The sequence below is a fragment of the Ranitomeya variabilis genome, chromosome 4, assembly GCF_051348905.1.
Source record: "Ranitomeya variabilis isolate aRanVar5 chromosome 4, aRanVar5.hap1, whole genome shotgun sequence".
Taxonomy (NCBI): Eukaryota; Metazoa; Chordata; class Amphibia; order Anura; family Dendrobatidae; genus Ranitomeya; species Ranitomeya variabilis.
Window position 1 is genome coordinate 437,756,630 of NC_135235.1, and position 60,948 is coordinate 437,817,577.

The following is a 60,948-nucleotide window of genomic DNA, read 5'->3' on the forward strand; positions in this document are numbered from 1 at the left end:
GGTTGCTGTGCGAGCAGGACCTGCGGTGACGTCGCGGTCACATGACCGTGATGACGCCGCGGTCACATGACCGTGACGTCACTAAGGGTCCTTCTCGCACATCATCTTTGGAACCGGACCGCCGGGTGCAGCGCCGAGGAGATCCGGACATCAGAGGGTGAGTATAACCAATTTTTATTATTTTTACCATTACTATTGATGCTGCATATTGCTGCATATGCAGCATCAATAGTATAGGAGTAATCCCTCAGCGGAAATCGCAAAACAAACCGCGATAAATCTGCAGGGATAACCGCAGCGGTTTTGCCCTGCAGATTTATCAATTCCACTGCGGGAGAACCCGCAGAGGACCCCGCAAAGTGTGCACATAGCCTTAGGCTCCACATAGAAGACAAAAGAGAAAAAAAAAGCAGCAAAACCGCAAAGTTCAGCTGCATCTTTAGACCACAGGGGGCGCAGTTTTCATGAAATCAAATCACTTTGCTTGGATAGTTAGGGTATGTGTCCACGTTCAGGAAACGCTGCGTTTTTGACGCAGCGCTGAGCCGCAGCGTCAAAAACGCAGCGTCCAGATGTTACAGCATAGTGGAGGGGATTTAATGAAATCCCGTCTCCACTGTGCAGGAAAAAACGCATGCGTTTTTCCCGCGAAAACGCACATGCGGTGCGTTTTTTAAGAACGCAGCATGTTGCTACAATGAGCAAAACACGCAGGAACACCGCAGGTGACCTGCCAGTGACCTCAGGTGCATTTTTGGGCAGGATTTTACTTGCATAAAATCCTGACCAAAGCCTGAAGCAAAACTGAACGTGGACACATACCCTTAAAGGGAACCTGTCACCCCCAAAATTGAAGGTGAGCTAAGCCCACTGGCATCAGGGGCTTATCTACAACATTCTGTCACGATTGACAGCGGCATCTAAGGGATTAGCTTCAGTTAAAGATAGGTGTCAGATGTGTAACACAGCCAGCACCCACCATGAGTGGTGCAGGCTCAGCCTCTGAATGTCACATATCAGAGGGATATTTATCTAAAACAATTCAAATTAGGACACATTGAAACTTACAGGGTTCTTAACCAAAGTTTTGGCCGATGCCATTAATAGAAAATTGCATTTTGTAAGAAATTTTTCAAACATGAAATAACTGAGGAATTTATTGTACTGTACATTACATGTGAATAGGATATTCAGAACTCCATAGTATGCTGTGGATATTAGTATAGCGAAGCCCACAGCACAATCCTGCAGGAGGACTGATATGCAAGGTGGAAAAAGCAATGAATGTCCGAGCAGAAATGTCTGGGGAACGCCAAGAGTATGTGCATCCGTCCTCATTTACACACCAGTGTACCCCCATAGTTCGGTACGATCTCCAAGAGCTGCTACTGCGCAGGTGCGGGCAGCGCCATCTGGATGGAGGAAGTTTTTTTTTCTCCAGCAACATGGCGCCGCAACAGCAGATACCGGGTCTCTATACAAAACGATAGCCTATACTGCGCAGGCACGGCGGGCGCCATTTTCAAAAAGATTTTATGTTTCATTTCCTTGCTCAAGTAAATCTGCAAAAGGGAATAACTGCACAGCAACCATACGATTATGCTGCAGCGCAGGGGCCACGGCCGGCTGCTGCCTGCAGAAGCGTTTTTTTTTTTATTCAGTATGTGATGTATTCATTATGCAAACTAGGGGGCGGGTCAGTGAGGGATCAGTGACCTGTCAGCAGTCTGCATTATGAATACCTAATCAGAGCACCACATGGAGACCCCCCTCTAGACTCGCCTTAGGGCACGAGAATCTCATTAACTACAAACTGAAAATAAAGATTAAAGAACAACCAGAAGACAGATTTCATCAACCAAAGTATCATTATAATCAGTATAACGGCGCCGACGTGACCCTGTGTGTAGGTTACTGTGCACAATCCTGCTGACAGGTTCTCTTTAAGGTTGATGGTACCCCTGAGAAACTTCCCAATATTAATAATCAGATGGAAAGAACTATTGATACCGTTGTAAAGAAAATACATGAAACACAATCAACCAAGCAGAGACTTGCGTGACTATCAAACTAATAACGTTTATCTCTGGAGAAAATCTGTATCACAGGGTCAACATCTACGACGTACACTATCTCACTCCTCCATCTCGACAATAGCGATCAATCGGAGGCATCTAGCAAATCTATGACCACTAGGTCAGGAGCTATATCCAGGAGACAAAAAGATTTCAACTTTCACCCTTATAGACGTCATGAGTATCGATCACCTGAATATAAAAGACGTGATAACAAGGTAATTAACCTTAGCCAGAACGTCCTTACAGCTACCGATCTCTTCCTTCTCAATAAAGGGTTATCATTGTCACCAGCAGCTGCCTCTGATGTATTTACTGCCATCAAGGACCTTCACGTTTGCCCGCTCGTTTATATTCAAGAAATATTTTTTTGATGACAATCTTTTCCAATTATTTTCCACAGAGAAAAAACAAATAGCACTACGCACTTGGGAGGATCTAGCCACCGAGCACAATACTACTGAAGGAGGTAAGGTACCTTCATCCATTCGTCCAAACTCCAATAATTACGCCCCTGTCCTAATGTCGATCTTTCTGTGCAGATCGTCACTAAAGAATTTCTATCATCATGTCTATCATGATAATCTCACTAAGGAGGAGCGGGGACGTCTGCGCATCCTTCAGAATTTACCTGATCTGGTATTTAAACCTGCGGACAAGGGGAGTAACATCATGGTGTGGCCTAAGGTTCTCTATGAAAAAGAGTCCTTTCGCCAGCTGAACAATAAGGCTATGTGCACACATTGCGGATTTTGTTGCGGATCCGCAGCGTTTTTTTCTGTGCGGAATTGCACCAAATCCGCAAAGGGTAGCTCAAGCAATGTTAATGAATGGGAATGCAGAATTGGTGTGCACATGCTGCGGAAAATTCTGCACTGATTCACAGCGTTTTATTTTCCACAGCATGTCAATTCTTTTTGCGGATCTGGAGCGTTTCTGCACCCATTGACTTACACTAAGCTAAACGGCAGGTGTAATAAGGTTTGCGGATTAGCTGCGCATCTGCATGCCAAAAACGCTGCAGAAAGGAAGGAGGAAGAGTGTGTGGGCGGAGACTATGTGTGAGCAGAGAATAGGTGCGGGTCTGTCTGCGGGTGTCTGTGTGTAGCCAGGCGTCTTCTCAGGGGACTACTACTCCCATCCGGCTATAAATACATGCCAGAACTGATAACATGCAAAGACCATATTCATAGGAAAAACTCTCTAAGAGCAATATGGTAACCATAAGAAAGAAAAAAGAGCCTACAATTCCCAAGTAGCTACTAATATCAAATAAATAACAAATGCCATAAAAATCTTTTTTAGAAAAATGTATACAAAGCTTTATTAGCACATCAAATACAAAAAACAGGCAAATAAGTATACACAATAAAACCCAATAATACTGGACAGGTAGATTAAATGATGATGCATACAAGCAGTGATAGGCTATCCATAACACAGGGGTACTCAACCAATACTATCATATACTAAAGTTAGAAAAATGTACATGTGAGTAACCTCAAAAAAGTATCCAAGTGGGTGAGCTCCATATAGTAGCAATCAGCCCATCCCTTATTCAGTACATATAATGTGGTATAGTAACCACAACATCAAACCGTAACATGTAAACAAGTATGGAGGCAAAAAAGGACGCTGAGAAAGTAAATGCTCACCCATAGGACAGTACTAAGGACTGCATAGATACCCCAACACGTGTTTCGCTGCCGCTTCTTCAGGGGGCAGTGTGTAGAGGTGCCCAGCCAAAGGATTTATATATCCCACACTAGACCGGATAGCCAATTGCCGGCGGCTGACATGAGTACATCAGGCCGCGTCTATCGAGCGCATGGGAGTGGAGCCACACCCCTCCCCAGCATCATGTCAGGCGTCAGAGACTTGATGGTCTTTCTCTGGAGCCCGGCATGTTGCTGGTTACGGCGGATGTGGAATCCCTTTACACGTGTATAGCGCATCAACATGGAGTAAGGGCCATGGAATTTTATCTTGGTACAAGTAATCTGGATGTCACATTGCAGGCTCTGGTCATTGAACTATTGAAGTTCATATTGACTCACAACTTTTTTACGTTTAAGGATCGTTTTTTTGTACAGCGGCGCGGGACCGCTATGGGCGCGGCGTGTGCGCCATCCTATGCTAACCTATTGAAAAAACACAAAAAGGCGGGCACCGCACACAATAGATACTAAAGGGATCAACCACATGCATATATAAAATACCAAGAGAACAAAAGAAGAAAGTAATATGCACACAGTGGGATCAACCTAATAAATTTTATTTTTATTATCACAATCCACCATACATAAAGGCAAAAAAAGGGAGAAACGGACATTTAAAAGCATTTAAAAACAAATCCCCCTCCATTCCCCCTCCTTTCCTGGCTTGTTGTCCCGTTATCTTACATTGCCCTCCTTTCCCTTGATTTCAAGTGGGTGGTGTTCTGAAATGGGGGATTTTTCAGTGATTTATTTGCATTTAGCACTTTAGAACAAGAATAAAGGTGGTCTTCTGGCAAAAGAGTTGCAGTGTCCTCTCGCAATTTATATATAATAATTATTTATTTATTTATTTTTTTTTTTTATTTTTTTTTTGACGGGGACTTTTTTATCCTCTAGGTACATTTGCCCTTAATTTTGGTCTTAAAAAACACCGTATGAGGGATATGCTAAAAGGGTGTTGATTCTGGGCTATGTATATTTGCCCACAAGATAACTATCTAAGCCCATATGTGTATTGCGTATTTGTGGTGGGCCCCCACCAAATAACATCCTTGGTTACTAAATAGATGTAGGCAGCAATGTGGCCTTTGACTATAGTGTGTGCGTAACAGGTTTGACGATTCAGATGGACTATGTGCGCAATTCAGTGCACCAATATAACATGTGTAGGGTGCATGATGTGGATGTGGTACCAGACTGTTTGTGATTAGATAAGTACTTCATGGACTCCTTATTTTATGCCTATTTTTTAACCCAGGGTAGCTGGTGCACTTGCGCACAAGGTTCACGATCAGTATAGATTAATTCATTTTCTACCTTTACTGCGCATGCCTGGGCGTCCTCTCCATGGTAACCCAGGCGCGCGCGCACACTGACCCTATGTAACGTCGCATTGGTGCTTGTTTTCCGGACCTGTGCGCGTGCACATTGTTTACACCGCTCCTGGACCAATGGGAGCTGGTCTTTCTAAAGTAGTTTGGTCTATGCGTGCCAGGTGGGAACTGATTGGCTGACATGCCGGCTACACCCACGGCACTCCTGTGCGCATGTCCGGAACTATTTCTCCAGCACCTCACATCCATGGGCCACATGGATGCCGTCGGCAGCCTCACAGGTGTAAGGTATCTTTATTGATTACATTTCATGCATATAAGGCAGCTTTGGGAGGTTATCCTCACTACCTTCCCCTGACGAAGACGCTCTAGGCAGCGTCGATACGCGTGGGGCCTCCATCCCCCCCCCTTCTTTTGGACCCCCCTGGTCTCGGCCTTATTCCCTACTCACCTCTAAATCTCATTTTTATGCATGCACGTCTGTATGCTTATTGCTTACACTCTTGCCTTGAGGTTAAAACTTATCCATGGATACCGATGGGGTAGTGACTCCTTAGTGACTGGGAGACTTGCACCGTATGGTTGGTAAAGTATTATAGTAGGTGGTAGTATTAGGGAAGGCTGCTATTCAGCTGCATTAGCTATTTGGTCATTCTGTTTTATATTCAAAAATTCTTTTGGTGGATAGCAGCTTGATTGATCACAGGCCTGCTCTGTGACTAGGGTGTGTTAACCATTTATTTGGGACTCAATTTTTGATAATATTTTCTGATAACGGTCTATGAGGGCTCTGTTAGGTGGCAGTACACTGTATTGAATAAATGTGTTTGTCATTGTATTCATCTGCCGAGCTTTTCAAGGGTTCTGTGTATTACTTGTATATTTGTTATATATTGTCATGTGGGGGGATGCGGGTAGGTCTGTTTTGTTTTTAAATGCTTTTAAATGTCCGTTTCTCCCTTTTTTTGCCTTTATGTATGGTGGATTGTGATAATAAAAATAAAATTTATTAGGTTGATCCCACTGTGTGCATATTACTTTCTTCTTTTGTTCTCATCCTATGCTAACCTCTTTCTCGGGTATTGGGAGAGGGAGGTTTTCGGGGATGGTGCACACGCCGCCTCCCAGGTCGTCGGGTGGTATCGCTACATTGATGATCTATTGATTATCTGGCAGGGGTCGGAGGCCGATCTTTTTGCGTTCTTTTCTGTTTTGAATAGAAATGAATATAACATCAAATTGACATTTAAACATCATGAACGTAAAATAGATGTTTTAGACATCCAGATTTTGGTTGAGGAAGACAATACTATTCAAACTGATGTATTTAGGAAGGAAACTTCCGTAAATGCTCTTCTTCATGCTTCATCGGCCCACACTCCATCCACGGTACGAGCAGTCCCGATAGGGCAGTTCCTGCGCATCAGGCGGTTGTGCTCAACAGCCGAGCGCTTTGAGGAGCAGGCGCTGGACCTTCGGGATCGGTTTCGTGCACGTGGTTACAGTATTCGGTGCATTAAGAAGGGTTACTGGAGGGCTAGGACATCTGTCCGTGGCCAGCTTCTGTCGGGCTCCAGGAGAAATGGGGATGACTCAAATCAAATTAGATTTAATTCTACATACAACAATAGGTGGGATACGATTCGTAGCATCCTTAATAAAGATTGGCCTATCTTAAAAACTGAACCTGTTATTGGTGGACTACTCCCTGAGAGACCCCTCTTGACAGCAAGAAGAAGTACTAATTTGAGGGACTTATTGGTTAGGAGCCACTATGTGGCGACTCTCTCTTTCCCATTTCATACGGGGAGGCCAAGACAGGGGTGCTTTCCCTGTGGGTCATGTATAGCCTGTCGTAACATTGTACGGGCGGTGGATTTTCAGTCATCAGATGGTAAGAAGAGTTTTAAGATTAGGGAATACATATCATGCAGCAGTGACTTTGTTGTCTACTACGCCACTTGTCCCTGCGGCCTGATATATATCGGCCTCACGTCAAGAGAATTACGTGTGAGAACAAGAGAGCATGTGAGGGACATTAAGGCAGCTCAATCTGCTATTGACGTAGCCTCCTTGAAAACGATCCCTCGACATTTCAGGTTGCGCCATGCGTGTAACCCGGACTTATTTAAAGTCCGAGGGATTGACCGTATACATTGTGGGATCAGAGGCGGTGATCTCAAGCGTAAGCTGGCGCAACTTGAATGCCGTTGGATCATTACATTAGATACCATGACCCCTTTAGGGTTAAATGAACAAATTAGTTTCTCTTCCTTTTTATAATCCGGTGTGTCTGTTTTGGGGTGACCTGTTCCACATTTGGCGGTGATTCCATCGATGTCTTACTGTAGTCCTTTATTTTATTATTTTATCTAATATGTGTTTTTTTGTGTCCTTCTTTTATTGCTTTCTATTAGAGTCCGTTATATTGGATAAAGTGCATTCACGTCTATACCATGCCATCACCTACCTATGACCGGCTATCGTGGGGATAACTGACTCCTTTTTGGTGTAATCTTCACTTTCATGTGATCATATGCAGCAGGAACGGTTTCGGACTTCCATCCGCATTGACTATTTATTGTTTGTAAAATCTATATTGTGCTATTTATTAGTTTTTACATTTATACATTGGTTATTCACATTTATATTTATACTTTCATATGTGAGTTCTGTGCAATTATATATACGGCGCCTTATCCTGGCCAGTTGCCCTTATCCAACATGGCGTCTGAGTTACTTCCGGCCGTGGGCTGCGCATGTGCGTGGTTGACTCCTCCTCCCTGCATTGTGCCAGTCGTCTTTATGTGGCTTTTTTTTTTCCATCTCCATGGGAACTCCTTCCCATGATGCATCGCCTCATGACGCCTGACATGATGCTGGGGAGGGGTGTGGCTCCACTCCCATGCGCTCGATAGACGCGGCCTGATGTACTCATGTCAGCCGCCGGCAATTGGCTATCCGGTCTAGTGTGGGATATATAAATCCTTTGGCTGGGCACCTCTACACACTGCCCCCTGAAGAAGCGGCAGCGAAACACGTGTTGGGGTATCTATGCAGTCCTTAGTACTGTCCTATGGGTGAGCATTTACTTTCTCAGCGTCCTTTTTTGCCTCCATACTTGTTTACATGTTACGGTTTGATGTTGTGGTTACTATACCACATTATATGTACTGAATAATGGATGGGCTGATTGCTACTATATGGAGCTCACCCACTTGGATACTTTTTTGAGGTTACTCACATGTACATTTTTCTAACTTTAGTATATGATAGTATTGGTTGAGTACCCCTGTGTTATGGATAGCCTATCACTGCTTGTATGCATCATCATTTAATCTACCTGTCCAGTATTATTGGGTTTTATTGTGTATACTTATTTGCCTGTTTTTTGTATTTGATGTGCTAATAAAGCTTTGTATACATTTTTCTAAAAAAGATTTTTATGGCATTTGTTATTTATTTGATATTCGTAGCTACTTGGGAATTGTAGGCTCTTTTTTCTTTCTTATGGTTCCCATCCGGCTATGTCTGCCCTCATATATAACAGTGACAGCATGAGCAGATGATGAGATAGTAGTCCCATCTTCCGGCGACTGTGTTCAATTGTAAAAAAAAACAACAAAAAAACACACTCAGCAAACACCTAATCCCCGATGCCCTTGATCTCCCGCAACAAAAATAAAATAATAAACCACCAAATACTCACCTTTCCGCCGTAGTCCATTTAATAACAAGTGTCCCATGCCAATCTCATCGGCAGATGTGACTGCTGTACCCGGCCTCCAGTAATACACTGAATGGAGGTAATCCTCCCGGGGTGTATCACAGTGCTGCCGTGAGATAGGTTACCGGAGTTCGTGCTGTCACTTGAGAAAATTCTCACGCAGTGGTGCCATAAGTGAGAGAACAAACTCCGGAGAACTCTCAGTGATACACTGACAGGAGATAATCGCTCCTGCAGTGTATCAACGAAGGCTGGGTAGAGTGGTCACATCTCCAAATGTGACTGTTCTACACGTGAGATCGTCGTGGGACACTCGGTAATGGACTATGTCGGACAGGGAGTACTTATGTTGATTTATTTTATTTTTCTTACAGGAGATCGAGGGCTTCGGTGGAATTAGGAGATGCAGGAAGTATGGTAAATTAAGATTAAATAAGATTATTTCAAATAAAGGACTTTATTCTGGCTGTCTTTATTTACCATACAACTATAGGATTAGTAATGGATAGGAGTCTTATTGACACTTCTACATTACTAATCCGTGGGCTTGATGTCACCGGACAATACAAAGGTGACATCAACCCCACAAATATTACCCCACTTGCCACCGCTACAGGGCAAGTGGGAAGAGCGAGGCTAAGTGCGATGTGGCAGGGCTCAAGTCATGTAAAGCTAGAAAAAAGCCTTTCATCAATGAGAAGCAAAGGAGTGCCAGGCCGAAGTTTGCCAAAGACCATAAGGATTGGACCATAGAGGACTGGAGTAAGGTAATCTTCTCTGATGAGTCTAATTTTCAGCTTTGCCCAATACCTGGTCATTTAATGGTTAGATGGAGACCTGGAGAGGCGTTCCAGCCACAGTGTCTTGCACCCTCTGTGAAATTTGGTGGAGGATCGGTGATAATCTGGGGATGCTTGAGCAAGGCTGGAATTGGGCAGGTTAATCTTTGCGAAGGACGTATGATACAAGCCGCATACAAGGTTATCCTGGAAAAACAGTTGTTTCCTTCTGCTCAGGCAATGTTCCCCAACTCTGAGGACTGGTTTTCCCAGCAAGACAATGCGCCATGACACACAGCTAGGTCAATCAAGGTGTGGATGAAGAACCACCACACCAAATCCCTGTCATGGCCAGCCCAATCTCCAGACCTATTGAAAACCTCTGGAAAGTAATAAAGAGGAAGAAGGATAGTCACAAGCCATCAAAGAACTGCTTAAATTATTGTACATTTGAAAAAACTGACCGTCACATCCATACATAGACTAAGTGTGAACAGGTGCTAAACCTAGAGTCGCCAACTCCTATACATTCAAGCAAATAAGGTAGCACACTGTAGCGCTGAAACATGCAAACATGAAAATTTAACTGCATTACTGCACTAGAAATATGAGAAATGAGAGCATTTAGCGCATAAAAAAGGCCAATTTTATGTGCAGTAATGCAGTTAAATTTTCATGTTTCATGTTTGCATGTTTCAGCGCTACAGTGTGCTACCTTATTTGCTTGAATGTATAGGAGTTGGCGACTCTAGGTTTAGCACCTGTTCACACTTAGTCTATGTATGGATGTGACGGTCAGTTTTTTCAAATGTATTATTTAGCTTTCTGACCGAGCACTCCGCCTCCTAGTCACTGGTGTTTTAATTACAGCAGGTCCATTACCCCTCCACAGAGAGAGAGAATGGTAGTCTCACAAGAGGTTTTCATAGGCACCCATTCAGATGGAGACGCTTATTCTCAGTGAGGAAGGAAATCGTAGGACCTGGTATAAGAGAGATGCCGTAAAGTGGCTACCAGGTACACATAAAATTGGCCTTTTTTATGCGCTAAACGCTCTCATTTTTCATATTTCTAGTGCAGTAATGCAGTTAAATTTTCATGTTTCATGTTTGCATGTTTCAGCGCTACAGTGTGCTACCTAATTTGCTTGAATGCTTAAATTATTGTACCAGGAGTGGCATAAGGTCACCCAAAAGCAGTGTGAAAGACTGGTGGAAAGCATGCCAAGACGCATGAAAGCTGTGATTAAAAATCATGGTTATTCCACAAAATATTGATTTCTGATCTCTTCCTGAGTAAAAATATTAGTATTGTTGTTTCTAAATTATTATGAACTTGTTTTTTTTTGCATTATTTGAGGTCTGCAAGTACTGCATTTTTTTTTTGTTATTTTGACCATTTCTCATTGTCAGAAAATAAATACAAAATTTACTGCTTGGAACTTTGGAGACATGTTGTCAGTAGTTAATAGAATAAAAGAACAATTTACATTTTACTCAAAAATATACCTATAAAGAGAAAAATCAGACAAACTGAAAATTTTGCAGTGGTCTCTTGATTTTTGCCAGAGCTGTATGTATATGTATATGTGTATATATATACTGCTCAAAAAAATAAACGGCACACTTAAACAGAATATAATTCCAAGTAAATAAAACTTCTGTGAAATCAAATTGTCCACTTAGGGTATGTTTCCACGGTCAGTAAACGCTGCTTGTTTGACGCTGCAGCGTCAAACAAGCAGCGTCCAGATGTTCCAGCATAGTGGAGGGGATTTTATGAAATCCCGTCTCCACTATGCGTGGAAACCCGCACGCGGCGGCCCTGCGACTCCGGACATGCTGCGCGTCTTTTCAGAACGCAGCATGTCCGTACACCTTGCGGGGATATCACAGGGCATATCACAGGGCCCTATTGTTATGGAAATATTAGGGTTGGATAAATCTATCCCTGTGTGTGCTGTGGCCGCTCCCAATTAGACTGAGTATTTTGAGCGCTCATCAAGAATGGACTGTACACAACTGTGACAGAACAACATTCCATCAATACTGAAACTTTATTGTACATACATAGTTTTATATTTTCACATAGAAAGGAGTGGTTAGGGGTTGTCAGGGGTGGTTAGTTAATTACCATATTGTCTAGCTCCTCTGTCATTGGTTATCTAAACATATATGGAATATTGTGATTAATGCTCATATGACTGCTGATTAAGCTGATTAAGCAACTAGAATTGAGCTCTGAATCTAGGACAAAGTGGAGACATTTGATCAGCAGTCATCAGACATCTGACATTATTCTGGTTTTAGGGATGGAAAACCCCATATGATCTGTCTGGTTTATATTAGTTCATGTCAGCCATTTTATGATCTGTCTAGGTTATATTAGTTTGTGTCAGCCATTTTAAACCATTGATTATAATGTATATATTAGCTGTGAGCATATAAGTATATATTTGATTATAGAAGAGTATACATGCAAGTGAGATCTACATGATATATATATTTCTATCACAAGCCCCCCTTAGATATCACTTGCCCTAATCCTAGCCTCCTGTCCCAAAGCGCTGCAACTCTTTTGTGCTGTCGGCGAACTGACACAAGCCTAACGCCTGTGCCCCACTCCGTACAGACTTTTCGCAAATGGGCGGTCAGGAGATCTGTCCCTAACGGGGGTTCGTTGCAATCAGTCTCTTAGTCAATAGCATGTGTAGTGAGCGATGTGTAGTCTTTATCAGGTAGGTCATCTTTTCGGTCAGGCCGCAACATAATTCTGGCTTGGGTGTCATCTTCTGGCAGGGGAGCTTTCTTGCCATGCGATGAGTGGATCCAAGCGGGTCTTCCTTCCAGTTTCACAGAGTTTGGTGTCATCAGCAGCACTTGAACAGGATCATCAAATCTGGGATCGAGTGGTGTTCTCCTTACAAGCTTTTTCACCAACTCCCAGTCTCCTGGCTTCTAGGAGTGCATACCGGACACTGAATCTGGATCTGGCAATGAAAAAAAAACGACGAGAATGGATGTTAGCAAGTTTCTTGGTGAGTTCAATTACATAAGCAGACAAAGTATCATATTACATAGTCAGCTGCTGAGGGAAAAGATACCCCTAACCTGGGACTAGACACAAACAAAATTTCATATAGTAACAGCTTTGCTGGGCCTCTGGGAGTGTGTCTAACACTGAGTAGTGTGATTGGGAGTGTGTAGGCCTAAGTCTGACCCTACTGCTGACTAGATCTCTCGTGTGAGATTTGCTGTGAATGCGGGTCCCTGGCCACTCTCTATCACTTCTGGGACCCCATAGCTGCATATCTCGTCTCTGAGAGTAGCTTCTTTGCAGTAGTCTTTGCTGACTGATTCCTCACTGGGAAAGCTTCTGGCTGTCATCCTGAGAACATGTCCACGACCACAAGGGCATATTCGAATCCTTCACTTGGCGGAATTTGGATGTGGTCTATCTGGATCCTCTGGAAGGGGGTACAGTGGTCTGGCAAGACGATGTGTGGGAACTTTCTTCATTCTTCCAGGGTTGCATTTGCCACAGGTCAGACAGCTGTTTATGAACTTGGCTGTTAGGGTGGAGATTTCTGGAGCGAACCAGTAAGCACCAATCGGATCATTCATCTGTGTCTTTAATCTGTGTGTGGGCCCATGTGCCCACTGGACCACCATAGGGTACATGCTTTGGGGTAAACAGGGTTTGTAGTCCATTGAGTATACCCTTCCTTCTTCATGTGTTGCTCACTTCCGCATCCAGCATTCCTTCTTGTCCTTTGGGGCTTGCTCTTGCAGCTTTTTTGAGCAGATCACAGGACGTCATCTTGTCAGATTTCCTGTCTTCAGCCGTCCTGTAGTAGCCGTCCGGCTCTACGACCTCTTCCACTTTTCCATATTGTCTTCCTTTGACTGCTTCTTTGGTTGCCATATCCGCCATGTTGTTGCCTCGTGCCTCTACTGTGCTTAGTTTTCCATGCGCTTTGACTTTTAGTACTGCCACCACTTTTGGAAGTTGAAGTGTGTTCAGCAGATCCTTAATGGCTCCATGATGCTTCACAGTTGTTCCACTTGCTGTGATGAAGTCCCTTGCAGCCCAGATGGGTCCGAAGTCGTGTGCTATGCCATGCGAGTACCTTGAATCGGTATACATTTTCTCAGTCTTGTCTTCTGCCATCTGGTAGGCCTTCATCAGCGCTATCAGTTCTGCTTCCTGGGCTGACAGACTGGGCGGCAGACTTCTGGACCACAGGATCTCTTGATTGCTGGTCACTGCACATCTCGTGTGGAATCTTCCTTCATCATCTGCAAATCTGGAGCCATCCACATAGAGGATCAACTCTGGGTTGGTCAGTGGCTCTTCTGCCACCTTGGGTAGTCCTGCTGTTTCCTGTGGCATGATGCTGAAGCAATCATGGTCATCCGTCCGGAGCAAATTCAGATCCCTGCAGAAGGTGTCATGCAGATTTTGATCAGACTTTTTATCTGAGGGTCCATATCTGTATCCCCCCTTGGGAGTGGGAGTAGAGTGGACGGGTTGAGGACTGTGCATCTGGAGATGGTGACATTGTTGGGCAGGAGTAGAGAGCACTGGAGGCGAAGATGCCTGGCGGTGGAGAAATGTTTTAGCTGGGTTTGGTTGAGGATTGCTGAGATGTCATGCAGAGCCAGGATTTCCAATGGTTTTTCCACTGATGTCAGTAGTCCTGTCCAGGAGGGCGTGTGCTGCAACTGCTGCTCTCATGCGGGAGGAAGAGGATCCCCTTGCAACTGGATCCAGGCAAGCTGAAAAGTAGTCCGAAAGTCTCTGCTTTCCCCCCTGAAGCTGTGTCAGGACTCCAGTAGAGACGGAATGGCTTCTCGTAGTCAGATAGGCCTAGTGCTAGCGCTGAGACTACAGAGCTTTTTTAATTTCTTGAACGAACTGAAGGCCACATCTGTCTGGAGGAACGGGGTCACGCTGACGTATTCACACAGAGGCTGCATTAGGACGGAAGCATCAGGGATCCAGGCTCTGCAATACGAAACTAGACCAAGGAAGGCCTGTAGCACCTTTGGAGTTGTTGGAGGAACCATCTTCTCCACTGTGGTCTTCCGGTCATCTGTCAGGTGTTTCGCCTGGTGAGCAATACAGTGTCTCTGGAACGTAACTTGCTTCAGACACCACTGGACTTTGTTCTTTGAGATCTTGCAGTGCTGCTCCGCCAGGTAGAGTAGGAGATGCAAGGAATGGGCTTTACACGTGTCAAAGTCAATTGCACAAAGGAGTAGATTGTCCATGTACTGTAGCAGGGTTACTTCTGCTTGTTCTGTGACTCAGTTGGTGAGAACTGTGGACATTGCTTTGGTGAACTGTGAAGGGCTGTTCTGGGCCCACTGTGGCATCACTGTCCATGTGTGGTGTCCCCCCTGGTGCATTAAGGCAAACAGGAACTGGTCTTCCAGATGAAGGGGAACACTGGAGAAAACATTAGCCAGGTCGGTCACTGTGAACACTTTTGCTGTGGCAGGCACATTTGAGAGCAGAGTGTGCGGATTCGGCATAATTGCAGTTTCAAACACCGTGGTGTCATTCACAGCTCTCAGGTCATATACCATTCTGAACTTGGCTGGCTCTCCCTTTACAGTCTTTTTCTTGACGGGGAAAAGGAGAGCAGGGTATTGCAAGGCGATGTGCGAGGAACAATGATTCCTATTTCCAGGTAGACCTTCAGTTGGTCAGAGGCAGCTTGACTCTAGGCCTGGCCTGGGCCTTACGAGGGTATAGGGTACATGGCTTGAGTGACACCCGTACTGGGGCAACTTGAGGTTTTCTCATGTGCTGGGGTCCCTTAGACCATAGACTTTCTGGTACTACATCCAGTACCTCCTTGGGTAGGCCTCATCGATTGTTTAAAGTTCTTGTAGGGCCGCCAGCATGATTCTTCTTGGGTCAGGGATGAAGAAAGTGTCACTGTCCCATCTTCGTGGAACACTGTGGTTGCCTTCAGCTTCTGCAGTAGGTTCGCTCCCAGCAGGTTGAGTGGAAGTTCCTTGACACCACAAACTGGGACAGGATAGAGTGTCCTGGCTGAGTGCACACGCTCAGTGGCTTTGTAAGCTGAGAATGACTGGCTTGACCATCAATGCCCATGCGAGACACAGAGGATTCTGATAGGCAGGTGCGATCAGTGAGTTCCACAGGTGTCATCACACTTCTGGCTGCACCACTTTGGATCTGACAACGCCATCCATTTTAAGGGTAATTTGAGGTAGTGGTCTTGCAGATGAAGTTTTACATGTCAGGAGCATAGTGTCTTGCGGGTCTGGCTTGCTTGCCTCTGTCCTATGGACGGGGTACTTCACTGCTTTCTGCACTTCCTCCTTGACCTGTTTCTCTGGACCAACTCTTGGATTGCATGGGTCCAGTCTCTTCGGGGGCGTGGGTGCTTTGCACTGGTTCTGGAAATGGCCAAACTTGCCACAGATGTAACACTTGGCACTTCTTCTGTCTTTGTAGGGTGGTTGGGCTTCCAGGTCAGTGGTCACCATGAGAGGGGCTGTCTTCCGCACCCCTGGTTGGGACTCAATCCCTTTGGCTACTGTGGACAACATGATGGGTACTGCAGCGGCAGCGGGGTCCGGCCTGCTGATTGAAGCTGCGATGGTAAGACGGGGCCTGCAGGTGCATTCGTGGCGAGGCCCGGGGGTGCCATGAGACCGACGGCTGCATCCAACCCAAGGTCTTGGGGCATTACAGGGGCTGCGGCTGCATCTGCCGTCACTTCTTACCCCTGGTCTGACATAGCTTCTCCCCTTTGCTAACCTTATTGAGGTCGGTGTCTCCTCTCTGGAGTCTGCAGCGGCTCTTCCTGTGTGTTGATCGGCACTTTGCAGCGTCTTCACCTCTGGCTCCCCTTCTGGTGTTCTCAGCAGCACGGCACCCGTTTCCTTCTTCGTGCTCTTTGTGGTGCTATAATGGTGGCAGTTTTGGCAACAATTAGCAATAAACAGTCTCCTAGGCGCACATAAAACATTTTTTCTGGGTCAGTCCACTGCTATTGACCTGTTCCTAGGCCTAGCCACTATCAGTGGTTTCCTGATTGGCTGTCTCAGTCCATGCCCAAAGGCCTGTGTATCTGGTCATGAATGGTGAGGCCCAAGTCTTGGAATACTTGCATTACTCTGCAATGAAACTTCTTTACAGACTCTATCTTATCTTGGCTCATGTCATGGCTCACTCTCTGAGCTGTTCAATTAGCTGTGGCCCTGACTCCCAAGCGTGTATGTCTGATTCTGCTGGAAGTTTGAATTGTTCCTTCATGATTGGCCAGAGTGCATCACCTGCTTCTATTTTCATTCATGGCCCAGAGATCATTCCAGGTGGCTTCATATCAGGTGGCTTCATATGTTTACTGCTTCTGCCACTTTCTTCGGTAAAATGGCATGGGATGCATCCCTGGGTCTGGAAGATTGTCATCTGACTTGAAGTGCAGTGCACATAGTGTAATGGTGGTGCCTCTATCTGCCCTTGCATTCTTGGTGCCTGTGGGTTTCTTTTCTAGTACTGGACAGCATGTGATGTTCCCTCTTCATCTTCATCAGAGGAATAGTTGTGATAGCTTGTACTGGGGTCATACACTGACTGATTTTGGACTTAGAAGTTGCTGTGAGGATGTCTTCCCCCCCTTGCTGAAGCTGTGATGGATTAGGCTTATAGTTTCTATGTTGGTGTGAATGTAGGCAGCTCTGACCGGTGCTGAAGTTGTACATTATCAATACATGGTGATATCAAAGTTCATGTAAAACCTTAAGGGTTACAATATTGTTGACTGTGAAATGAGGTAACGGAGGATCTGTCAGTGAGCTCGTTCTGATATCATTCCTCCCCCCTCTGCACCCATGGCTGAGCTGTCTGCTGCCTGATGTGTCTGGGGCTGCCCACTGTAGGGGGGGCTTTCACCTTCTTTCCCCGATATCACAAATGGCAATGTCTGGTTTGTGCCAGGGACATAGAGGGAAACCTTGTGCTGTAAGCACCATATTGTTTGAATTGGGCGTTGGCCCAGCCGGCAAAGAAGAGGAAAAAAGAGGAAGAAGAAGGAGGAGGGGTTGATGAGTGAGACAAAGGAATAGTAGGAGGGGAGAGAGAATGTGGACAAGAGGGAGGAGAAGATGGGAGGTGTGGAAGGGAGGGAGAGGGAGGAGAAGAGAGGAGTGGAGAAGGAGGGGAGGAGAAGATGGAGGGTGTGGAGGAGAGAGATAGAGAGGGGAAGAGAGAGAAGAGAAAAAAATGTGGAGGAAGAGGAGAGGAAAGTAGAGAGAGAGAATGCGGAGAGAAAAGACTGACAGAGGAAAAAAGAGGATAGAGGAGAACAACAAGAATAATAGAGAGGAGCAATTATGCCTTCTCCCTGTAGGGAGAAACGGGGCGCGCCACATACTGTGCAAAAATAACTACCTATACCATGGATTCTGCTAAAAGCAGACTGCGCAGATTCTCCTGTCTCATACCCACAAAAATCACTTCCTGGTTTGCTCACATAACTTTCTGTACCACCTAAACGATGTAAGCTCTGCTGCTACTTCATACCATGTATTAGTATTCAGCAATCTAACATCAGCTAACTTCCCTTATTTTCCTTTCTACGTCATGCCATTCTGCAGCTTGAAGTCTGCCATTCTAATGAATTTCACGTACTTTATACCTTCCAAAATCTTCACATACTTAACACCTTCGTGTTCTGCCACTATCTAGGGGCTGTTTTCTCATCAGGAAGTAAAAAGACTTTCCTGTTGCTCGGCCACTCTATTCCCCATGGCAAAAGCAAAAAATGAAAAAAACACAAAAATGAAAAAAACAGTACTAAGAAAAAGAAAAAACTTCTAAAAATGAGTATATAAAACTCTAAGAAAAACCCAAAACGATAAGAAAAACCGTCAAAAACTTAGTTCACAACCAAAAACTCAAAACTTTGATACAAGAGAAAAAAAACTTTTTTTTTTCAAAAATAAATAAATAAATAAAAAATAAAAAGGTAAAGAGATTGAAGATTGAGGAAAACTTAATTAAAAATTTTAAAATGCCGCAAAAAGAAAAAGACCCTTTAAGAGAGTAAAAAAAATTAAAAATTAAAACGGCTTTTCTCGTCTCCTTTTTTCTTTTAGAATCTCTGCGCTCAAATACAGTCAGAGACACACTTCCTCTTTTATATGCCGTATGCTATTGCAATAATATCAAATGTCACTAAAATCACATATCTGAAAACATGTATGTCACATCAAAAATGATAGATACAATTTAAATTTAACTTCTTCACAAAAAGCTACACATAGCCAGCATTGCAGCTGAAAACAGTCAGTAAAAAAAAAAACAGATGTGACAGTGTGATTTACAATGCATCTCTGCTTCAGCTGAAAAAAGAGGAAGTTCATGAAAGAAGGAAAAAAAAACCCAAAACTTTCTTTTCACTATTTCATGCTTCTTAAAGAAGCAACAGTACATGACACAAACAAAAACAGATAGACAATCCGAGAGATGCCCTTTTAAATTCTGTGACACATGTAGGTTGCGCTGGGAACAGACTACTGCCAATCGCACTGGACGCACCTGCGCCCGGGCCGCCTGAGTGCCTGAGAAGCACAACAAGCGGGAAATCTACCACCCCGATCCGGACATCCTGACTGGCCGCCGGCTACGGGAATCTGCAGTAGCCCCTCTAAGTTATCACTACCCGTGCCTGGAACATGGGATTACCTGCCCCGGAACTCTACCTGTTCCTCCTATGCACGGGAATCCTGCAATAACTTATCGAGCGATTTGACCTCCTGCGGTCTGTTACCCAGCAACCAAAAGCAAAAGTCACTTTTCCTTCCTTCTCCCGGATCTTACACAAACATAGAACATATACACGGCTCACAGCAGACACCTCCCAGGGCTTGGATTCGTGGCTACGGATTTTTTACACTACCTGGGAATTGGTGACCACACACCTGACCGGCAAGAGGCATAGACAAGGACCGGGCACAGGGGACTTTCAGGTAAGATGATAACATTTTCTTACCTTACTTATGGAGCTGCGCAGTCTCCTGCCCCTGTGCCAAAGCCACGGCCACCTCCTTCTTTCCGGTCAGTAGTGGGTCCACGTGTGCGTTTCATCCGTGCCGTTGGGCGCCATTCTGTTATGGAAATATTAGGGTTGGATAAATCTATCCCTGTGTGTGCTGTGGCCGCTCCCAATTAGACTGAGTATTTTGAGCGCTCATCAAGAATGGACTGTACACAACTGTGACAGAACAACATTCCATCAATACTGAAACTTTATTGTACATACATAGTTTTATATTTTCACATAGAAAGGAGTGGTTAGGGGTTGTCAGGGGTGGTTAGTTAATTACCATATTGTCTAGCTCCTCTGTCATTGGTTATCTAAACATATATGGAATATTGTGATTAATGCTCATATGACTGCTGATTAAGCTGATTAAGCAACTAGAATTGAGCTCTGAATCTAGGACAAAGTGGAGACATTTGATCAGCAGTCATCAGACATCTGACATTATTCCGCTTTTAGGGATGGAAAACCCCATATGATCTGTCTGGTTTATATTAGTTCATGTCAGCCATTTTATGATCTGTCTAGGTTATATTAGTTTGTGTCAGCCATTTTAAACCATTGATTATAATGTATATATTAGCTGTGAGCATATAAGTATATATTTGATTATAGAAGAGTATACATGCAAGTGAGATCTACATGATATATATATTTCTATCACACTATGGCGAGGGGTGCGATGATCCCGGATGTGTACTGTACACATCCGGCACCATCGCGTCCCATTAAGGGGGCGGGGCTTAGCGCCGAGCGGCTTCGCCGCTGTGGCGATACCGCCGCGTAGCCTTAACGTGGAGACATAGCCTTAGGAAGCAACACTGTTTGACTATCAATTTCACATGCTGTTGTGCAAATGAAATAGACAACAGATGGAAGTTATTGGCAATTATCAAGACACACTCAATAAAGGAGTGGCTCTGCAGGTGGGGACCACAGACCACATCTCAGTACCAGTGCTTTCTGGCTGATGTTTTGGTCACTTTTGAATGTTGGCTGTGCTTTCACACTTGTGCTAGCATGAGACGGACTCTACAACCCACACAAGTGGCTCAGGTAGTGCAGCTCATCCAGGATGGCACATCAATGTGAGCTGTGGCAAGGTTAGCTGTGTCTGTCAGCGTAGTGTCCAGAGGCTGGAGGCCCTACCAGGTGACAGGCCAGTACACCAGGAGACGTGGAGGGGGCCGTAGGAGGGCAACAACCCAGCAGCAGGACCCCTACCTCAGCCTTTGTGCAAGGAGGAACAGGAGGAGCACTGCCAGAGCCCTGCAAAATGACCTACAGCAGGCCACAAATGTGCATGTGTCTGCACAAACGGTTAGAAACCGACTCCATGAGGATGGTCTGAGTTCCCGACGTCCACAGATGGAGGTTGTGCTCACAGCCCAACACTGTGCAGGACGCTTGGCATTTGCCACAGAACACCAGGATTGGCAAATTCGCCACTGGCGCCCTGTGCTCATCACAGATGAAAGCAGGTTCACACTGAGCACATGTGACAGAGTCTGGAGAAGCCGTGGAGAGTGATCTGGCTGCCTGCAACAGCCTTCAGCATGACCGGTTTGGCAGTGGGTCAGTAATGATGTGGGGTGGCATTTCTTTGGAGTGCCGCACAGCCCTCCATGTGCTCGCCAGAGGTAGAGTGACTGCCTTTACGTACTGAGAGGAGATCCTCAGACCCCTTGTGAGACCATATGCTGGTGCGGTTGGCCCTGGGTTCCTCTTAATGCAGGACAATGCCAGACCTCATGTGGCTGGAGTGTGTCAGCAGTTCCTGCAAGATGAAGGTATTGAAGCTATGGACGGGCCCGCCCATTCCCCAGACCTGAATCCCATTGAACACATCTGGGACATCATGTCTCGCACCATCCACCAACGTCACGTTGCACCACAGACTGTCCAGGAGTTGGCGGATGCTTTAGTCCAGGTCTGAGAGGAGATCCCTCAGGAGACCATCCGCCGCCTCATCAGGAGCATGCCCAGGCATTGTAGGGAGATCATAAAGGCACGTGGAGGCCACACACAATACTAAGCATCATTTCCTTGTCTTGAGGCATTTCCACTGAAGTTGGATCAGCCTGTAACTTCATTTTCCACTTTTATTCATCATCATTCCAACTCTAGACCTCTGTGGGATATTAGTTATGATTTACGTTGATCATTTTTAGGTTTTATTGTTCTCAACACATTCCACTATGTAATAAATAAAGATGTACACATGCCTCAGTGTGGGAATCTCACTGCACTAAAATGTGGACAAGCTCGCCTTGCCAATCACCAGCCATCCCACCAATCCCATCTGCTGCTTCTTCCTCCTCCGTCATTATTCCAAGTCTTCACACACAGGTCTCAGGCCGCAGGAGCTACAATTGTTTATCCACCAGTCGGAGTGAGTGAGAGCCGGTCAGCTGTTATGGAACTAGGCATGACTGCTGCTTTTCTGTCTCCAGAAAAACACATCTTTCTCAATCCACAGTAACATCCACACCTGCATCTCACTCACAGTCCTAAAGTTTGTTCTGTTCACCCTACTCCACCCTCTCTCAGCACAGCAGCCTGCCCTCAGTTCTGCAGTTGTGGTTACGTAAAAGAATGTTTCCTCCTACACATGCCAAGCTAAGAGAGAGCTCCACCATCTATAATCTGTTGGCCACAGAAATTCTGCCTTTCCGCCTGCTGGATACAGACCGTTTCTGAAAGTTGATTGTCGTTGCAGTCCCCATTATTTCTCTAAAAAAAAGCTGCACCAGCATGTTGCAGACAACATCACCCATTCCCTGAAAAAAATCTATGCCTGCCAAAGTGCATTTCACCACTGACACCTGGACGAGCAACATGGGTAGGGGCGTTACATCTTGCTGACTGGGCATTTTTTTCAAAATTCGACGGATTGCGACTGATAGCAAAAAACTGATGTGTGAAAGTGGCCTATGCCCTCCAATTGTACATCAGTGATAACAGAACAGAGCAGTGTCTAATAGTTTCATTTATTACACTATGTACAGAATCAGGTCATCACATCATTTCCACAAGTTTAAAGCTGTGCTCTTTTTTCTCAGGAATAACATTTATAAAGGTTTTGTATAGGACGGCGCCAAAAGGCAGTTTATTGACTACATTGAAGGTTTCGCTGCTGCGGGGGAGCGGGATGTAGACTTCTTTTGTGTAGCGCACAATTCCATCCTCCAACGCAAACAATGTCTTGTTACGTCCAATTCCCACCTACAAGATACAGAATAGTGTCAGACTTCACAATTGTTTACCACCATGGTAATTCACAGAACCATTCATTCACACCCTTCCCTGCTCACAGTTACGTTTCCACAACTCAAGCATACATAGACTGCAGAAGTCGCTTAACTCATCAGGGCAGTTGCATGTATAAAGCTGGGTTCACCTCTGCATCAGAAATTATTTTATAGGAACAGATCCTTTACATGAAAGCTGATGGATCCCAATGTGGTTTGCTGCATCTGATGCCAATATAAACAGAGGCCTTAAAGGGAACCTGTCACCTGAATTTGGCGGGACCAGTTTTGGGTCATATAGGCGGGGTTTTCGGGTGTTTGATTCACCCTTTCCTTACCTGCTGGCTGCATGCTGGCCGCAATATTGGATTGAAGTTCATTCTCTGTCCTCCGTAGTACATGCCTGCACAAGGCAATCTTGCCTTACACAGGCGTGTACTATGGAGGACAGAGAATGAACTTCAATCCAATATTGCGGCCAGCATGCAGCCAGCGGGTAAGGAAAGGGTGAATCAAACACCCGAAAACCCCGCCTATATGACCCAAAACTGGTCCCGCCAAATTCAGGTGACAGGTTCCCTTTAATGCACCTGATCTCTACAGCTCAGTCTCCCAGGGATTGGTATATGTGAGGGGCACACACCACATTCCTAGGAGGTACACACTGTTTGTTAAAATGTAGCACGTGATTGTAACTTGGCTAAAAGGGAATCTGTCACCAAGGTCATGCTTAATAGCATCATAGGGCCAGAAACACTGATTCCAATGGAGTGTCACTTTCTGGGCTTCTTGATGTAGTTTTGATAAAATGACTGCTTTAGCGCAGCTACTCCCCCTTAAAGGGAACTTGTCAGCAGGATTGTGCTCAGTAACCTACAGACAGTGTCAGATCGGTGTCATTATACTGAATAAAATGGTACCTTGGGTGATGAAATCTGTCTCGTGGCTGTTTAAACTTTATTTTCAGTTAATGAGATTCTCGTGCTACGGGGCGGCCTGTGGGGGGCGGGGGTCTTCATACTGATGGCTTATGACCATTTAAAAAAAATAAATAAATAAATGAATGAAAATCACATTCAGCAGGCAGGGCTCTGTATTAGCCCACCTGCAACACTGCTTACACTGGGCATAGACTAGGAAGCTGCCAGTCAATGATGGAGAGCAGAGATTGCCAAGTTACAGCAGATACCAACGCTTTATCAAAGTTATGACACTGAACTGCTGGAATCAAAGTCTCTGACCCTATTTTATGCTGCTCGCAGACGATATGAAGCAAAAATCTGCTGACAGATTTTCTACGAACTTTGAGACACTGATTCTGAAGGCTGCCTTTCTATTTGCCAGCAAGTCTTCACATAATCCTTAGGGCCCGTTCACATTTCTGTATGAACATAGAGATCAAATACAGACATGTAATATAAATAGCGTTTGTTTTGCTCTGCTTCATGTATCATGTTGTTCGTATTACGTCTGTATATGTTCTGTTATTTGTTAACGTATTAGGTACCGTATTTTTCATGCATTTTCCCAGTTGTGAAAAAAATGCGGATAATAAAAAAATAGAAAAGATACACATGTAAGCTATGCAAACATGGAAAATGCATTATTAAAATCAACCTGCTCAGTTCCTTGTCCTCAAATGATAGCCACTAAATTTATTGCGTCAAATAAAAGAATCAGCCCTGGCGCCCATGCTCTTCATGTCAGCGACAGATGGGTGCTGCCACCTGATGCTGAAGGCAAGGAGCTGCTTCTGGTCACCGATGACATCAATTGACATCTTCTCTGGGAGAAATAGTCACAGACCATTCCACCCAGGAAGAGAAAAGAGGATGCTGTGATCTCTAGTGGACAGGAGGGCCCGCTGTGCCTACTAGTAAAGTGGCGTTAGGGGCTGGTAGAGGGTACAAATGTTACTTCTATGAAGTGAGCAGATGATGCTCTAATGGCCCTGCACATATGTTGGGGAGCACCGGCGTATGGGAAGGATGGGGGGTGGTATTGGAGTCGCTGATGGTCGTGAATTATAGAACTACAGTCTCACCTGAGATCCTGGGTGCCAACGTATAAATCTTTGAGTAGCAAGGATGTTCCCAGCATGGACAAATTCACCTGAAATATTAAGAAAGAACCGAATGACATTTCTCCCATAGCAGCCGTTCATAAGATGTAGAGCACTGTGCAAGGACATACATTGAGACATCTCCGAAAAAAATATCACTACCCAGAACAAATATTCTGTGATGAATTCTCAGTATCATCGTACTTTGGGCATGATGGCCCAAATAAAGGACTACCCAATTCTGCAAAGCGATTTTAGGTGAACGTCTCTGAGGTTTCAATATATGTTAGGGTCTATGTGTGGGGAGCATCAATACAATGTTAGGGAAATGGAAGAGCTTCTGCAGCAAATCCTGAGCACGGGACAGGGACTTAGAAGCCCACAGGACAGAAAGGTTTTTTATATTACCAATAGTATATTGAAGGCATTACTGCACAACAGTAAGAAACTCACCATCCAATTTCTTGAAGCCGTATCTCCTGCCTGGACTTTTTCCTCCTAAGTTCTTGGAACTGGTTCCCGCTTTCTTTGATGCCCCCCTGGCCAGAATCCATGTTGCAGGGGTCGGGGAGACTAAAAACAGACAATATGTTTATAAACTGAAAATTTTATACACATTCGTTGTCAGGATCTATAGCAGAATGGGCGGCAGGGAGAAGGAGTGGTTAGCTGCTTCCTTGCAGCACTGAGGATATGCATATTAATCCAACCATTGCCAATATCTGCACAGATACCTGTTCTACAGCAACAATTAGCATCCGAGGAAATTTTAGAGCATGTGTGAGATCGGGGTGTTAAACAGAGACCCCCACAATTGGTCGCCATGAATGACGACAATCTCTGTACAAGGCTGTAGAATATTGGCATCATATAAGGGGCAGAACAACTTAAAAATAATATAGCATCCATCTGATAATGTGCGGTCCTACTGTGTGTACGTGTATGTATAATCTCTAGATCTCTGGCAAAAAGTAAGAGACCACTGCAAAATGTTCAGTTTGTCTGATTTTTCTCATATAGGTATATTTTTGAGTAAAGTGTAAATTGTTCTTGTACTCTATAAACTTCTGACAACATGCCTCCGAATTTCCAAGCGATAAATTTTGTATTTTTTCTGACAAAAAAAAAAAGGTAAAAATAAAAAAAAACAAAAAAAAAACAGTGCTTTCAGACCTCAAATAATGCAAAGAAAAGTTCATTTAGAAACAACAAAACTAATGTTTTTACTCGGGAAGAGTACAAGAATCAATATTTTGTGGAATAACCATGATTTTTAATCACAGCTTTCATGCGTCTTGGCATGCTTTCCACCAGTCTTTCACACTGCTTCTGGTGCAAAAATTTAAGCAGTTCTTCTTTGTTTGGTTTGTGACTATCCGGCTCAGTGGTTATTACTGCAGCCTTGCAGCGCTGGAGTCCTGGGTTCAAATCCCACCAAGGACAACATCTGTAAGGAGTTTGTATGTTCTCCCCGTGTTTGCGTGGGTTTACTCCGCATACTCCGGTTTCCTCCCACATTCCAAAGACATACTGATAGGGAATCTAGACTGTGAGCCCCATTGGGGACAGCGATGATAATGTGTGCAAACTGTAAAGTGCTGCGGAATATGTTAGCGCTATATTAAAATAAAGATTATTATTTATTTATCTTCTTGATTACATTCCAGAGGTTTTCAATGGGGTTCAGGTCTGGAGATTGAGCTGGCCATGACAGGAATTTGATGTGGTGGTGTCTCAATCATTGCCAGAGCTGTATGCGTGCGTGAGTGCATGCGTAAATTATAATACCATCAAACAGTCAATTTATTTCAGTTCAACACAAAAAGTGAAACTCATATTATATAGAGCCATTACAAACAGAGTGATCTATTTCAAGTGTTTATTTCTGTTAATGTTGATGATTATGGCTTACAGCCAATGAAAACCCAAAAGTCATTATCTCAGTAAATTAGAATACTTTATAACAGCAGCTTTAAAAATTATTTTAAAATCCAAAATGTTGGCCTACTGAAATGTATGTTCAGTAAATGCACTCAATACTTCGTCGGGCCTCCTTTTGAATTAATTACTGAATTAACTGAATTGAATTAATTACACAGTGGACCTACACCAGCAGATGACAAGGCTCCCCAAACCATCACTGATTGTGGAAACTTCACACTACACCTAAAGCAGCTTGGATTGTGGCCTCTCCACTCTTCCTCCAGACTCTGGGACCTTGATTTCCAAATGAAATGCAGAATTTACTTTCATCTGGAAACACCACCTTGGACCACTGAGCAACAGTCCAGTTCTTCTTCTCCTTGGACCCAGGGTAGACACTTCTGGCGCTGTCTATTGGTCATGAGTGGCTTAACACGAGGAATGCGACACTTGTAGCCCATGTCCTGGATACATCTGTGTGTGGTGGCTCTTGAAGCAATGACTCCAGCAGCAGCCCACTCCTTGTGAATCTTCCCCAAATGTTTGAATGGCCTTTTCTTAACAATCCTTTCAAGGCTGCGGTTATCCCAGTTGCTTGTGCACCTTTTTCTACCACACTTTTTCCTTCCACTCAACGTTCCATTAATATGCTTGGATACAGCCACTCTGTTAACAGCCAGCTTATTTAGCAATGACCTTTCTATCATTACTCCATTATTAAAGAAACCTGCTCTCAACCCATCCTGCACAAATAACTACAGACCGCCTTACCCGTTACCTCTCCACTCTCTCCCTGCTAGACCCTTCACAGTCCGGCTTCCGCCCCCCTACACTCCACAGAAACTGCACTCAAAGTGATCAATGACCTTCTGACAGCAAAATGTAACAGTGACCACTCTCTGCTCATTCTTATCTACCTTTCGACACTGTTGACCACCCTCTCCTACTCTCTAGGCTCCAATCACTAGGCATTAAGGACACTGCCCTCTCCTGGTTCTCCTCCTATCTTTCTGACCGCTCCTTCAGTGTTTTGTTCGCTGGCTCCACTTCATCTCCTCTTCCTCTCACTGTCGGGGTACCTCAGGGCTCAGTCCTTGGCCCCCTCCTCTCTCTACACAGTACCATCTTTATGCTGATGACACACAGCTATACACGTCATCCCCTGACCTTACTCCCGCTGTACTACAGAACGCCATTGACTCTCCGCAGTCTCCAACATCATGTCCGCTCTCTATCTGAAACTCAACCTCTCCAAAACTGACCACCTTCTGCTCCCACCATCTACTAACATCCCTAAATCTGACACTTCCCTCTCCATGGGTGGCACCATAATAACACGCCGGCAGCAGGCGCGCTGTCTGGGTGTTATGTTTGACTCCGATCTCTCCTTCACATCCCATATACAATCTCTTGCCCGCTCGTGCCATTTACACCTAAAGAACATCTCTAGAATCCGACATTTTCTCACCATGGATACAACAAAACCCCTCACTGTCGCCCTGATCCACTCCCGCCTGGACTACTGCAATGCTCTATTAATTGCTCTCCCCCTTACTCGACTTTCCCCTCTCCAGTCTATCCTTAATGCGGCAGCCAGGGTTGTCTATCTAGCTAATCGGTACTCGGACACATCCTCTCTTCGCCAGTCGTTACACTGGCTGCGCTTTCATTATAGGATCCAATTCAAAGTACTTGTTCTCACCCACAAAGCTCTCCACAGTGCGGCACCCCTTACATCTCCTCCCTCATTTCTGTCTATTGGACTAACCGACCTCTGCGCTCTGCAAATGACTTTCGACTAACCTCTGCACTAATCTGTACCTCCCACTCCCGTCTCCAAGACTTCTCCCGTGCTGCGCCAATCCTCTGGAATGCTCTACCCCAAGATATTAGGACCAGCCACAACTTGAACAGTTTTAGGCGCTCCCTCAAAATACATTTGTTCAAAGCGGCCTATCACGTTCCCTAATCAAAGTCATTTTATGTGTAAGTGTGTGTAGCCCATTGACTATATCTATTCCCCACCCCCTGAAGATGGCTGGACCATCACTGTAAATACATCATTGTAAATACACACCTGTACTTTGTATCGCCCCACCTCATTGTAGATTGTAAGCTCTCAAGAGCAGGGTCATTTTAATTTGCTTTTATTGTATTATTGTTAACGTTGGTACTTATGACTGTTGTGTTTGAAACGGTTAAACTGTAAAGCGCTGCAGAATATGTTGGTGCTATATTAAGATTATTTGTGGCTTACCCACCTTGTGCAGTGTGTCAGTGACTGCCTTCTGGACATCTGTTAAGTCAGCAGTCTTCCCCATGATTGTGGAGCCTACTGAAACAGACTAAGGGACCTTTTTAAACACTTAGGAAACCTTTGCAGGTGTTTTTTGTGAATTATTCTAATTTACTGAGATAATGACTTTTGGGTTTTCATTGCTTGTAAGCCATAATCATCAACATTAACAGATATAAACACTTGAAATAGATCACTCTGTTTGTAATGACTATCTAATATATGAGTTTCACTTTTTGTATTGAAGAACTGAAATACATTTTGTTTATATTCTAACTAGCTATTGAACCCGTTCTACGCCCGGGTGGCGAGCATTTATATTGGTATATGGTCTCCATCCTGGTATGTGCTGCTCCCATCTTGCTCTCCCATCCTGTCATGTGCTGCTCCATCCTGCGCCCCCATCCTGTCATGTGCTGCTCCACCGTGTCATGTGCTGCTCCATCCTGCATCCCCATCCTGTCATGTGCTCCCATCCTGAGCCCCCATCCTATCACGTGCTGCTCCATCCTGCGCCCCCATCATTGCGGGCGGCTGTGCTGAGTGCGGGCGGCTGTGCTGAGTGCGGGCGGCTGTGCTGAGTGCGGGCGGCTGTGCTGAGTGCGGGCGGCTGTGCTGAGTGCGGGCGGCTGTGCTGAGTGCGGGCGGCTGTGCTGAGTGCGGGCGGCTGTGCTGAGTGCGGGCGGCTGTGCTGAGTGCGGGCGGCTGTGCTGAGTGCGGGCGGCTGTGCTGAGTGCGGGCGGCTGTGCTGAGTGCGGGCGGCTGTGCTGAGTGCGGGCGGCTGTGGGTGGCTGTGCTGGGTGCGGTGGCTGTGCTGGGTGCGGCGGCTGTGCGTGGCTGTGCTGGGTGCGGCGGCTGTGCTGGGTGCGGCGGCTGTGCTGGGTGCGGCGGCTGTGCTGGGTGCGGCGGCTGTGCTGGGTGCGGCGGCTGTGCTGGGTGCGGCGGCTGTGCTGGGTGCGGCGGCTGTGCTGGGTGCGGCAGCTGTGCTGGGTGCGGCGGCTGTGCTGGGTGCGGCGGCTGTGCTGGGTGCGGCGGCTGTGCGTGGCTGTAGGCGGCTGTGCGTGGCTGTAAGCGGCTGTGCGTGGCTGTAGGCGGCTGTGCTGGGTGCGGTGGCTGTGCTGAGTGCGGCGGCTGTGCTGAGTGCGGTCGGCTGTATGTGGCGCGGCTGTGCGTGGCTGTGCTGGGTGCGGGAGGCTGTGGGTGGCTGTGCTGGGTGCGGCGGCTGTGGACGGCTGTGCTGGGTGCGGCGGCTGTGCTGGGTGCGGCGGCTGTGCTGGGTGCGGCGGCTGTGCTGGGTGCGGCGGCTGTGCTGGGTGCGGCGGCTGTGCTGGGTGCGGCGGCTGTGCTGGGTGCGGCGGCTGTGCTGGGTGCGGCGGCTGTGCTGGGTGCGGCGGTTGTGTGTGGCTGTAGGCGGCTGTGCGTGGCTGTAGGCGGCTGTGCTGGGTGCGGTGGCTGTGCTGAGTGCGGCGGCTGTGCTGGGTGCGGCGGCTGTGCGTGGCTGTGCTGGGTGCGGCGGCTGTGCTGGGTGCGGCGGCTGTGCTGGGTGCGGCGGCTGTGCTGGGTGCGGCGGTTGTGTGTGGCTGTAGGCGGCTGTGCGTGGCTGTAGGCGGCTGTGCTGGGTGCGGTGGCTGTGCTGAGTGCGGCGGCTGTGCTGGGTGCGGCGGCTGTGCGTGGCTGTGCTGGGTGCGGCGGCTGTGCGTGGCTGTAGGCGGCTGTGTGTGGCTGTAGGCGGCTGTGCGTGGCTGTGCCGGGTGCGGCGGCTGTGTGTGGCTGTGGGCGGCTGTGCGTAGCTGTGGGCGGCTGTGCGTGGCTGTGCTGGGTGCGGTGGCTGTGGTGGGTGCGGCGGCTGTGGGTGGCTGTGCTGGGTGCGGCGGCTGTACTGGGTGCGGCGGCTGTGGGCGGCTGTGCGTGGCTGTGGGCGGCTGTGCTGGGTGCGGCGGCTGTGGACGGCTGTGCTGAGTGCGGCGGCTGTGCTGGGTGCGGCGGCTGTGCGTGGCTGTGCTGGGTGCGGCGGCTGTGCGTGGCTGTGGGCGGCTGTGCGTGGCTGTGCTGGGTGCAGCGGCTGTGCGTGGCTGTAGGCGGCTGCGCTGGGTGCGGCGGCTGTGCGTGGCTGTGGGCGGCTGTGCGTGGCTGTGCTGGGTGCGGCGGCTGTGCGTGGCTGTGCTGGGTGCGGCGGCTGTGCTGGGTGCGGTGGCTGTAGGCGCCTGTGCGTGGCTGTGGGCGGCTGTGCGTGGCTGTGCTGGGTGCAGCGGCTGTGCGTGGCTGTAGGCGGCTGTGCTGGGTGCGGTGGCTGTGGTGTGTGCGGCGGCTGTGGGTGGCTGTGCTGGGTGCGGCGGCTGTACTGGGTGCGGCGGCTGTGGGTGGCTGTGTGTGGCTGTGGGCGGCTGTGCTGGGTGCGGCGGCTGTGCTGGGTGCGGCGGCTGTGCTGGGTGCGGCGGCTGTGCTGGGTGCGGCGGCTGTGCTGGGTGCGGCGGCTGTGCGTGGCTGTGGTGGGTGCGGTGGCTGTGGACGTAAGTAACAAATAGCTGTGGCATGAAGTGCCACAGCCTCATGGCACAGCAATTTGTTACTTGCAGAGGGTGAGTATACTTACCTGTCCCGTTCCACCGACGCCATTCCGGGCCATGAATATCCCCCTGCTCCCGGAATCGGCGACTGCGCAGTCCGGCGCCATTTTCTTGAAGACACATTGCAGTGTGTCTTCAAGAAAATGGCGCCGGAAAGCGCGGACTGCGCAGGCACCTTTTCCGGCACCAGGATGACAGATTTTCTGTGTCCTCCTGGTGCCGGAAAAGGCGCCTGCGCAGTCCGCGCTTTCCGGTGCCATTTTCTTGAAGACACACTGCAATGTGTCTTCAAGAAAATGGCGCCGGAAAGCGCGGACTGCGCAGGCGCCGATTCCGGGAGCAGGGGGATATTCATGGCCCGGAATGGCGTCGGTGGAACGGGACAGGTAAGTATACTCACCCTCCGCCTCCTGGCTCGTCCCTGTTTCTCTGTTGGAGATCGCGGTGTGCGTTCAGCGCTTACGCATACCGCGATCTCCTGGGAGCGTCGCTCTGTGGGGTCCACACTGCGCCGGCGCTTGCGCAGTCTATAAAGGCTTCGGACAGAGTGACGCTCCCAGCGTTATATTATAGATTTTGTGAGAAGCACCTGTATATATAGGATACAGTAGGACCGCACACACATATCAATTCACACTGCAAATGTGCTCATGGGGTCACATTCACCCAAAGGATGCCAAATGTGTCTTTACCTTATTTGTATGCGTATCTATTATATATCTTTAAATATGGGAGACCCAGAAATCCCAAAAAAGAGGTTCTGGACTCTGCAGAGCCTAGTCTCGAATGGAGCGAGAGGTGTGTATACTTTACATCCATTCCATTGTCTCTGGGACTGTAGGAAATGGCTTTGTGCTGTACTGCAGCAGTCTCACAGACAATGAATAGAGTGAAGGTCGTACATGCACACCTCCGCTCCACTGAAGACAGGGCTTAGCAGAGTCCAGTGCTACAGCCTCGTTTTTGGGATCTCTGGGGGTCTTAGCAGTCCGGAAAACATACAGAGCTCATCATTCAGAGAACTGCTAGATCTGCAGCAGAGACAATTGATTTTTATCAAAACTGCAGCAAGTGATATATCACTGGAATCAGGGATTCTGACCCTACATTATGCTGCTCTATGATGGCGTAGCCAATTCTGTGGAGATATTGACATTAAAGGGAACCTATCAGCACAGATGATTGTTCAAGCCAAGTCTCTGTTCACCCTTGATGTGGCCAGACAATTAGGTGCACCTTCCCAGCATCTACCTTTCTTTGGATCTATGAACCAAGAGCTGTCAAAGAAAGGTGGAGGGGGGAGGATAGAGAGAAAACAAGCAGATGGGAAGGTGCATGTCAACGTTTGGCCACACTAAGGGTGCCTCCGAGCACCTGTGCTAGGTTTGACAGTCATTCTGTGCCAACAGTCAATTCATAACCACTATAGGTCCATTTTTAATATAAAAGAAAATGCTGAGAACATTGGGATACGTACAATGTATACTGGAAATGTGAATAAACCTGAAGGCTTTGTTTAGGTCAGCTTTCTGGCCTCTGGAGTACATGCTGAGAGCAGATCCTGACCTATACCTGCGGTGGAAGGCTGTGACAAGCCATCTTCTACCTATACAGTGTGATAGGTCTCCATTATCATTTCTATACTGTCTACATTGTTCTGTACTCAGAATGAAAGAACAATCTTAGCTTCCAATGTGTACATTAAAAGGACTGTCGGCACAGAATGACTGATCAAACCAAGCACAGGAGCTCAGTGCGGCATGGCCGATCATTTACATACACCTTCACCTCTATCTACACACTACCTCTTTTGATTGAAAGCTTTGAGTTAATAGCTCCAGAGAAGGGAGGCAGGACAGGGGGTACAACAAGCATTGGAGCTCCTTATGCCAGTCTCTGAAGGGAGTAAGACCTATGGGGCGCTGGTCATTACTGATTCATCTGAAAGAATCAAGCGTCTGACCCCGACAAGCCCCTCAGACAGGGGGAAGACAGGGCCTTGGTGTGTGAAGACTGACAACTTTTCCCCAAACCTGTGCCAAACCCACTGACAACATGTGAACAGGCCCTGACATGGACACCGAGGACCCCAGTGACTGCTATAGGGTGAGAGGCCGCAGGCAGTGACACTAGCCGGTCACCTCACCACACACATCCTGTATGGAGGACAGACGGTAGGCTCCGGTGCGGCCCGGTCACAGCTATTAGCGCCACTTACCGAGCAGGCGAGCCGCCCCGCACACCACCGACATGATGGCCACCTGCCTGTCAGCGTCACTTCCGCTTCCTCTCCGCATATCCGGCGCTAAATATAAAAGGCACATAGCAGCCATGAGCTCCGGGTCTGAGGCCAGTGAGCCGGACCACCTGCCCCTGCTGCCTTTTCGGGTGTCAGCCACGCGTCACACCAATGTTGTGGTCCTCAGCAGCAGCGATGACAGCGACGACGACCACCACTTGGCAGACGTCCCGCTGCTTCAGCGTCTCTGCGCCCCTCCTCTAGGGGTCGCTGCACCACCACCCGCTTTCCAAAGAAGCTCGCCTTCCAGTGTTTCTCCCAGTAGACCACTAGAGGTCGCCGCTCCGAAGACGTCTCCGTCTCCCACAAAGTGGTCGTCCTCACGTGACCTCCCAGCACTAGCGCCCAGTCACCAGCGGAGCCGTCCTGCGCGGGGCCCCGCGTCACGTGACCCTGCCAAGGTCTCCCAGCCCAGGAAGGGGAAGAAGAGCGCGGATGTGGTGACGGTTACCATAGACACCGGTACATGGGGTGTGGCGTGTGCTCCTGGGGTCTGTTTAAGTGTTGCATTGCTTCTGTATATGCACCAGCAGGCATGTCCGACATTATCGGTGTGGCCGGGGGCAGCTTCCTCTGCTGTTACATGAGAGCTTAGATATGCTGGACCTCGAACTGTCACCAGATTATTTTTGTACCCCGAGAGCAGCTTGATCTAGGGGCAGAGGCCCCCAATTAAAATTGTCACGTACTGAATACTGAACTCTGTATAACCCCACCTACACCACTGATTGGCAGCTTTCTGCCTATGCACAGTGGTGAGGATGTGACCGGACTACCTGCAGCAGACCAAGTAGTCCTCTAGTCCTAATCTCCGGCTGATAAAGCAGAATTTATAAAAACGACCCTAAGCAAACCAGTGACGCATCGCTGGAATTAGAGTCTCTGCCCCTACAGTGCGCTTCGCTCAGGAAAGGTAGTGAGAAAACCTGGCGACACATTCCCTGATGCCGGTGTAACCCAGCAGTACTATTTTCCAGTTCTCCTGCAGGATGGATGTGGTGGACAAGTGCTAAGTGCTCTGCAGGCGCAGGAAACTCCATGTGTCATCCAGTCCCAGCCGCTGCCAAGGAGCATTACCTGGAGCCGGGCCGGGGAGAACATAGATGTGAGTGGTGTTATTAGATATCCATACTAGCATGGTCGCAATGTAAAGGGGTTGTCCAGTACTCTGACGACCCTTCCTACATACTATATCCCCCAATGTCAATATCCTATACTCGCCTCTCATACAGGCACCGGTTTTCCAATGCTCGTGCGACATTATGCCTCGTGAGCCCTGCAATCAGTGGCTGCTACTGAGCTGTTGCACTATTGCTTCTTTTGGATGAAAATTGGGCATCTGAGGAAGGTGCGAGAACAACCCATCAGTTTAGCCGATTTTGGTTGTTTCTTTATCTTCCCGTAGTAGATGGATAACGGTATTTGGGATTCAGGAGTGTGGGATAACCCCATAGACCGGTGTTTACTTCTCAGTGGAAAAGCTTTACAAATATATATATTTTTTTTATAAGCCATACATGTTGGCCAGGTAGGAGTTCCACCTTTGGGACCATGTCCTATTCGGCCTGACCCCTGCACTGCCAGGTTAGACCACCACATGCAGCCACAGACTGACTGAGGAAGTGATCGCATATGTCCTCATCTATCTACTCAGGGCTGTAGAAGTTATGGGAGCGGATGAGCTTGAATGATTTTCTTTTTTTATTAAGTTTGCAAACTTTTCAAGTGGAGGTTCTTCATAGTCAGAAGCTAGTAGCCGCTCTGTGACATACAGTGTATAGCTACACAGCCTTGGCGGGATCAGAGCTAATTCCATCCACCTTAGTTTAGCCCCCGAACCTTCTGGAGTCGGTAGCAAATTATCGAAGCCATTAAACAGGAAAGTGTATCCCTCTGTTACCTTTATCATCCTCTGCAGCAAAGTGCTGATGGGTTGCAATGATAGCCAAGAGTCACCAAAGGTCCTCTGGTTTGCTATTTTGATATATACCATTAAAATTGGCATGATTAACATAGTAAAATTTGTTTATTAAGTTTAAGCATTTTTTTTTTTCTGGTGAAACACAGAGAATAAATAAAAATAAACCTGCATGTGTGAAGTTAACCTGACATATTCTCACCCAGGGAGATACATTTTGCCAAGAAGAAGCAGAAATTCTCGTCCTTGTGCCAGCAGGAGACTTTGTGGCCATGATCTGGAACAGTAAAATGGTGAGGGTGTTTCGTTATTCCATTTCACCTTTCAGATAAAACAAATCACAAGTTCCATTAGCCCTCGTGGACTGACCCCGTTTGTTTCTGGTATTACAGGAAGATGGTGACAACACCGCTACTTTAAGCAGCTTCGTGGCACACGTTGTATCCAAAAAGTCACGTGCCGTCCCCACACTGGTGGTAATGGAAATGGAAAAATACTTCAAGTAGGTCTTTGGAAGGGATAAGAAATACACTAAGGGAATGTAGAGCTCTGTCTCACCCTCCTCCTCATCAGGAATCAGAAGACGAATAGCCGGAAGAAGCTTCAGGACGCTGTCCGCCGGGAAGCTCCTAAGGGAAATAAAAGGAAACGCCAGGAAGAACCTCCACAACTGAGCAAGGTGGATGTGGAAGAGGTACGGTGCTTCTTGGGCCCCTTCCTGTGACTATATCTTTTTTTTTTTTTTTTCTCTGGTCACGGCTGACCTCCCATTTGTCATCATCTTTCTTTCAGGCTCTGATGCTTTTACAGCTGCACACCGATGTCCATGTTTGGTTCCTGGAAAACTGGAAGGAGTTTTCAGACTTTGTCTGTATGTTTAGCAAAGCGGTGACAGAGGCTCCCACCAAGTAAGGGCCCAACTTGCGCATCTCACAATACAGTTTTAGGCCACGTTCACAAATTCAGTATGTGTAAGCCAAAACCAGAAGTGATGACGAGTTTCTATTATACTTTTCCTCTGATTGTTCCACTCCTGGTTTTGGCCTACAAATATTGAGGTAACATACTGACCAAATACTGAACGTGTGAATGTGACTTATGCTATTACCTGTTGACCAGAAGGAACCTTACTATCTCTACAGAACAGGACAGGGAGTGGAGGGACCTAATTTATTATGCACCTAGCACTTTAGTAACTGAATACTTTAGACAAGTCAGTCCCTGAGGAATTGCTTGGACAAAATGCGTCGAAACACCCAAGAAGGGAGAGTGCAGGGCCTCCAACTTAGGGTTAGCTGTGGACTGCCCTTGCCAGGGCAGGAATTTTTTGGGAATTTTTAGGTTCCGTCTGAAGGATCTGAATGTGGTTCATAGTCGGACCTGTTGGGGCACAGAATTCCAGAGGATGGGGGATATTCGGGAGAAGTCTTGGAGGCGGTTGGGTGAGGAGCGAATAAGTGTGGAGGAGAGAAGGAGGTCTTGGGAGGAACAGAGATTACGTGAGGGAAGATATCGGGAGATTAGTTCAGAGATATATGGAGGAGACAGGTTATGGATGGCCTTGTAGGTCAGTATTAGTAATTTGAACTGGATACGCTGAGGGAATGGGAGCCAGTGAAGAGCTTTGCAGAGGGGGGAAGCGGAGGAGGAGAGAGATGAATTAGGCTACTTTCACACTAGCGTCGGGAACAACCCGTCGCTGTGCGTCGGGCCGAGGTTCCCGACGCTAGCGTGGTCTCCGCCGCACAACGGGGGCAGCGGATGCGTTTTTCCCACGCATCCGCTGCCCCATTGTGAGGTGCGGGGAGGTGGGGGCGGAGTTCCGGCCGCGCATGCGCGGTCGGGAAAAGCGGACCGTCGGGAGCAAAAAACGTTACATGTAACGTTTTTTCTCCCGACGGTCCGCTACCACACGCCCAAGCGTCGCAAAACGGACGCGACGTTTGGCAATGCGTCGCAAATGCGTCGCTAATGTTAGTCTATGACGAAAAAACGTATCCAGCAAGAACTTTTGCTGGATGCGTATTTTCGGCAAAACAACGCATTTGCGACGTATTGCAGTTAACGCTAGTGTGAAAGTAGCCTAAGTCGGGCAGCAGAGTTAAGGATGGACTGGAGAGGTGCAAGGGTGTTAGCAGGGAGGCCGCAGAAAAGGATGTTGCAGTAGTCAAGGTGGGAGATGATGAGGGCATGCACAAGCATTTTAGTAGATTGACGGTTGAGGAAAGGATGGATTCTGGACCTATTTTTGAGCTGGAGACAACAGGAGGTGGAAAGAGCTTGGATGTGCGGTTTGAAGGACAGGGCAGAGTCAAGGGTTAATCCGAGGCAGCGGACTTCCAGTATGAGGGAAAGTGTGATGTCGTTAATTGTGATAGGTAGATCAGGTAAGGAAGATCTGTGAGATGGAGGAAAGATGATGAGTTAAGATTCATAGGACTTGATTTACTTTATCTCCTATACTCACCCACATGGATAATTGTCTTTGTCCACGGTGAGTGACTTCCATACTGCAGGGGTAGTTCTATTATTTGTCTTTTTACAAATTGTAGGGACAAACCTACAGATTTTGACTACATTTGTGCATTTCTGTATGTTGTCACTAATGTTATTTCTTTCTCGCTTCATTGGGGGACACAGGTAACCATGGGTGTATGCTGCTGTCACTAGGAGGCTGACACTATGCAAATAAAGAAGTAACTCCTCCCCAGCAGTATACACCCTCCGACAGGCACCAGGCAACTCAGTTTTTGCTTAGTGTCTGTAGGAGGCGGACCTGGATCTAACCCCAGATCCGCATTTCTTTTACAGGGATTTATTGTTTGTTATTAATCATCTCCTTTCTGCCCGTCCTGCGTTCCTCCCACCATGTCAGTGCCCCAAGAAGCTTCTAGGTCCCGGGATGAGTGCACCCCCCCTCCCCCGGAGTGGGCTGTTGCTATGTCTCAATCAGTGTCTGACCTGACTAAGGTATCTGTCTCTGGTCCAGGCACTTGAACGTATCCCGCTTCTCTCTAATGCTACCAGTGCCACGAACGCCTCACACAGCGATTCGCTCGCACCTGTCCTAGACCCTCACAGAAGCAGACCGGACAAAAGAGACAGAAAATGGACCTTATCTAGATCTCCCTCCTGTTCACCGGACCACATCGGGATTCCCCTATCTGCCCGTTCCCCTTCCTCACAGGCGGACGTCAGGTCTGACGTAACGTCTCAGTCGGAATCTGACTCGGATGCAGATCAGACTTCCGGAGCACAGGACATGGTCGATAGCCTTATTACAGCTATCGTTCCGACGCTTGATCTTAAGGAGGATGAGGCAAGCTCTCAGGACGTCTCCGTTGCTTTTAAACGGATTAAACGTCCCTCTAGGGTTTTTCCTAATCACAAGGAGTTTGTCAGCACTACCTCCACTCACTGGGAAAACCCTGGTAAGCGTTTCCCCGGCAGGAAACTGCTTGATGTGTTATACCCTTTTCACTCCGACCTGGTCTCCAAATGGCCCGAGTCTCCTAAGGTCGACCCCCCCCCCCCCCTTGTCCAGGCTATCCTCACAGACAGTTCTGTCTATTCCGGACGTGGCTTCCCTTAAGGACCCCACGGACAGTCAAATCGAGACGCTAGCAAAATCGAGACGCTAGCAAAATCGGCATTTGAGGCCTCCGGAGCCTCACTTTGCCCTAGTTTCTCCTCGTCATGGGTAGCCAAGGCTGTATCAGCCTGGGCCAAGACTCTGCGCAGGGGCATTTTGGCCTCTGCTCCTGCTGAAGAACTGTCTGAATTAGCGGATCAGATTTCGCTGGCGGGAAAATACCTCATGAATGAATTCCCTTGATGCAGCGGCCTGCTCTACCAGGGCTAACGGCAACATTGTCGCCATTCGCCGGATTCTTTGGCTAAAGGCGTGGAACGCTGACCCCGCATCTAAGAAATTGCTCACTTGGTCTGCCCTTCCAGGGCTCCAGACTCTTCGGCTTGCAGCTAGATCAAATGATCTCGGACGCTACTGGCAGTAAGAGTACCTCCTTACCCCAGTCCAAGCCGAAACGTCCCTTCAACAGGAGGGGCCCCCAGTCCTTTCGCCCAGGATCGTTCCTCCTCACAAAGGGACCGAAGAAAACCTTTCAGGCCTCCGCCACGCTGGAGAGCCAAGAGCCACCCCGCCAAACCATTGGGATCTCGGGGCCACAGGTTTTCTAATAAATGACGGGTCGCCGCCACCTGGAACTTCTTCCAGGGTGGGAGGCCGCCTTCTTCTATTCTCAGAGGTTTGACTTTCAGTAGTCGATGATGCCTGGGTCAGGGAGATCGTCACGTCAGGCTACAAAATAGAATTTTCTTCGCCCCCCAGGAAGACGTTTCATGCTCTCTCGTCCTCCCAAACAGCCCTCTCATCTCCCAGGGCTTCTCCAGGCCGTCGATTCGCTCCTCGCCTTGGGAGTCGTAGTGCCAGTGCCTTTTCGCCAGCGGTTTTCCGGGTTTTATTCAAACCTGTTCGTGGTTCCAAAAAATGACGGCTCTCTCCGTCCGATTCTGGATCTCAAGCGATTGAACCGCCACCTTCGGATTCGACACTTCAAAATGGAATCTCTGCGCTCGGTGATCGCGTCCATGGAGCCGGGAGAGTTTCTGTGCTCAGTGGACATTCGGGATGCGTACCTTCACATCCCGATTTGCGTACAGCATCAGAGGTTCCTCCGGTTCGCGATCTGGGAGCATCATTACCAGTTCACTGCCCTCCCCTTCGGGCTGGCATCTGCTCCCAGGGTCTTTACGAAGGTCATGGCAGCTGTCATGGCCATTCTGCGTTCAAAAGGGATTCTGGTAATCCCATACCTCGACGACCTCTTGATCAAGGGCTCATCCCAGCGGGATTGCAGCCAGAGCCTCCAGCTTACTCTGGACACCCTAGTTCGCCTAGGCTGGTTGATCAACTACCAGAAGTCTTCCTTGATTCCAACCCAGCGGCTGGAGTTCCTAGGCTAGGAATTCGATACCTTTTGGGCTCAGGTCTTCCTTCCCAAGGAGAAGTTTCTTTCTCTTCGTTGGGGTGTCAGAGCGCTAAAGGGTCCGAGCCCTCTGTCCCTTCGTCTAGCCATGAGGGTTCTGGGGAGAATGGTCGCTTCTATGGAAGCGGTCCCCTATGCTCAGTTCCACTCTCGTCCCCTCCAGCTGGCTCTTCTGTCTGCCTGGGACAGGAATCCACTTTCCCTGGACCGTCCGTTTCGCCTCTCTCCCAGGGTGAGGCAGTCTCTCACTTGGTGGACGCTGTCCACCTCCATTCTGCGCGGGAGGTCATTTCTCCCTCCCCACTGGCAGGTGATTACCACTGACGCCAGTCTCCAGGGTTGGGGAGCGGTCTTTCTCCACCTCACAGCCCAGGGCCGCTGGACTGCTCAAGAGGCGTGTCTCTCGATCAACCTCTTGGAAATCAGAGCCATCTTCCTAGCCCTCATCCGCTGGGAGTCCCTCCTCTCGGGAAAGCCGGTCCGCATTCAGTTGGACAACGCCACGGCCGTGGCATTCATAAACCACCAAGGGGGGACTCGCAGCAGTCAAGTCATGGCGGAAGTGGCCAAAATTCTCCGCTGGGCGGAGGGTCACGTTCCCTCTCTGTCAGCCGTCCACATCCCAGGGGTGGACAATTGGGAGGCCGACTTTCTAAGTCGCCAGGGCATCGTGGTGGGCGAGTGGTCTCTTCTTCCCGCAATCTTCAGCCAGATTTGCCAGCGGTGGGGCATTCCAGACGTCGACTTGATGGCCTCTCGGGCAAACCACAAGGTTCCCCAGTACGTCTCCAGGTCTCGGGACCCGATGGCCGTCGGATGCGACGCTCTCGTCATCTCTTGGGCCCAGTTCCGGATGCCCTATCTGTTCCCGCCTCTCCCTCTGATCCCAAGGGTCGTAAAGAAGATCAAGTCGGAAGGGGTCCCCGTACTCTTGGTAGCTCCAGATTGGCCTCGCAGGGCCTGGTACGCGGAGCTGATGAACATGTTATCGGACATTCCGTGGAGACTTCCGTATCTTCCGGACCTTCTTTCACAGGGGCCCCTCTCCCACCCAAATTCTCGGTCGCTGAATTCAACGGTATGGCCGTTGAGGCCGCGGTCCTGAAGAACGCGGTTTTTTTCATAGCGTCATCCAGACTATGATAAGAGCGAGAAAACCGGCCTCCTCGCGTGTCTACCACAGATGTTGGAAGGCCTTTTTCCGATGGTGTCGGGATAACAATCTGTTTCCTATGACCTTTTCCCTTCCCTCCCTTCTCAGCTTTCTTCAAACGGGCCTAGATTCGGGTCTTTCCCTTAGCACCTTGAAGGGTCAGATCTCCGCTCTATCCATTCTTTTTCAAAGAGACCTGGCTTCCCTGCCTCAGGTGAGGACCTTCATCCAGGGGGGTCGCTCATATAGCTCCCCCTTACCGTTCTCCTGTTGAGCCTTGGGATCTCAACCTCGTCTTAGACGCCCTACAGCGGGCGCCCTTTGAACCGCTTCAGGACGTTTCATTCTCACTTCTATCCTGGAAGGTAGCCTTTTTGGTCGCCATCACCTCCATTAGAAGGGTTTCAGAGCTGGCGGCATTATCCTGTCGTTCTCCCTTTCTAGTCCTGCATCAGGACAAGGTGGTTCTTCGTCCGGTTCCTTCCTTCTTACCGAAGGTTGTCTCATCTTTTCATATCAACGAGGACATTGGCCTCCCGTCCTTTTGCCCTTCCCCGGTTCATCCATTGGAGAAATCCCTTCACAAGCTGGATGTGGTCAGGGCTATCCGGATTTACATCGCCAGAACTGCCTCTTTTCGTCAGGCCGATCCTCTGTTCGTCGTCTCGGATAGGCGTCGAAAGGGACTTCCTGCCTCCCAAGTCCACGATTGCTCGTTGGATCCGTTTGGCGGTTCTGGAGGCATACCGTGCCCAAGACAAACAGCCTACTTTGGGGGGTGAAGGCTCACTCTCTACCCGGGCAGTGGGAGCTTCCTGGGCAGTTCGTCACCAAGCTTCGGCATCGCAGGTTTGCAAAGCCGCTACGTGGTCATCCATGCACACCTTTGTCAAATTCTACATGGTGCATACTCAGGCTTCCGCGGACGCGAGCCTGGGTAGGAGGATACGGCAGGCGGCGGTTTCTCACCGGCCGACCTAACTCCTCTTTTTCTGCAGAATATCCCGCCCTAGGGACTGCTTTTGGACGTCCCATGGTTACCTGTGTCCCCCAATGAAGCGAGAAAGAGAGGGATTTTTGGTTGTTACCGTAAAATCTTTCTTGGAGCCTTCATTGGGGGACACAGCACCCTCCCTTGAAGTTGTACCATGTTGGCTAACGTGCCGTTGTTGTGGGTTGGTACATAGGTTGAGTTTTATATTACCTGTTCCTACTACTGCTTTTGCACCAACTGAGTTGCCTGGTGCCTGTCGGAGGGTGTATACTGCCGGGGAGGAGTTACTTCTTCTTTATTTGCATAGTGTCAGCCTCCTAGTGACAGCAGCATACACCCATGGTTACCCGTGTCCCCCAATGAAGGCTCCAAGAAAGAGATTTTACGGTAAGAACCAAAAAACCCTCTTTTTATCACAAATTGCTGTTTCTAAATCCCCATATCAAGCAATACTTGGCTTGGTCGAGTGGTCCTGTGTTTTGAGAGTAGTTACCAGACTCCTTACAATGAGTTATCACCCCCAATTCTTGTCTCCCCAACATCATTTGGCAGGGAAGAAACATGCGGCTCCCATACCCATTAGGCTACTTTCACACTAGCGTCCTGCACTGCACGTCGCTATGCGTCGTTTTGTAGAAAAAACGCATCCTGCAGAAGTGCTTGCAGGATGTGTTTTTTCTCCATAGACTTGTATTAGCGACGCATTGCCACACGTCGCAACAGTCGTGCGACTGTTGCATCGGACCGTCGCAACCAAAAAACGTTACATGTAACGTTTTTGGTGCGTCGTGAGCGTCTTTTCCGACCGCACATGCGCGGCCGGAACTCCGCCCCCGCCTCCCCGCACCTCACAATGGGGCAGCGGATGCGTTGGAAAACTGCATCCGCTGCCCCCTTTGTGCGGCGCTTTCACAGCTAGCGTCGGTGCGCCGCGACGTGCAGTGCACGACGCTAGGGTGAAAGAGGCCTAAGACTGTCAGCGGGTTGACTAACACTATTCTAATGAGTAGTTTGACTCACCAATTCTATTCCCCATGGGACATCACCCAGTTGCATGTGCATATTTGCTAACTTATGTGCTTGTTCCGATTGCACAAAATCTTGATTCCTATCATACAATAAGAAAATAAATACCCATATTTTATATCATAGTGCTTTATAACTATCTCTTGTGTTCAGATAATGATTCTTCTAACTACCAGGAAGCTCAATGCAAAAGTGTAACATACCCATTAGAAAACTGTCCATATCCAACGTCTGGCATGGTGAATATCTTACTTACGTATTTTCTTTGCTTTCAGGAGGCAAAGAGATAATTCATCTTTTTCATTCTACCTGGATGGGGAGTGGGCCGGAGGGGTGAAAGTCGAACGCTGTGGAAAGGGTCTGTTGGAAGTATGGAAGAGGCAGATACAGCAGTTCAATAGGGTCAGCGTGGAGGTGGCTAGCGCCATAGTGGCAGTCTATCCCTCTCCTCAGTTACTGGTTAAGGTGAGTGGTGCCTTTTTAAAAGCTTTTTTTACCATTTCTGCCTCTCATGATCGGGACAGGAATAACTGCTCTTAGGTCCTGGCTACACATGCGAACAGATCTGATGTATGTTGTTTGTGTAACTGCTGTAGAAATGAATGTGAGTTATGGAAACGGCAGTTATCTGTGCTATGCGGTTTCCAGAATTCCTGCGCTAGACAAACAGCATAGCGCAGTTGCACTTCTTTTGGGAACTTTGCCGCTGCTAGCCAGGAGATACAACAGTTATACATTTCAGCCATAAAAGGTAGCGATAGAAATAAGTCATGTCTTTCTTAAAGGCTACAGTATGTATTGTACCTAGGTCAGAGACAAATCGTGGTGTTATTAGCCACCTATAGGTGAAGTGCTTTGTCACTTCTGACTTGTAAATACTATATTCTATTGCGAAGGCTCCTTTATGGTTCTTATTTATTAAGCAACTTTCTTCCTCAGGCCTATCATCGCTGTCAGACAGATCCAGAGAGGCACAACCTGCTAAGTGATATACTTGTGCGCCGCGGTGAAGGCGTTACCTCTACCTCCAGACGTGTAGGACCTGAACTGTCCAAGCGCATCTATCAGCAGCTTATGTCAGCAGAACCAGAATTATCACTTGATTTATAATACAAAACTGGACAGTATGTTTGCTGATGAACATGTAACCCATGGAGAGTTGTATGTTAATATTTTCACGTAGTTATGGGATACATCACACTGCTTCATGATCAGTAACTCCTACAATTTTTGGATGGAATTGACTAGTGAATTAATTTGATGATCTGTGATTCACAATGATTTATGGCGTTAATGAAGTACCTACACTCTCTATCAAATCTAAAGATGCAAAAAAACCTTTTAAAAAGTAATGTCAGCACCTTTCATGGTCTATTAGATATTTTTCATGCACTCTGGGTGGTAGTTTTAGAGAAATGTACACGTTGAGTGCACATGCTCGGATAAAGTGTTATCTGAGCATGCTCATGGGTTAACAGAGTGCCTTTGGTGTGCTCAAAAAAATATGCTCAAGTCCCTGCGGCTGCGTGTAGCGCCAACACATGCAGCTTCGGGAAGTCGAACACTTGTCGAGCTCGCCAAAGACGCCTGGTTAGCACAAGAGCATGTTCGCTCATCATTAAAAAGATGTAATGTTTGAGCTCACACAACTGGCCACACGTTTTATTAATGGTAATGGAGACAGATGTCAGAGAAGTTATTCGGTGGATGTGCTTGCAGCCACTGCACGTCGAGTGCTCCACAGTGTGAAAATAGCTACTTTCTTCATTGATGCAGCATCAGTTTGTCTCCAAAACTACTGCAGATACAAGTAACCGAGAGAACAAGCAGCGTGGCTGCGTTCACAGAGGTGCAGAAGATTCCTTTTACAGAGATTATCTCCTGCAGTCGGAGATGAAGGTACAGTGGACATTGCATAGAGTGGAGACTAAGGAGATGCTGAATAACCCATCTCTGATCTATAATGCAGGTAGTATAGATCATCACTAGTTTACTATCTCCGAAACACAAACATTTCTAGAAAAAAGTCATTATGCTTTTGTTGAATTTCTAACATACATGATTTCTAGTGAACTACCTACCCTTCCCTATCATCCAGGCCAATATTATGCACAGCCAGGTTTACATTCATGCTCTGACCAATAACAAATGAAGTTGTGTTATATCAACCTGTCCTGTGTATAATTGATTCACTTTTATAGGATCAAGCTTGTTACTTACCATACATGCTATATTTATATGTGGGAATACAATTGTATGAAGCGACTGCTTAATTTTAGCTTTTTTCCCCATATGATGCTTAGTGTTGTTTCAGATGTCATCACAATGCACAGCTGACCAGCGCATGATGGCTTCATGTATTTCTATGAAGCTGTCATGTGCGGCCAGTCTGCATTGTGATCAAACATCGGCATCTGAAAAAGGTTTTCGTGCAATATATTAAGATATGTGTACGTGACTGCGCCATAACAACCTTTGTATAAAAGTCACATAGCCAAAAACAGCATGCAGCTTGGCCACGTGGCACATTACCTTAACAAGTTCGGACTCCCAGAAGTTGAGGTTTCAGGAAATCCTATGAACTATTTATTGTGCAGTAAAGTTTAAATACCTTGCAGAGTTGGGGATTAAAATGTAATTTCTGAATATGACCAAGCCTTTTTTTTACTAGCATATTACTTATGGCTTTGTATCTCTGATCGATACCACGAGCCACAACCCAACAACTGTGCCATTAGAGTACTCCCTATAAAGAATAATGGCAGAAAATAGGTCCTGAATTATTCACCATACATTCTTACAGCGGTTGGAGCTTTATCCTGCTGCCAGAGTCTACAAATTCCCTGCTTCCTTTTAAACAGCTAAATTATAGCATTATGTCTGCATGATCCTGCAAGGGAGCCTAGTGCATACAGATGAATAAAGCTAAAATTTAGGCATTTCTTTATACGTTATGGCCAAACTAGTAGAAATGCATAGTGCCTGCGTCAGCAACAGCAGGGTTCACCTATTACTGTGATGCATCAAAAGCAAACTACCAAATTTGCAATTAGTTTTATAGAGCCTTTAAAAATGGACAGGACCCAGTAGTAATAAATAATGTAGAAAAACTAAGTCTTGTCATATATCTTTGGAATCAGACTGCAAAGGGCTATGGCGTGGTCTATTACTATGGAGACCTAGTCCTCCACTGGAGCTAAAGACACGGAATAATGGACATATAAAAAAATCACACAGCTCCTGTTTGTAAAGTTGTTACATTTTAGATGCAATTGCACAATAAGGGAATGAAACTCGGGTCTTTCAAGCATTGATTGAAGGGACTGTTCAAACCAAGTACAGGCACTCATTGCATCATGGTGGCCAATCATTTACATACACCTTCGCACCTGCTGGTTTTCAATCTCTCACCACCTTGCTATAGCTCTTTGAAGAGCTGTCGAAAAAAAGGGGGGGATGGAGATTGAGGGAAAACAAGCTGGTGGGAAGGTGCATGTAAATGATTGGCCTCACCCTAAATCACCGAGCGGCAGGACCAAGTTTGAACAGTCATTGTGTGCTGACAGTCCCTTTAAATGACAATATATAATGGATGTAAAATTCTAGTAGCTATCAGAAAACCACTGTAGTAAACGGACAGGGTGTTATTTATTATTTTTTTCGTAGAAATTTGGGATGCATTGGAGTCAAAAGGCAACATTATGGCATTTTACACAGAAACTTGACACTGTTACACCACAGTTACAGATAAAGCATTCAGCAGTTTGCTTAGGCTTCTTTCACACTTCAATTTTTTGGCGTCAGTCACTTCCGACATAATGACGGATCCGTCACAATAGTTGAAAAAACGGATGTAACGGATCCGTTTTTTTGACGGATCCGTTACTCGGGGGTTGTATATACTTTTTGGAGCATGCGCAATTGAAAAAATTGAAAAAACGGATTGGGGCGACGGATCCGCCGAAATGACGGTCGCGACGTCGCCCATAGGTGGCCATTCTATGAAATGACGGACGCGACGGATCCGTCGCGATCCGCCATTTCAACGCAGACAAAAACGTTGCAATGACCGTCAATGTCTAGATGACGTCCGCCAAATTTTGACGGATCCGTCGCATGACGGATGGAACGGACGACCATCCGTCACAATCCGTCGCTAATGCAAGTCTATGGGGAAAAAAACGGATCCGTTTTTTGAGGAAAATGGCGGATTTAGACTGACGCCAAACAACTGAAGTGTGAAAGAGGCCTTACAAGTACGGAATTCATAAAACCATTCCAAGAACCAGGAATGGTCAATTGGCAGTGGCATCTATTTAGATGAAGCAAAGTATTGTCTGATCCATATAAAAATATAGAGGGTCATTATATATGTAATATATATATACACACACAAGGTGACAGTTTGGTACCAATTTCTGCCAAGAAAGGCCATAGAAATGTTGCAGGACGACCATAATTTACCTCCATCATAAAACTGAGCAGGTAAAGACCTATAGTCTTCCCCACTTCTCCGGTGTTCCAAAATCCTCCCTAAGACCTAAGGGAATAGGTCAAGTCTTATTAAATATATAAAAATACTTAAAACGGCATGGAGGAGCCCCCAGATTTTAAACACCCTCAAAAAGGAATGAGCCTTTTCTTCACAAATGAAGAAACAAATGTCTTTGGCCATTACTGCCGAGAAGCGAGCTGTACAATGCTCTCCAGTACGTGGCCACTTCTCAGCGTTCTTACTGTTTCCTCATACACGGCGTTGATGCTGGTGCACGCGCTCTGACGCTGCAGCTGAGTGTAGCGGCACGCTACTATACCGCCCAGGAGCAAGAAGAACACCAGAAGGATCATCCTCATCACTACTCCGAGCCTTGATCTCTGCCTTGGTTTTTGCTTCTGTGCAGGCTTAGGTGGAATTTCTGAAAAATAAATAATGAAATGTTATTTGTGTAAATTAGCTTAATAAGACAGCACATCTTCCATATAAACTGAATCCTGCCTCGTATTTTTGCTACAGGGATTATTTGAATGGTCACTATGCTTTCAGATAAAAGTAATCTCATTGATTTGCAAAAACTTTGCTACAACGGAGGAGCAGAGGCATTTAGCTAACACCGAAAACAATCTCAGACACTACAGCTCTGACAAAAATTAAGAGACCACTGCAACATTTTCAGTTTGTCCGATTGTTCTCTTTATTCGTTTTTTTTTTTTTTTTAATAAAATGTACCGTAAATTGTTCTTTTATTCTATAAACTACTGACAACATGTCTCCGAATTTCCAAGCAAATTGAGAAATGGTCAAAATAACAAAAAATGCATTGCTTTTGCAGACCTCAAAGCAAAAAAAAACAAACAAGTTCATAATTATTTAGAAACAACAATGCTAATGTTTTAACTCAGGAATCAGAAATCAGTTCAGAAATCAATGTTTTGTGGAATAACCACGATTTTTAATCACAGCTTTCATGCGTCTTGGCATGCTTTCCACCAGTCTTTCACACTGCTTTTGGGTGACCTTATGCCGGAAAAACCAGTCCTCAAAGTTGGCGAACATTGCATGAACAGAAGGAATCAACTGTTTTTCCAGAATAACTTTATATGCGGCTTGATTCATACGTCCTTTGCAAAGATTAACCTGCTCAATTCCAGCCTTGCTGAAGCATCCCCAGATCATCACCGCTCCTCCACCAAATTTCACAGTGGGTGCAAGACACTGTTGCTTGTACGCCAGGTCTCCGTCTAACCATTAGATGACCAGGTGTTGATCTGGGGATGCTTCAGCAAGGCTGGATTCAGCAGGTTAATCTTTGCGAAGGACGTATGAATCAAGCCGCATACAAAGTTATCATGGAAAAACAGTTGATTCCTTCTGCTCAGGCAATGTTCCCCAACTCTGAGGACTGGTTTTTCCAGCAGGACAGTGTGCCATGCCACACAGCTAGGTCAATCAAGGTGTGGATGAAGGGCCACCACATCAAAACCCTGTCATGGGCAGCCCAATCTCCAGACCTGGACCCCATTGAAAACTTCTGGAATGTAATCGAGAGGAAGACGGAAAGTCACAAGCCATCAAACAAAGAAGAACTGCTTACATTTTTGTTCCAGGAGTGGCACAAGGTCACCCAGAAGCAATGTGAAAGACTGGTGGAAAGCATGCCAAGATGCATGAAAGCTGGGATTAAAAATCATGGTTATTCCACAAAACATTGATTTCTGAACTCTTCCTGAGTTAAAACATTAGTATTGTTTCTAAATGATTATGAACTTGTTTTTTTATTTATTTTTTTTTGCATTATTTGAGGTCTGCAAGTAATGCATTTTGTTATTTTGACCATTTCTGATTTTCAGAAAATACACAATCTATTGCTTGGAACTTCGGAGACATGTCAGTAGCTTATAGAATAAAAGGACAATTTACATTTTATTCAAAAATATATCTATAAAGAGAAAAATCAGACAAACTGAACATTTTGCAGTGGTCTCTTAATTTTTGCCACAGCTGTATTTAGCCCATGTTGGAGAAAAACGTGCTTAGTGGAGTGCTTCATTTTACCAAGTAGTGGGGGTCTCAGGATGCAGATCCCTAATGACCAAACTTTTCTCTGGGCTTGAGTACAGGTGAAGAGTTTTCTAAAAGTGCAGTCACATTTTAAGGTGTACCAGCTCTTCGGAGATGATCCATATCCGTACTCAGGACACAAAAACGCATGGTTTTCATGGACGCTTCCATAGAATAAAACCACAACGCAAGACGATATTGCTAAAATAATGCTTATTAAAAATGGTACTTGTATTAGTATGTGTAATAGCACAGATAAGGATTTGTGATCTTGTCTAGAGGACGTCTGCAGGCTGGAGCACGGTCACATACAAGTGGACAGATACAAACACTTCTCACACCTGCCTCCGGTGAACATATACACTAAAGCAGAGGTCCCCAACCGCCGGTCCGCGGACAAGGACCGGGCCGTTGGGGTTTTTCAGCCGGTCCGCGGCGCTGCTGACAGCTAGCTCCGCGGCCCTGTGCCTGGTCAGAGCTCGCACTGTGTGGATTTATAATGTTTTCTGCCGTAGCCGTGACAGCTCGCAGCTCCCGGCAGAGAACATTATGCAGGACGGGGTGGGGCGTCGGGCGGGCATTAGTGACGCAGCCCTCCACAGCACAGCGGGGCGGGTCTTAGTGACGCGGCCCTCCTGCGCAGCATGGTGTGTTCCTGACGGGGTGGGGCGGCAGGCTCTCCTCACTGACACGCCCCCGGCAGAACATGTTATGTGGGGCGTGCTGGGGCAGCAGACTGGCTTCAGTGACGCGGCTCCCGGTACCGGTGTTCAGTGTGTAGCGCTGCTAAGCAGCAGCGCTATATACACTGACGCTCAATGTACAATGCTGCTACTTAGCAGCGCTGTACACCGAGGTCCCGCCAGCATCCTCCCCATACAGCGCTGTCTGGTGCATATAGCAGTGCTAGTAGCAGTGCTGTACACTGAAACTCAATGTACAGTGCAGCTACTCGCAGAATGTGCTCAGGCAGGAGCAGGGACAAGCAGGTCATGTGTGTCCAGCGCTCCTTCCCCTCCTGCTAGCTGTGAGTTGGAGGGGGAGGGGCCATATGACCAAAGCCCCGCCCCTGCCCCACCCCCACCAGGCCATGGAAAACTGGTCTTGCTTAAAGCCGGTCCCTGGTGCAAAAAAGGTTGGGGACCTCTGCACTAAAGTATCGGGATGGTGTTTTATTAAAGGGGTTGTCCACTACTTCAATTAACCCCCCAGTGTATCTTCCTGGGTCCCATAATGAATTTTGTAAATACCTTCTGTTGCTGATACTGCCTGTGAGCGGCGCTGTGCTGGTGGCTGAGTCCGGGTCACGTGACCCCCAGGCTGCAGCCGCCGCTAATATCCGCCGATGTCACGTCAATTTCCTGACTCGTGCTAGGGTCTGCGGGGTGTGTGTGTCTAGGCATCGTCCGATGGGACTACAAGTCGGACTATGCCTGCTACACTGTCAGTGAGTGACACATTAGCCAATGATGGGACAGTAGTAGTCCTATCATCCGGGTAATGTGTTGAATGTAAAAAAAAAAAAAAAAAACATACATATAACACAACATAGATTGCATGCTTACCAATCACCTAATTCCCCAAAGCCCTCGTTTCCTTTAATAAAAATAAAAATAAACCAACCTATACTTACCTTTCTGCCGTAGTCCAAATAATAACGAGGGTCCCACGACGATCTCCTGTGTAGAACAGTGACATCGGGTGTGGTCAGTGCTCTACAGGGGCTCCAGAGATGAAATGACAGGCGGAGGTAATCCTCCGCTGTGTATCCCTCTGCTGCCTGGAAAGAGGCCCCATAACCCTAATTCTCAAGCAGCATTGCTGTAAAGTGAGAGCCTGAACTCGGGTAACCTCAGTGATGCACTGCAGGACCAATTTTCCCTTTAAGTTCATCACTGGGAGGCCCTATAGAGCAGTGACATCACCCGATGTCACTGTTGTACACGAAAGATCGTCGTGGGACACTCATTATTAATTGGACTACGGCGGACAGGGAGTATATGGTTAGTTTATTTTTTTTTTACTTTTTATTATAGGAGACCGAGGGCGTCGCTTGGATCTGGGTGTACAATAAAAAAATGAAAACCGTGTTGTATTTTATTTCATTAAAATACTTTAGTCTTAGGTGTGTGTGGCTTTTTAACCCTTTCCTACTATTGGATTAATAATAGATAGGTGTCTTATTGACGCCTCACCATTATTAACCGGACTTAATGTCACCTTGCAATAGCAAGGAGATATTAACCCCTTATTACCTCATACCACCGCTACATGGGAGTGGGAAGAGAGGGGCTAAGTGCCAGAATTGATGCATCTTAGAGATGCGCCATTTCTGGGGCAGCTGTGGGCTGGTATTTGTAGCCGGGGGGCAATGTCCATGGCCCCTTCCTAGGCTATGAATATCAGCCCGCAGCTGTCTGCGTAGCCTTTCTGGCTATAAAACATTCTTTTTGGGGGGTCCCCCTATTTTAATAGCCAGTAAAGGCTACGCAAACAGCTGCGGGCTGATATTCACAGCCTGGGAAGGGGCCATGGGTATTACCCCGTTCCCAGGCTACAAATATTGACCGTCGGCTTTCACCCTCTGGCGCAGAAATTTGCGCAGGAGCCCACACTTTTTTTTTTTTAACAAACACATTGTTCATTAAGAAACATGGATATGGATATATCTATGGATATATCATAGAATGATAAGAGTTGGAAGGGACCTCCTGTGTCATCTGCTCCAACCCCCTGCTCATGGATATATCTATACATATATGGATAGATATAATTATGTATCTATCCATCCCATATCTATGTGTGTGTGTGTGTGTGTGTGTGTGTGTGTGTGTGTGTGTGTGTGTGTGTGTGTGTGTGTGTGTGTGTGTGTAATGGAGTGTGGGTTGGACAAAATGACATCACAAATAGAGGAGGGAGGGGTTTGGGTGTGTTTTGGAGTGGGTGTGCTAGGTTCCGGCTTACAGGCCAGTGCAATGTATCATGGAACTTGTAGTATTATAGCACAATTAGTCAGGAGAAAGGAAGTTGTCGATTAACCCCATGAGAGCTGGAGCCAGCACTGAGGATGTGCTGCTACAGCATGATAAAAGGTAATATTGCTAAAATAAACACAGTGGATGTTTCGAGTGGCACATAATAGCAAGATTTATGGAAAAAAATTAAAATTATAGTACTGGACAACTTCTTTATTGTTACTGCACTATGCAAATGTGTTCTCTTACACACGATATTAACTAGGAAAAGGTGAACCCTCAATGGTTAATCTATTCATACACTTAGCCAGAAAGGCACAAGATGTTCTGAGAAGCCATTTCCCATCTAAAGCATTTACTGAAGTAGACATTTTGTGTCCCTTATACCAAGTCACTTCTGCATTAAACCCACAGATTCCTGTTGGACTATAGCTCAAATACCTATTCAAAATCAGCAGTGAAGTGGTTTCTGCTGTCCCTCATGGCTTCGTGCACACTAACACCACAACAAATCACTGGCCGCAACCTCTGATCAGTGAATGTTGGAAATGTAAGATTAGCTGCAATTGGCTTGTCTGTGCGGGATGACCCCTTTAAAGGGAATCTGTCTCCTGATTTTTGATACCTCATCTGAGAGCAGCATAGTGTAGGCAAAGAGACCCTGAATCCAGTGATGTATTACTTAGTTACAGGGCGAAGTGGTTCTGACAGACTTTTTAGATGTAGCATGGTGCAGAGCTCAGAAAGCCAACATTGCCCACACCACAGCTTTCTGTGTACATTGTATACTGACAGTGAACTGCTAATCAATGCTGGGGTCCTTTTTGGATCAAGTCTCACGCTGTCATCAGTCCGCAAGTGATAATCTTCTGAGAAAACCCTCATTGTATTGAAACAACAGCAAACAGCCTGATAAGTGACACATCACTGAGTGTTAGATTAAACACTCTGGTTAAATAGCAAAAACCTGCTGACAGATTCCATTTAACAAGTACAAGAATACAAAATGGTAACTAGTGACAGACTAACTCACTGTGGTTGTCTGAAGGCTCAGTGTCTTTTTTCTTCTTCATCTCTTGCTGAGCCGCCTGCAGAGCATCGTAGTCCCTCCTCTTCCGGGCTTTTTGTTGAGCTTTCTGTTTGCGCCGCTGTTCCCGTTCCCGATCCTCTTTCTGCCTCTGCTCAGCCTCACGCTTCTGTTTCAGGGCTGCAATAAATCAAATTTCACACCTGAAAAGTGTGCCCACACCAGACTGCAATCCCCTACACAACTATATGAACAAACCTTGCTCTTCCAGAAGTTTCCGTTGTAAATCCTGTTCTTGTTCAGCCTGGACGACTTTCATGTACTGCAAAACCTGTGCAAAGAAACACTGACTAGAGAGTACGATACGGGATTCACATGGCAACCAGTGTTCACTATAACAGACAAGCATAAAACCCCTTAAAGGCACCTCTCACTACTGCAGGAAGGTGGGGTAGTGAGGAACTTGGCTTCAGTAGTGCTCATCAGCCACTTGCCGGGTCTCGTATATGTCTGGCAGGTGACCAACATAAGCCGCCACATCACCATTGTTGCTCAGCTTCTGGTGTGGCAGCACGATGTACTAGATAATGCCTGTTACGAGTCCCATACATTGCTTTGTAGACTATTTACTAACATCAGGGTATTACAGCATTCTACAGGCCCAGAAGTATATTCAGATCGTCTGTATTCATAAGGGGCTCTTCAGAACCCTACTCTCTGGATCACAGGAGGGTGCCAGCGGAAGAACTCCCCCCAGTGACCAGGAAGATGTCTCCTATCCCAACTTCTTAACACTTCCCTTTTCGCTACATACAGGTCAGGCTTCTCAAAGCCCAATTCTCAGAATTGCAGTCTTGGGAAGTTATCCCTTATCTGATAGGGGACAACTTCCTAACTTGATACAAACCTTTAAGTTATGAACCTATAGAATATATCTAGTAATTATTGTGTACCACATCTTAAAATAAGTCATCTACGCCCCTATCCTAAATGTAGAGCTTCTTACTCACCATCTGGGCACACTCTTTACACTGCTTTTCATCTAGGCAATCTCCAGCAGCTTTGGCCAGAGCAGGGTTCAGGGGATTGTCCTTTAAGTCCAACCATTTTAAGCTCTATGTAACAATAAGAAATGGCAGTGTTCTAGCATTACAACTGTGGTTCAGACACTGTACACTTATCACGGAAATCGGTTTCAATTTTTGTATGTGCTGAGCCATGTGGATTTGTCCCCCCAAACATGAATGAAAGAAAAAGGAAAAGATCAATCATTGGTCTTTACCTTCAGCTGAGCGAAGGTGACAGGCAGAGCTTTTAGCCGGTTCTGTAGCAAATCAAGGTGCTGTAGGTTCACCAATCTACCAAATTCTGATGGAAGTTGTACCAACTGGTTCTTGCTGAGATCCAACCTCACAATGTGAGTGAGAGAACAAAATTCACCCTTTAAAAGCAGCGGAGATATTGAGATATTAGTACACTACGGTAGACTAGCGCTCTAGATAGCTTTTCAGTTCACAGACCGTGAGTCGTCACTCAATAATTTCTCACCATGCAGCATCTTACCGGTAACATGGTCAGCTTGTTACAAGAAAGATCCAACACCGTCGCCTTGGGAAGAGCAGCCTGAGGGCAGAACATGGAAAAAGGATCAATGAAAAATTATTCCAACTCAGAGGAATATTCCAAGAGAAAATAAGAGGAGCTCATGTATACAGTGCTGACAAGAGACACCTAACCTTTCCCGATTTCTGTCCGTAATGGTTTCATGTGTCTTCGCGTCGTCCTAGTAATGGCTTCAAAAGATTGTTCCAATATACTTGTAGACCTTAAAAGGAACCCGTCACTCAATTTATGCTGCCTAAATCACAGGCAGCAAGAATCAGAAGATTAGCAAATCTAAGAAGCCAGCTTCCAAAGTTTGGAGTCAGCAATGACCCCAATAATCAGAATAGAGCCCTATCTAGAGCTAGGAACAAATTGGCACCTATCCACTAGATAGGTGATCACTTCTAGATTGGTGGGCTCTCAAGTGTCCTCTGTGTGAATGGAGCATTGGTTGCATATGCGGACTACTGCCAAATTTAAGGTCAATGACACTGATGAAGACTGCTGACTACATTTGTGGCCAAAAGTTTTGAGACTGATGCAACCTTTGGTTCTTACAAAGTTTGTTGCTTCAGTGTTTTTTGATCCTTTACTCAGATGTTTCTATGGTTACAGGAGTATATAGCGTTCGTTCCATGCATTTTTACTTTTATTGATAAATACATGAAGTTTATGCAAAGACTCAATAATTACAGTGATGACCCTTATTTTTCAGGACTTCTGCCCTTCGCCCTGGGATGCTGGATATCAGCTTCTGGGCCAAATCCTGACTGATGGCAACATATTCTTACCTAATCAGAGCTTGGAGTTTATTATATTTATTTTATTCACTTATATAGCGCCATTAATTCCACAGTGACTTACAGACATCATCGCTGTCTCCATTGAGGCTCACAATCTAAATTCACTATCAATACGTCTTTGGAATTTAGCACACTTTCTGCGTGGACCCACTGCGCCATGGGGTGGGCTTACCTGGAGGGGCGCGACTAAGTGACTACCTGGTTTTCGCTAGACCTTCTGGTGGTGACGTTAGGCAGGGTCACATGTAGTTGCCAGGTACCACTCCACAGCAGTCCCCCGGACGGCAGCAGCTGACTGGAGGGTCAGAGGCACAGGTGCGTGGTACAGAAGGGCAAAGGCTAAATGTGGTCAGAAGGTCCGATATTGGGGCAGGCAGCAGAGGATCAGTAGGAGTAGCCGAGATCAGGAGTGGAGAGGTCAGGAAGGACGGGAAAACTAGCTGGGTCAGCAACAGGAAGTGGAATACATTGTCCGTGTCCTGACTCCTTTGGATGTAAAACAATCCCACACATGAATGGTCTCTGGATGCTCTACTGTTGGCATGACCCAGGACTCATAGTAGAGCTCACCTGTTCTTCTCCAGACAATCATTCTTCCAGATGTCCCAAACAGTCTGAAGGGGCTTCATCAGAACAAGAAAATGGACTGTAGAGGGCTGGGGTAAAGTTATTGTCTCAGATGACACCCCATTACCCATCTGGAAGAATGATTTTCCAGAGGAGGACACCAAGAGTCTTAGGTCATGCCAACAGTACAGCATCCTGAGACCATTCATGTGCGGTGTTTTACATCCATGGTGTGGGCTCACTCACAATTTTGCCTAAGAACTCTGTCATGAATAAAGAATGGTATCTAAACATCCTCCAAGAGCAACTTCACCTAACGATGAGGAGCGATTTGATAATGAACAATGCTTTTACTGACATGATGGAGGACAATGTCACAAGGCAAAAGTGATAACTAAGTGGCACAGTGAACAAAACATTGATACTTTGGGTCCATGGCTAGGAAACTCTTCATATCTCAATTCCACTGATAACCTGTGGTCAAGCTTCAAAAAGTGGGTAGACAAAATTACAGAAGTTGTGATAAACTCCAAGCTCTGATGAGACAAGAATGGGTTGTGATCAGTCAGTATTGGGCCCAGAAGCAGATATCCAGCGGTCCAACAAACCACAGATGTCTTCATAAATAAGGGACAACGCGACAATTATTGAGTTTTTATAAAAACTTGATATATTTGTCAATAAAAGTGTAAAACTTACGAAATGTTATAACTGTACTTCATAAACCATAGAAAGATAGGACTAAAAAAAAAAAAATCTAACAACACTGAAGCAGCAAAGTGTAGAAAATAAAATTTGTGTCAGTCTCAAAACTTTTGGCCATGACTGTACAATGCCTATTTATCCCTGCCAGTCCCTTATAAACTTGGTGGAGAGGCATGCATTTGGAATCACCTCTCTATTTGAACATGGGGTCTCAGCAGTCAGACCCCTCCTAATCTAGTAGGTAACCAGTGATCACTATTATTCTTGGAATCTGCTGCTTTTAAGCAGTGCCCATTTCCTCTTCAGCAGAATGGACAGCAGGCGACCCTACCACCCAACATCACCAGTAGTCGCAGCAGGTCCCTCCTTTCCCAATAGTAGCCCTGATCCAAGATATGCCAGCAAGGCCTCTACCCCCATAGTCACAGCAAAGGCCAAGCAAGCATACTAGTCATAGACCTACACAAACAAGGACGCGCCATGCCACAACTGGTGCCAGCCGACATCAGAGACAGTCGTAGCTCTAATATCAATATTCCCCTTTTCTCAAAATGCCCAGATCACGGCCTAAGCCATGGGAAAATGGAGACGAAGGACTTTAATCTCACAGATCAGACTTTACTCTCTAATTAAAGGTGAAATTACAGTCATTATATAGTAATCTTCATGAGCACTGTCTGCAGTCACAAATGGCTGGGCATTCCTAGCAGTAAGAGTATACCACCAGGAGAGGTGGCTGTCGGTGGGATGGAGCGCAGTTAGTGGGACATGTCAGACGAGCAGTAACCTACCAGGTCCCGCACTGGGATTTCACTCAGATCGCTTAAACTTAAATCCAGCTCATTCCCATCCAGTTTGTCCCTCAGGTTTCCGGCTTTTCCAGCAGCTCGTGACATCTTCCTACATAAAAGGAAACATACAGGTGTTATTTAAAGGGGATGTCCTCTCTCCAGGACACATAGTTATACAAGGTCAGGTATGGAGAGGTGGACATTAGTGACGAGCAAGCGTGCCCAGATAAGGTGATATCTGAGCATGCTCTAGTGTTAATAGTGACTTCGGCGTGCTCAAATACTATGTTCGAGTCCCCGCAGCTGTTCGACAGCCGCCTCACATGTGAGGAGCCTATTTGTTAGACACTCAGCACACTCGCTCATCACTAGTGGACACAAATGAGTATCTCTAGTGTCTTTCGGAGCTCTAAAAATCACCACACATTTAAAGCGAGTTCTACAGAGGAATATTTTCCAGACTTAAAGGCAGAGAACGACTGTTCACACCAAGTACAGGCACTCGGTGCTTTATGGCGGGGCCAAACTTAACTACACTTTCCCACCTGCTTGCCCCCCCCAAATCTTCTTTGGCTCAATGAAGCCAGAGAAGTCAATCAATGAAGGGAGGAGATAGGCAGGGGTATATAAGCGATTGGCCCCGCCATGATGCCCCGGGCTCCTGTACTGGGTTTGTACAGTCATTCTGAGCTGACACAGTCCATCCCCATAGACATCATGTGTAACCCAACAATCCCAAGTGGGGAGGCCCAATAGTTTCCTGTGGAGACAGACCAATAATGTGATGTGTGACAGCTGCCACACATGCGGGTCACCGTTCATACGACACCGGGGTCTTCGGCACCCTCGCTGTCGGGATCGGAGACCTGAGTGTAAGTGGCCGGACCCCCCCTGAGTAGTGAGACACAGAACTGGTTGGGGCCCCCTAAGAAGCACTATCCTGCGGGCATGGCGTTACTTGCTGACGGCCAAGGGTCCAATCTCTGGTGCCCCTGCAATCCCAAGAGATCAGTGCTCTGCAGTCCTGTCAGGCTACACCTTGGCTCCATTCATTGTCCTGTATGGCTTATGGACAATCCCTCTAAGGGCTTACAGGGCTTTATCACATCAGCCATTAGAGATCCCGATACATGCTGCTCGGATCTTCTGTGGCTCCTCACTATACATGTCTGTACTCTGTGTGTACGGCCGCTCATGCCCCCATTCTCCCACCAGCCCCTCCATTGCAGCCCACTCACAGTCTCCCTCCTTCCTTTACAACACGACAGCGGCTCTGCCCGGTTCCTCCCTGTGCAGCTCTGCACCGGCTTCCAGCTCCACGTCACATCTACACTGTCCAAACCAACAAGACGGCGGCAGGATAGACACAACATGGAGGACGGAGATGTGTGGAGACTGCCACCTGCTGGTCGGAGAGTGCAGCGCCTGAAATGCCCTGCCCTTACTGTAAATACTGGGGCTGCTAGTACGTATGGGGTCATAGGGAACCAGTGCAGAAAATCCCACATGTCACTGTCTGCAGGCCATCGTTAGACATTATACCTGTATTACATTGATATGGGCACAGCCGTGGCTGCATCAGCGCCACCTAGTGATAGACAACGTGGCTGACACTGTGTGGCTGCTGGCTGCATCGTGCAGACTCTCGCCATCTATACATACCTGTCTTTAGGAACACTTTCCAAAACCCCATAGGGA

General features: G+C 46.9%; 3 protein-coding genes across 3 annotated transcripts; 1 reads left to right on the top strand and 2 right to left on the bottom strand.

Annotated features, from left to right (window-relative positions):
- Nucleotides 1-22,691: 22,691 nt before the first annotated feature.
- MRPL27 (mitochondrial ribosomal protein L27) lies at nucleotides 22,692-34,171 on the bottom strand. The gene is made up of 4 exons (XM_077251449.1): nucleotides 34,038-34,171; nucleotides 25,487-25,606; nucleotides 25,016-25,083; nucleotides 22,692-22,945 (listed from the first exon to the last, which is right to left on the bottom strand). The coding sequence occupies exons 1-4, from the start codon at nucleotides 34,150-34,152 to the stop codon at nucleotides 22,739-22,741; spliced, it is 510 nt and encodes a 169-aa protein (XP_077107564.1). The 5' UTR covers nucleotides 34,153-34,171; the 3' UTR covers nucleotides 22,692-22,738.
- Nucleotides 34,151-46,869, top strand: EME1 (essential meiotic structure-specific endonuclease 1). The gene is made up of 8 exons (XM_077251447.1): nucleotides 34,151-34,580; nucleotides 35,096-35,223; nucleotides 36,243-36,329; nucleotides 36,429-36,538; nucleotides 36,610-36,730; nucleotides 36,829-36,944; nucleotides 44,494-44,683; nucleotides 45,158-46,869. Exons 1-8 carry the CDS (start codon nucleotides 34,151-34,153, stop codon nucleotides 45,326-45,328), a joined length of 1,353 nt encoding a protein of 450 aa, XP_077107562.1. The 3' UTR covers nucleotides 45,329-46,869.
- A 978-nt stretch (nucleotides 46,870-47,847) lies between these two features.
- LRRC59 (leucine rich repeat containing 59) lies at nucleotides 47,848-60,673 on the bottom strand. The gene is made up of 8 exons (XM_077251448.1): nucleotides 60,489-60,673; nucleotides 59,251-59,359; nucleotides 56,343-56,402; nucleotides 56,062-56,220; nucleotides 55,790-55,894; nucleotides 55,038-55,110; nucleotides 54,786-54,959; nucleotides 47,848-49,134 (listed from the first exon to the last, which is right to left on the bottom strand). Exons 2-8 carry the CDS (start codon nucleotides 59,353-59,355, stop codon nucleotides 48,893-48,895), a joined length of 918 nt encoding a protein of 305 aa, XP_077107563.1. The 5' UTR covers nucleotides 59,356-59,359; nucleotides 60,489-60,673; the 3' UTR covers nucleotides 47,848-48,892.
- Between the last annotated feature and the right edge of the window lie 275 nt (nucleotides 60,674-60,948).

Bases quoted from the DNA above. Each gene is read 5' to 3' on its own strand.
- LRRC59 (XM_077251448.1), bottom strand. From the start codon at position 59,355: ATGTCACGAGCTGCTGGAAAAGCCGGAAACCTGAGGGACAAACTGGAT. The intron at 54,960-55,037 runs GTTTGTTCATAT...GATTTATTGCAG, and splicing joins GAAACTTCTGGAAGAGCAAG to CCCTGAAACAGAAGCGTGAG. The intron at 49,135-54,785 runs GTGAGTTAGTCT...TTTATTTTTCAG, and splicing joins TGAGCCTTCAGACAACCACA to AAATTCCACCTAAGCCTGCA.
- MRPL27 (XM_077251449.1), bottom strand. From the start codon at position 34,152: ATGGCTGCTATGTGCCTTTTATATTTAGCGCCGGATATGCGGAGAGGA. The intron at 25,607-34,037 runs GTAAGTGGCGCT...GTCTGTTTTTAG, and splicing joins CGGGGCGGCTCGCCTGCTCG to TCTCCCCGACCCCTGCAACA. The intron at 25,084-25,486 runs GTGAGTTTCTTA...TTAATATTTCAG, and splicing joins CGGCTTCAAGAAATTGGATG to GTGAATTTGTCCATGCTGGG.
- EME1 (XM_077251447.1), top strand. From the start codon at position 34,151: ATGAGCTCCGGGTCTGAGGCCAGTGAGCCGGACCACCTGCCCCTGCTG. The intron at 36,539-36,609 runs GTAGGTCTTTGG...CCTCCTCATCAG, and splicing joins GAAATGGAAAAATACTTCAA to GAATCAGAAGACGAATAGCC. The intron at 36,945-44,493 runs GTAAGGGCCCAA...CTTTGCTTTCAG, and splicing joins GTGACAGAGGCTCCCACCAA to GAGGCAAAGAGATAATTCAT.